Source organism: Phyllostomus hastatus, unplaced genomic scaffold, assembly GCF_019186645.2.
Source record: "Phyllostomus hastatus isolate PE091 unplaced genomic scaffold, TTU_PhHast_1.1 phas_contig_41, whole genome shotgun sequence".
NCBI classification, from domain to species: domain Eukaryota; kingdom Metazoa; phylum Chordata; class Mammalia; order Chiroptera; family Phyllostomidae; genus Phyllostomus; species Phyllostomus hastatus.
This window is the reverse complement of record NW_025333876.1, coordinates 2,064,314-2,128,199: the sequence shown is the minus strand read 5'-3', so window position 1 is coordinate 2,128,199 and position 63,886 is coordinate 2,064,314. Positions and strand designations below refer to the sequence as shown.

The 63,886-nt window shown below is 45.1% G+C and overlaps 3 protein-coding genes and 1 long non-coding RNA gene across 10 annotated transcripts; 2 read left to right on the top strand and 2 right to left on the bottom strand.

The window, feature by feature from the left end:
* Positions 1-14,849: 14,849 nt before the first annotated feature.
* LOC123822768 lies at positions 14,850-17,153 on the bottom strand. The gene is made up of 4 exons (XR_006786416.1): positions 16,934-17,153; positions 15,552-15,663; positions 15,267-15,455; positions 14,850-15,101 (listed from the first exon to the last, which is right to left on the bottom strand). It is a non-coding gene; the product is annotated as an uncharacterized LOC123822768 (long non-coding RNA).
* Positions 17,154-21,569: 4,416 nt separating this feature from the next.
* MTIF3 (mitochondrial translational initiation factor 3) lies at positions 21,570-37,165 on the top strand. 7 transcript variants are annotated; one of them, XM_045844808.1, is made up of 7 exons: positions 21,572-21,776; positions 24,923-25,095; positions 26,023-26,098; positions 32,050-32,269; positions 33,014-33,477; positions 35,863-36,020; positions 36,903-37,165. In XM_045844808.1, exons 4-7 carry the CDS (start codon positions 32,178-32,180, stop codon positions 37,116-37,118), a joined length of 930 nt encoding a protein of 309 aa, XP_045700764.1. In that variant the 5' UTR covers positions 21,572-21,776; positions 24,923-25,095; positions 26,023-26,098; positions 32,050-32,177; the 3' UTR covers positions 37,119-37,165. The 7 variants fall into 7 exon arrangements, with proteins under 7 accessions (XP_045700768.1, XP_045700764.1, XP_045700765.1 ...); XM_045844809.1 differs by having other exon boundaries at positions 21,572-21,810; XM_045844811.1 differs by lacking the exon at positions 24,923-25,095.
* A 230-nt stretch (positions 37,166-37,395) lies between these two features.
* GTF3A (general transcription factor IIIA) lies at positions 37,396-52,495 on the bottom strand. The gene is made up of 10 exons (XM_045844768.1): positions 52,473-52,495; positions 51,842-52,181; positions 49,655-49,755; positions 45,396-45,492; positions 44,935-45,023; positions 43,841-43,914; positions 40,065-40,145; positions 39,244-39,473; positions 38,010-38,069; positions 37,396-37,771 (listed from the first exon to the last, which is right to left on the bottom strand). Exons 1-10 carry the CDS (start codon positions 52,493-52,495, stop codon positions 37,607-37,609), a joined length of 1,260 nt encoding a protein of 419 aa, XP_045700724.1. The 3' UTR covers positions 37,396-37,606.
* On the top strand, positions 52,280-59,946 carry LOC123822739. The gene is made up of 5 exons (XM_045844847.1): positions 52,280-52,552; positions 52,951-53,329; positions 56,432-56,494; positions 59,182-59,376; positions 59,889-59,946. The coding sequence occupies exons 1-4, from the start codon at positions 52,494-52,496 to the stop codon at positions 59,353-59,355; spliced, it is 675 nt and encodes a 224-aa protein (XP_045700803.1). The 5' UTR covers positions 52,280-52,493; the 3' UTR covers positions 59,356-59,376; positions 59,889-59,946.
* Positions 59,947-63,886: the final 3,940 nt, after the last annotated feature.

Here is a 63,886-nt window from a genome sequence, read left to right as displayed (position 1 = left end):
CAGAAAAGACTTTGCAACTAAATGTCTTCCCAAAAGACAGTCTCATGAGCACAGAGACTGGTTTTGGGACTATTGTGTGAATTAACATGTGTGCTCTTCTGTTTTCATAGGACGTATGTCTATGACTTCATTACCTGAGTGACTGGTTGCTCAGGTAATGGGCCTCACTTAAGGAGCCCATTCTTCATCATCGCCCCCTGAAACTCAATGGTTTGGCTGAACTGAGTGGTTGGGTTGGTAAGCAGTTTGGATGATCTGTGGGCTTCACTTTAAAACTGATTTTCCCTTTTCTGTCTTGATGGCTTGGACAGGAAGGGTTCAGATATCTGAAAGGAGGGAAATCCTAATATATTACCCTCAGCTCGAGTGAAGTATAATGGGCCACAAGAGTTTTGGATAGGTGTAGCATGCCTTGTACACCTTCCTCTAGATAAGTCATTCTTTACTTAAGTTCCTGCCTTTGTCATTTAGTGGTTATGATTTAATTGGACCTTCCGACTCTTTCCAAATCTGTCATCTCCAGAATATAACCAGGATGCCAATGATCCAGTAATGCCAGTAATGCTTTGGACACCAAGCCTGAGACTTTCTGGTGACAGCCAACTAACCAGGATTCTGTAAGGTCTTTCCCCTTACAGGAAGGACTCCTCCGTGCTGCACCGCCCCCCCCCCTTCAGGGCACCCCTGACCCATCCCATGGGTAGGTAAAACAACGTACATTTCCAGCTGGAAGCAGCTACAAGAAGATAAGACTTTTGCCCATTGTCCTTTAAAAGAATTTAAAGTGGGTGTATATCTGAAATGAAATTATTACAGGGTGCAGCCAAAAGAGGGGAACCCAAATGGGCATTTAAAATGGGGTCCAGAACTCAAGGTGTCCAGGAGTTTTAAGATGTCTTCACCCCTTCCCCCGCAGGTGTGAGTTAAGGGAGGGACACACAGAGCAAGAACATGCAGGGCTGTTTTGTACAGCAACAGCTTTACAGCTAATCCATGGCATAGTCATTTGACATACCTATAGCCTTCGGCTGGTCACTTAGATATGCTAAATAGCTGTGGCCATGCTCTGGGCCAGGGAGATAAAGAAAGACTTCCCCTGCCCAAAATGTAACTGGGAGGCAGGCCCCCCCCCACCCCGAGTTACGGCACCTGTGTGGGAGCTCAGAGAAGATTGGCTCCATAACATGGGGCCACACCTGCCCAGACCTATGATGGCAGCTGGACAGGAGTGGGTACCGGCCCACCCAGGATCTGTGGGCTGTCAATGAAGCAGCCGTCACCCTCCACCTGGTCGTCCCGAACCCATACACCCTCCTAAGCCAGCTTCCCCCAACAGCAACATGGTTTACCTGCCTTGATCTGAAGGATGCCTTCTCCTGCATTCCTGTGGCACCTGCCAGCCAACCCATTTTTGCCTTTGAATGGAAAGACCCACACACAGCGGTCAAGACTCAGTTGACCTGGACTAAAGTGCCCCAGGGGTTTAAGAACTCCCCAACCTTATTTGGGGAAGCCCTAGCAGGAGACCTGAAGCCCCTCGCTAAGGGGGGGCCGGACCTGACGATTCTGCAGTACATGGATGACCTCCTCCTGGCGGCCCATCCCAGGAACGGTGCTGGGAGGGAACACACATGCTGCTAAAGCGCCTGACTGAATTAAGGAAAGAACACCAGGAGCACATCCTGAACACACTCCTACTTCACGTTGAGTTCCAGAGGGCACGTGCTGTGTATCTGAAGTGCCCCCACAGCCGTCTGCGCAGTCCTCTGTCATGGCCCTTCATGGTGCTCCATCGGGTTCACCTGCCTCAGCAGCCTACGAGCTCCCTCGGGGTTCTGGTGCATCACCCAGCGCAGCGCTCAGCAACTAGGCTTGTGGGAAGTACTCACGGTATGATCAGGGGCACGGATGGAAAATGGAACCTTAGCTAAATTCTACCAGGAAACTGGACTGCCCTGGACAGACTTGCTGCCACTAGCATTGCCTAGGTTGCAGGAGTCACCCCTTGGATCCACTACAGCCGGGCCAAAACAGCAGCAGATCCGGAGGACCCAAGGACTAGGCCTGCACCTAGAATACCCACCCTGAGGCACCAGAGGACACCAGCCAGTAAAGAAGACACCAAGGAATGGACCATTGTTCTGCAGAGTACCTGACTTTGATTGGCACCTTCGAAGGAGCATTGGGAATTGGACTAGTGACTGTAACCCCTGCAGAATGGAATCCCACAAAGCGAATCACCCTAGGAATAGTTTATCCCTGTTTGGTCTCTGAATTTGGGTTTATTGTATGCTTCGCTTAACAAATGCAGCCCCTGTCTCAGCCCCAGCCAGCAAATGTAATACCCCCAGGCGTAGGATTATGCTCTGTGGTAGAGTGATCTCTTACTATCTCCCAGGGTCAGCTTTCAGCTCCTCCACTGACATGCCATCGGGTTTCGTTCAGTCACAGCAATCCCTCTGCACTTGGGGAGGGAAGGTATACCGGACTGGAGTGATATCCAGGACCATAGGATACCAGACCCAGAGGTGTCAGGCATATGGGACCCTGCATCCTCCGGACCTTGGTCCAACTCCTGGAGGCCACGGTGACTCGTAGGGCAGCCACCAAAGTGCTAGCCCTCCAGCGGTACCAACACCAGTATCAGCAGTTGTAACCCTCCCCAGCACCTCAGCCTTATAGCCAGGTATACAGTGATGCTAAAGGGGTAAAAACACCTTATAGCATCAAAGGGGAGAATGTAACGGGCAACCGCTGTGTTGAACCCCTGTGCTTTGTTCCTTTGTTTCCCATATAAGGTAGCTAGACCTAACTTCCACATTTAGCTTCTGTAACCTTGCTTCGCCACGTAGGTAGGAAGCCCGGGACTATTTAAACCCCAGGAGTTCAGAGTTTGGGGCTCAGAATTTGGGCTTTCTCCTCTGAGCCCGTGCGCGTGATAAAGAATCGTGCTCTGCCATCTCTCCCACGTGTGAGTTCTTTTCTGCAACACTAGGAATACAGAGTGTACAAAACCCCAGGCATGGAGCTTAGTGGCGGAAGCAGGTCTCACACACAGAACCAGATACATAGTGAAAGATGTGAGCTGTGCCAGGAAGAAAGAGGAGGGAGCCCCGAGAGAAGCTGACCTGCCCTCCTCATGTGGGAGGGACCCTGGAGGCGGTGCCACGGAAACAGAGACCGTGGGTGAACCTCAAGGACATTACGTTACACAAAACAAGCCAGACACAAAAAGACAAATACTGGCCGACCCCGTACATGAGGAGCCCAGCGCAGCAGGCTCACAGAGACGGGAAGCAGGAAGGTGGCTGCCGGGGGCTGGGTGGGAGGGAGTGGGGAGTTGCCACGCAATGAAGACAGAGTCTCTGCTGGAGAAGGTGCACAGGTTCCGTGGGTGGAGGGTGGTGATGGTCCCACAGTGGCGTGAATGTACTTAATGCCCCTGAACTACTGGACACTTAAAGCAGTTACGATGATGAATTGTAGGTTATGTATGTTTTACACACACATGCACACACATTCTGGCTGCCAGGTGGGGAACAGACTAGAAGGAGGGCAGACAGGGAGCAGCAGGTCCAGATGCAATGCTTTGCCGTCATGCAGGTGAGAGATGCCACTTTATTAGTCCCACTCAATGGAAATAGCTCCACTTAAAACGACCAGGGGAGTGTGCTCCGTGTGCCAGGACATCTGACTGGGGCGGTCAGTCCCGAGGAGGGCTGCGGGGAGCTCCTGCGCCAGCCACCGCGGGGCTGCCCGTGCTGCAATGAAGCCCGTGGACAAGTGGGATTCGAGCCCTCAGCCACTCAGCAGCTGGCTGTCTCCACGTCAGATAGGCTGGATCTGGGCCTGCCCATGTCCATCACCACAGACCCTTGAGGACGGAAGCTAAACACTGTGGCTGCCATCTCCCTGCATCTCCTGGGGCAAGCCCTTTCTACAGTGTTTGGCTTTGGTTGTTTAAACACAGAAGTGACTACATCGTGCCAGTTGTGTGCAGGCCCCCACACACGGCGGGCAGGTGGGAGATTTGGCTCCCCATGCGTCCCCAGGCCTTCCTGGGTCCGGTTCCAGGAGGACGACACCTCCCTCCCCGGGGAAATCTGGCCTTTCCCTCCCCTGCTCCTTGCCTCACCAGCCCAGGTGTGTGGGGTCCGGGTAGCTGTGCTCTTCCTAGACATCTTCACTGGCAGTGAGGCAGTTACAGAATTAGGAGTAAATACACTCATAAGGCTTGCTTTCCTACAAGCAGAATGTTCCGACTTATGAACAGGCCTCTAGACCTCGGCCGGCCCTCTTAGCCCTGCACCCCACTCCTTCACACGGAACCATTGGCTCCCTGTTTCCGGGATGGATGAAACCACAGGAAAGCACAGGCATCAGGAGCCTGCCTGTGCCCGCCTTCCCGTTCCAGAAGCCAGAGCTCGTGTATCAGTGCCAAGGCTGCGACAAACGCAGGCTTGACCACCAGATATGGAAGCAGAGGGAGCAGTCAGAGCCAGTTCTCCGGGCCCCCAGGGGACAACGACTCATTTTGCTGAGAGGAGAGGCGTGTCTGAGGGCTTCAGCTTCTCGCCACCTGGTTCTGTGACCATGGGCAGGTCAAGTCGCCATCGGGGCTTCAGTTTCTTCATCTGCAGACAAATCTAGGGGGTCGTAGAGTGCCCCCAAATCCAGGGCTCATGCACTACCCACCCCAAGTCAGCTGGTTGTCCACGGACCCCGGCATTGGAAAACCTGTGAGAGAAACATTTCACCCAGCTGTAACATCCCATGTCTATCTCCAAAACAACTTCACTTCTGACTCGCACTGGGTGGATTCCTGCCTCCACATTGACACTGACTCTGCCAGAAAGGCCACGCAGGGCAGCGGGAAAGAGCTGGCACAGGAGTCGGACCGAGGGGGCTTCAATTTCTGAGCCTATGGTTTGCAGCCTTGTGACGTCAGGCTCTCTAAGCCCCACTCTCTCATCTGGGAAATGGAGACACGGAACACCTTTCGGGTGACGGTAAGGAGAAACGACATGGCACATACCTCACGCAGGGCCAGGCACACGCACCTGTGGCACTCGTGGCACGTGGTTAACCTCAGCCTCTTGAGTCAGACAGAGTGGGGTTTGAATCCACTTCCACCACTTGTAGCTGTGAGCTCACTGGCAAGGACTACGTAAGACTTATTATTATTAGCAATTATTAGGGGAAGGACTTCAGCTGTGTGTACAGGTTAAGAGGGGCTTCTTGTTTTCAAGTGGGTTTTGAGGACAGTAATGATAAACCACGATGCTCAACAGAGCTCTGAGTTGCAAAAATGGGGCACAGGAACCTTGATCTAAAGGAGCAGGGGCTCCACCTGCAGCAACTGGACACAGGAGAGCCTTCCTCAGATACCATCCCAAGCTCCTTTCACCCGACAACCTCAGTGTCTTCCTTACTGACAAGGCTGCTTCTTGTGCCCAGAAAGCCAGTCTCCAGGGCAAGCCTCAGAGCGGCCCCTTCGGGGGTATATTGTCCCTAGTGAACACGGTGGTGGGCAAATCTGGGGCCTCCTGCACCCAGCGTGGCCGCCCACGGAGGCCAAGCCTGCTCCAGGGACACGGGCTGGCTGATGCCGTCTGGTCTCTGGGCGCAGCTGGGACAGGTGGGGTGAGACCATGGAGCCTGCTGCTGCGGCCCCGCTCCCCAGGCTGAGCAGCTGAGTTGCAGGAGAGGGGTCCAGTTGTGTCATTTCAAAGAGCAGATTGATAGTCCCAAGTATTGGTGTACCGTAATTGAGTAAACCTGTGGTGAATTTTCGCTCCCTTATAGGATTTGTAAGTTTTAACAAAAATAATGCTACAATGAACAATGTTCAGGCTTACAGTTTTTTTGCTTGCTGAATAACTTTTTCAGATAATACTAAAGGAGTAGGATTTCTGTTTCAAAGGACATACATAGCTTTCTAGATTTTGCTAAGTGTTACCTTTATACTTTCTAAAAGAGTCATATTTCCTTAATATTAGTATAATGGATTATGTTTCGGTTATCTTACTATATAACACACCACTCCATAAGTTAGTGGCTTAAAAGGGCCGGCATTTCATTACCCCTCGTGGTTCTGAGGGTCGAACGGCCGAGCTGGACAGCTGGCAGCTCTGAGGTTGGTCTCACTCAGGGTCTGCCGTTCAGCCCCAGTCATGTCCTCAGAATTTGGTATTAAATCTACAGGTTCTGGTAAATTAACTGCTGAACTAGGCACGAGGGAGAAGGCAAAGAATTCAAAAGCTTGAGAAGAAAAGATTGCTTTTAAGATCAGATATTTCAGTCTACAGCTTCTCCCTCCCCCTGCCCACCCCAGTTCCTGGGAAGGATGAAGCCGAAAGCATCACAGGGCAAAGTCAGAATAGGGATCCAAAACCCAGGCGAGGGGTGGGTTTCAGGAGCACGAAAGTCTTTTTGTTTTCTTTTTTCCCACATTTTTTATTGTTGTTCAGCACGGTTGTCTCCGTCCCTGCCCCCCGACTTCCTACCCTTGATCCTACCCCCTTTGGTCTTGTCCATGTGTCCTTTATCCATGTTCCCGAAAACCCTTCTCCTTTTCTCACCATTATCTCCCACCTCCCCTCTGGTTACTGTCGGTTTGTTCTTAAAGTCTTCCTTTAATTATTCCAAGAACCTTGTTTCAGCTAGAAATGAAGAGGGTTCCAGCTTCCCCTGAAGCAGTGGAAATAGAATGCTTATGTGAATTTCTGAATTCCTTCTGTCCCCACATCTGGGCATACCATTAATAATTACTACTTTCTTTTTTAAGCACCACTTCTGCAAAGCAGGAGTGTCACCAATATAGGAGGCAGCCCTGAAACAGAGACCATGATGTATAAATAGCCCCTCTGAAAGCCCAACAAAGGGTAGGCTGTACCCTCCTCACAGGCATTGGTATTTCAAATAGGCTTCAGCGCCTCTGGAAGCAAAGTTCTATCTTATCACCACCCCCACCCCACCCTGCTTCCTCCACATTCCACCCGTCTCTTCACCAGCTCCCTCCCACTTCCCACCTCTAAACAAAAGAACAGCAGGAAAAGCTCAAATATACTTTCATAAGGTCTACAGCAGCAGCAGGGCTCTTGGCTGAGAATTCTGGAAGGAATGTGGGGCTTAGCAGAGGGCTGTGGCATCAGCCCTATGGTTAGGAAGTCAGCAGTGGCTTAAGATGGCAACTGTAAGAGTTCCAAATGATCTACCAGTCAAAAACCCATCTCCTCCCCGTGGAGCGGACCGGCCACATGGACCAGAAATTCTCCTGCGGGGGGTGGGGGGGGTGGTGACAGAGGAGAAGAAGGCAGAGACAGGTCACAGGTGAGAAGGCAGCATTGAGACAGGGAGAGGATGGAGAGTCCTTGTAGTGAGTGAGATGAGACCAGGGGTGGCAAGGTGACAGTGACCATGGGCAGGGACCATCGGATGTGAAGGCACCAACCCTCCTGGCCAGCGGAAGGCTTTCTCGTTGGGCAGACCCAACATTAACGGTTCATTTGCAGTGGTTTCCACACCGCCAGTGTATGGGAACCCTGAACCTGCCGATCCTACAGCACTTTGAGTAATGTTAGCCTAAAACGATAATGGCAATAATATTGTCGTGTCTAATTTTTGTCAACTTAACCACTTGAACAGTATGTGTCCAGATCCCTTTGCTAAAGCTCTGCCCCAGCACTACAGGTGCCCAGGCTGCCCGTGCCACCTCTGGCTCTGCTCTGGGCTTGGGCAGCAGCCTCTTCGCCATCTGTGTCTGTGCTCAGGGGCTCGTGCTCTGTGGTGATGTCCGTCCATAAAGACAGGGTGGTGGGACCTCATCGCCAGGGTTGTCGTGAGGACCGAGTCCAGCCACCAAGTGAAGAACTTGGAGCTGGACTTTAATCAAAGGCAGCTAATAGGTGTCCTTGCTCCCTGGAGCAGAGAGCTCAGCTGCTCCTTCAGCCACAGCCCCATAACCTGGATGTAAGTCAGAATCAACTTATGGATCCTTTCCAAGCCCTCTCTTGAAATAGGGCTTCTGGATCAAGGCCATTCAAATTATTAAGCCATAATATTGCTCAGAAGTAAGTATTTTGAGGGGACCAGGGGCCAGGAGATTAATAACATCTCACATTTGTATATTACTTTGGGGTTTCCAAATTATTTAGTGTGTTTTATTTCATCCTTACAATTCTGTGATGCTATTACTCCACTTCACAAATGAAGAGGCCAGGGTCCAGAGAATCAAAATTAATTTCTCAAGGAACAGGAGGTACAATGTGGAGTCAGTTAATCCGGGTCCTCTGACCCTCACTGTGGAGCTTGGTCCCCCACACTTCACACGAGGAATTCTGAGAATTAAATAAACACTGATATAAATATTCCTTCATAGGACGTTACATTCAGTATCACCTTCTTAGCAGTGTTTTTGAGAGGTGGAGAAAATTCTGGGATAATAATTCACTTTCAGTAAGACCTAAGTATATATTCCATGTGAGAATAATAAGAAATCACTATCATTATTACCACATAAATAACAGACCACAGTATTATTTGAACAATCATCCATCAACGGCAGGTAAGAGCATGAACTCTGGAGACAGACCTAGGTCCTCATCCCAGCTCCGCCAACTCTCAGCTTATAATCTTCAACAGCTAACTTAACCACTCCTGCCTCCATCTCAGGGTTTTTATGAGAACCGAGTCAATATATGTGAAGTGCTTGGAAGAGTGCTTTGCACACACAGTAAGCTGCGTACATGTGTCTGTGTATGTTATATCACCACTAATGTACATACGAGGTCTGTCTGGGAAAAGTCCAACCATTGTTAACATAACAAGAACAGTTTTCGGACCTCAGTGTAACCTAGCAGCCAAGGAGAGTGGACTGGAATGCGCATGTGTGAACTGCAATGACTTCACTGTACTAGTCAGTGGGGGCGGGGGACACCACTGAGTGAGCGTGTGTACTGTGTGGCCACTGCATTCAAAGTGACTGAGCATCCCCTGGCTGGTGTGGCTCATTGGATTAAGCACTGGCCTGTGAACTGAGAGGTCGCTGGTTCAATTCCCAGTCAGAGCACATGCTTTGGTTTTGGGCCTGGTCCCTGGCTGGAGGCCTGTAAGAGGCAACCAACTGATGTTTCTCTCTCATATCGATGCTTTCCTCCCTCTCCCTTCCTTCCCCTCTCTCTGAAAATGAATAAAATTGAAAAAAAAAATGAGCAAGTCAAGCAAGCAATCTCCATCAAATTTTGCATTAAGCTTGAACATTCCTCTGCAGAAACTATTCAGAGGATTCAGAAGGACACAGCTATGGGCAACTGGTTGGCAGCTTCACCACAACAACATCCCCACTCATGCACCAAGTCTCGTGCAGAGATTTTTTTGGCAAAACATCAAATCACCTAAGTGACTCAGCTCCCTTACAGCCCAGATTTAGAGACCTGTGATTTCTGGCTTTTCCCAAAACTAAAATCAGCTTTGAAAGGGAAGAGATTTCAGACCACCAATGAGATTCAGGAAAATATGACAGGGCAGATGACGGTGACTGGGAGAACTGTGTGAGGTCCCAAAGTGCCTACTTTGAAGGGGACTGAGGCGTCATTGTCCTGTGTACAATGTTTCTTGTATCCTTCCTGTATCTTCTTCGATAAATGTCTCTATTTTTCACACAGTACATGGCTGGGTACTTTCTGCACAGGCCTTGTACACGTGTTATAGTGTTATTACTAATGTGTGTATATGTATGGTATATATGTTATATCATGATCACCTGTGTGAGCTCTGGAGCCTTCCAGCTGGGGCCAGGCGGGAGCTGTAGGAGGCCTGAACTCAGACCCGGACTCCTGTATGTGGAGAATGTTTTCTGACCCACAATCCTCTTTCTCAAAAACAAGATAGAATCCCTCCATCGGAGAGACCAGAGAGGAGGTATCTGTGAAAATGAAGCTCAACAATGAATTCACACAGCGTGTCGGTCACAGTCCTCGTCTCGGAGGCAGAAGAAGCCCAAAGGCCTGTGGCGGAAGCAGCTCTGGGGCTGCCAGAAGGGGAGCCAGGCTGGGAAGTGACAGGCAGTGCTTGCTGCCTGAGCACCAGGATTTGCTGCCGCCTGTGCCCTCCTGATATGTATGCATGGCTGGGTCATCCGGGTTTGTGGCTACAGTATCATTTCTAAGAAGGTGCTGAAGCTAAAAACTAGACCGCAGGCAAATGCAGCACAGTGCCCAGTGCTGCCACCAGCCACACCCCTCTGGCCCAAGTCAGGTGCAGCGCCAACTCGGGGTTGTTCTTTGGCACGTTGCTTTCCAGGGTTACGTGACTCCTGTGTGCTCACTTTGTCCGGGGCCCTTGTCTAACTGTTGGTGCTTGGCTCACAAACCCCTTCTGCTGTCAGTGCCTCTCCTGTGCAGGTCTGTCGCTCCCAATGGTTGAGGGTGCTGTCCCTTAGGAAGCTCATGGGTCATTTGTCATGGAGTTAGGGACAAAATTCACCAGAACTCCTCGAAAGCCTGACTCCTGTTCAGCAAAGCATTTTCAGGGCATGTAAGGATGATTCAGGAGTAGCATTACCCTGTCAACCCTTAAACCAGGGAGATGAGATTTTCTTCACGAAAGAGTCTAACAATGACAGAGTCGATGTTCTCATGTAATCTGCAGTGGTCATGTCCTGATCCAGCCCCCCCCAGAGCACGTGATGCAAAAGCACTTTGGAGGTGAAGGATCATCTCTGGCACATCCTCCTCTCGTGAAAATATTTTAGACGTTTGAAAAAAAGAAGAAATATAAAATCTTATGGAACAATAAACTTCACTGTTTATACATGTGAATTTATAAAAGAAATTCAATTTATGCACAGGCTGAATTTATAAAACATCTGAAACTGACTTATATACAACCTAATGCAATACTTAGCTGTTTTAATTTTCATTTTATACAATATTCTATCAGTTGTAACCAAAATGGTACCTTAAAATTATGACAACTTTAAAACATAAACTCCATGACAATTCAACTATATTTTTAAATTGCCAAGGCAAAGGTGTAGGATCTGAGCGCTCAGAGTCCCACAGGACACCGACTCCCTGAGGAAACATATTCTGATCTAACCCCGCACAAACTGAAATAAGTATAAACTGCTTTTTTGCATAATAAAATTTTAGCAAAATAAAAACATTATTCATATTTAACATCCTAATGACCATATTACAGGTCATTGAGATAAAATAGATGCAATACTAAGAATAGAAATTTAGCCCTGGCTGGTGTGGTTCAGTGGATTGAGTGCTGGCCTGCAAACCAAAAGGTTGATGGTTCAATTCCCGGTCAGGGCACGTACCTGGGCTGTGGGCCAGGCTCCCAGCTGGGGGTGTGTGAGAGACAACCTATTGATGGTTTTTTGCATATTGATATTTCTCTCTTTCTTTCTCCCTCCCTTCCCCTCTCTCTAAAAAATACATACAATCTGGCCCTGGCTGGCATAGCTCAGTGGATTGAGCGTGGGCTGTGAACCAAAGTGTCGCAGGTTCGATTCCCAGTCAGGCACATGCCTGGGTTGCAGGCCACGGCCCCCAGCAACCACACATTGATTGATGTTTCTCTCTCTCTTTCTCCCTCCCTTCCCATGCTAAAAACAAATAATAATAAAAATTTTTTTTAAATACATACAATCTTTAACAAAAAGAATAGAAATTTGGTAAAATTATAATCTTATTCATATAATAAGATTTTCCCACAAATGTTTTAATTACTTTATTAACATCATGTTTCCTTTGATTTTTAAATAGCCTATTAATATATAATATCAATACATACTATAAAATTTATATACCATAAAAACTTATTTTAAGTCTAGAATTCAACATTTTATAAATTTATGGAGTTGTGCAACCATCACTACAATCTAATTTTAGGACACTTTCGTCACCCTAAAAACACTCTTCTATTTACAGTCGTTCCCCATTCCCACTCTCTGCTCTAGGCAACCACGAATCTACTGTTTGTCTCTCCGCATTCACCACAGTGAATGCTCCTCTGTGATGGGCTTCTGTCACTGACCACATTTCTGGGGGTGCCCACACATCAGTGCTTCCTTCTGCTCCGCGGCCAGATGGCGTCCTGCTGCACAGGCACGCCCATTATGTTCCTCCGGGCATCGGTGGATGGACATTTGGCCCCCTCTCCTTTTTGGCTAATGTAAATAATGCTGCTATGAACATTCATGTACAAGTTTTGGTGTGTACACGCATTTTCATGTGTCCTGGCTAGATACCTAAGAGTGAGATTTCTGGGGTATATGGTAAGTCTATGAACATTTAAAGAAACTGCCAAACTTTTTTTCAAAATAATTGAACCATTTTAAATCCCATCAGCAATTTAGAAGGCTATCAATTTCTACACATCCTTGCCAACACTTGGTATTGTCTTTCTTGTTGATTCTAGCCATCCCAGCGAGTCTGAATTGGAATCTTACTGTGATTTTGATTTGTATTTCTCCTACAATTTTAAAATCTTTAAATCAATCCATCATTCAAAACTTTTTATTAATCCTTTTATGGTCACCACACTTCTATTTTAAATTCAACTACTCAGTTTCCTTAAAAAGGTAGTAACTAAACAATGTATACATATCCATAGGCTACTTGTAAACAAATGATTCATTCCATCAAAGAAGCCTAGGAAAATTAAGCAATGCTATAACAGGCTAAAGGTATTAAGAAAAATGAATTAAAGTAACAGAAAATAAGGAAGATTCCTTTTATAACCCAGTTTTAAATCACATTACAAGTAAGAAAATAAAAAGTTACAGAAAGTGATTAGTTTAAAATCAGGGAAACTTCAGCCAACCCGATCTGACTGACTGTTGCTCCTACAAGGCTTGCCTGTGTCCTTTCCGTGGTGACACACACTGTCACGGTCACGTCTGCTGTTGATAACTTGAAGAGCTAACATTTTTGGAGCACTTCCGTGCACCACGAACTGAGTGTGTTTGTACGTCTCTGTGTATTTTTTAAATGCTAACAGGATCACGTGGAATAAGTTTTTATTACCCCTGAGTAACAGGTGATGAAACAGGTTTACAGAGAGCACCTTCACCAAAGACACGCGGCGGCCAAACCAGCTGCCCTGCCGCTGGCTCCGGGTCTGCACGCCCATGGTGAGCCTCGCCGGGCAGCGGCGGTCAGCCACGTGGCTCTCCAGACCTCTCCCCAGAGGCAGAGCTCTCCCTTGTCCTGTTTTCCCTCTCCAGCTTTGTTACAGTAACAGTAGAAATGCGTTTCTGCGTTTTGTCCTTTCATCTACGCTGTTGCCTTTGCCTGACGAAGTTCACTAGTGAGCCCTCTGGCCACACTCGCGATGGCCTGGCATAACCCGATCTTGAGTGAAGTGCAGCCCCTGTCATGCGAGCTGTCACTCAGCAGCTTGGTCCCCATCCAAGAAAGCAAGTGAGCTAGAGGCCAATTATATAAAGAATAACTTCAAATCCCTTCCAATTCATAATAAATAAAATTAAATAAGCACAATCAGTGGCAACTTTTATGACTAAATTATTAATATAAAAACCTACCCACACTAGTGCATCACGTGATGGTTGAGTGTGAAGGAGGACACTATTAGTTGCCAACAGCTACCAATTATAGTCTATAAATAACGCGTCATGGCAGAAGGCACACATGGTTTCCCTCCACTAGCCCACGTCACTCTGTTACTTGCTCTCATAGTACTAATTTAAAGTTGCAGCTATAATCACACAGAGATCTGTTTTACATTTTACGATGTCTGGGTTTTTTGGTTTTTTTTTCACAATGAGTATTAAAACCAAAACATTTGACCAAGTCAGTCACAAAAATCAATCAATCATGTACAAAAAATTAAAGAAGTGTTTGGACTGGGTTTTCTACTGTGCTGTGTGAACTTTCTGTCGTAGAGGCAGAGAGGTCATCCAGTGATACACGTGTCGTCACTTACTAGTCCCTCTGACGACGTGGTGCAGGTTAGCTGAGTGCAGGCTGCAGGTGGAGATCCCGTGCATAGCAATCGATACGAGGAAACCCAAAGAGCTTGTCATGGCTGCTTTATGAGACACAGACTCTCTTTAATTTCTCATAAATCACTCAGACTTTCTGTACTTTTGATTCAGTAATTGTAAATTACTATAGTAGTAAACATGCTACTTAGCATAGAAAATTGTTTCAACAAAAGATGCCGACCTGGAGACTTAGAAAGATTTCTCCTAAAACTGTAACAAAATATCTAGTGGGCTCCAACTAAGTACTCTCAGCCCTGAGTCATAAAAGTAAAGGAAAGCCTCGACAAGACACAAAGTCCTGCACCCAAGTACACACACTTAATTCAAAGAAAGGCTGCTTTCTCTTGTTTCAGAGACCATTTGCAAAGGCTTAGTTGTGCATTTTACAGCTCACAACTGTTCAGCAAATACTTACTGTAGGTTGGCAAAGCAGGCTGCAGGCAGGCTGCTAGAGGCCACACACAAGACACAATACCAGGAAAAGCGCAAAACCAGGAAAGGCGCAATGCAGTGTGCCTTTAAGGAGCTGACAGTGCAGAGGGCAGGACATGCCAAATATTCAAGTAACTTGATTAGGAGATGGGAAAAAAAAAGAAATGACACAGAACAAGTATATGTAAAATGACAGGGGTCCAAGGACGAGAAAAACTCATCAGTCGGGCTAAGGGGAGGCTTCATGAAGAGGTGGTACTTGAGCTAGAGCTTGAAAGATGGCTCTGGATTCCACACAGCATGTGGGGCACGAATATGCACTGAGGTTAGGAATCAGCAGGTAGTCATCTGTCTGCTCAGGAGCAGTGGGCAAAAAGAGGGTTAAAGCTCTGAAGACGTGTGGTTGCAATGAACACTAAGTTATCATAAGAAAATCTACCCAAGCAGTACCTCAAGACAGGAAATGAAGACCAGAGGACCCACGGGAACTGGAATAGAAAGTTAGATATGAAGGCTCCTACCCTCTCATTTCTCACGGGGCCTCATGGTCTCTTGTCTTTCTGCGTGGTGCTTTCTGCACATCTGTTTCATTCCCCCTGCAGACCGATGCATCTCCGTGGTGTGAACTCCAGGATGCCTGTGGCACTGCCTACATTGCGAAATAAACAACTTTATAAGACTTTTCAGTTCAAGCACTTTGTTGGTTAGGAGCAGGTCCAGCTGAAAATAAAAGCTTGTTTTTCTCTCACAATCAAGAACTGCGGGCATGGTGGGTGGTGGTGTGAGGACCCACACTCCGGCCTCATTTCCCTACCGAGCATGGTTTCCACTCCATTTTCTTCTCATGCTCCAGGGCGCCATCCAAACTCCAGCTGCCACATCCACCTTTCAGTCAGCAGAGTGGAAGAAGGGGAGGAGAGCAATTCTCCTTCTGAGGGAACTTTCTGGAAGTGCACATATCTGCTCATTTAGGGTGACTGTAAATGCCATCTGAACTGGAACCCTTGTGAGAATGAAAGAGAATGCTATTAATAATTATACCAGAATAACAGGTATAAACTAAAATTCCCCCATAACCTACTTGGAATAATTCACTTACGTGTATAAACATGTATTTCATTGGCCAGAACTTGGTCATGTGGCCACACTTATCTGTTAGGGAGACTGCACATGCTGTCTTTATTCTGGGAAGCTATGTGCTCAGCTAAAACCTGGCAAAGAGAAGTGTGCATGTCCAATTAGTATCTCTGCCACAAGTACCCTTGGATACCCAGCAAAGCTCCCATCTCAAGTTTGCAAGTTGTTACATCCTGCAGGCTGGCTTCCTGTTGGTGAGGCCCCCACCCTGGCCAGCCAACTGTGAACAGGAAGATGGCGCAGGGGCAGGACCTTGGGATTGCAGGGCTCCCCTTCGAGGGCCCAGGAACAGGGGCACAGCCTGAGAAAGGGGCCAGGGTGGTACAGGCAAAGTGACTGACTTGTCAAATACAATAGGCTACTGAGAGCTGCAGAGGGGCATACACACTGCAGTGGAAAATTACAAGCAATGCAGGCGGCAGGCCGTGGAAATCGCCAGTTTTTTAGCAAGGAAATGGTGTGAAGGGCGGTCCTCTAGTTAAATAAGGTTATCCTGGCTGTGCGTGTGGGCTGATTTGGAGTAAGGTGAGGTGAAAAGCTAAGAGCCCCCTTCAACCTCTACATCAGGCCAGGTGACACTGAATTTGACGTTGAGTAGAACTTGAAAAGTGGGGGAGTACTCTTAAAGCTGGGTGGGCAATTATAGCAACAAGAACGGGTGGCTGACAGTATAATGGCAAGAGAGGACTAAGAAAATCTGTAAAAAGTAGAATTACAAATTCAAAATCCTTGACAGTTTGGGCCATGTAGCAGAGTTTAGTCCTTCAAGAGAAAACATGGGGTGACACCAGCGTTAAAGCACAAAACACATACACAGAAGTCCGGGGCCATCTCGTTTGCTTACACAGAAATGCAACAAGCATTGAAATGCAACACTGGGTTCTGCCCAGCATCATGCTCTGAATGTAAAGAAACCCAAGTGTGGAAACTTAAGAAGAGGGTTCTTTGGCAATTTTGAATAATGAATGGGAAAATTACACCACAATGTTTGAAAGTGAACTACACAAAGAAGCTTCCAGAAGTTAGAGCCCCTGCATGGGGATTTTTTCAGCATCCTTCGCACATTATTTTTGACTTAGCCAAGCATGGAGTCTATTTTAAAGCTCCCAATTTGAAAATCATGGAAGCTTTATAAAGTCCTCCACCTGCACATCTTTTTAAGAACATGATTCTTTATTCTCTGAAGGATATAAAAACTTTGTGAAGCTGTCACTATCAATAGGGTAAAAAAAATAATGGTTCACAAAGAAGAAACAAATTGCATCTTCGAAGAAGTTTGTCGAAGCGCTTGTTAAAAGCTATAACCTCTGATGTTAACTAAAGTTAACCCATTCTGACCCTCACCGTGGCCTTTCACCTCTTCTTTCTTCTGCTTCCTGTGGCTGCTGGAGGCAGCCGGCTCAGGCCTTGGAAAAGCCTTCTCTGTTGCACACAAAGGCCCAGCCTTCCTGCTACCCCGTCAGCAGGCCTGGAATCGACCGTGGGGTCAGCACCTGTGCAGAGGAGCAGGTGACAGTGGCCCGCCGGCCTCCTTCCAGAGCAAGTTGTGAGTGTCTACCCTTCAACCACCAGGCTGCCATGTCAGGCATTCAAGCTACTGAAGTTCAGGTTCTCTTTGTGAATGCAGACTTTAAACAAATTAATCCATTGCTGTTCAACTGACTGTAAAATTAGTAGATTTACTGTTGCAAAAAAAAAAAAGAAGAAGAAAGAAGAAAAACTAAGAGCTTTCACTTCCACTTTGGTAAGGTCACAGATGCGTCCTAGGCTGCCAACAAAACAGCCTTTAAAATCTTTGTAGCAACTTCAGGGGAGGGTGGGGGAGGCAGTCAACGAGGACTGAAAAGTACAGTGGAAAGTCTTCCCCATACGGTGAGCATGAAAAACTCCACATTTGAGGACCCTTTCCAAATGGAACAATTTACCTAGAATTCCATTTCTCTTGAAGGCGGAAAAAACTGAAAGTACAAATTTGTTTGATGACTAACATTATATTTGCCTTCCATAAATATCCTTGGGGCTAAAATGTCTCATGGTGATGTTTAAAACCTTCCTGGGTTTTATTTAAAGTAGAAAATGCTGATTAATAATTTGGTTCTGTTTTACTTTGCTTTACACAGTAGTAAACATTGTACATTTTGTATGTTTCCTGCACTAGCTCTTTGTATTTCCAAATGATGTTCCATGATGGCGAAGAAAATTATTTTCATTAAGTATTTCAAAATGACCAAAATTATCTGAATCCCCCTGAAACTCCATACCTTTAAAATGAAAACACACAGCTTTGTTGTTTTTCCAAAGGAGACTTTGGAAACTATTTTCTGTTTCATTTAGTTGCACGAGAATTTTCACAGAAGATAAGTGGGCCTTCCATATATAAACTCTCTTTTATTTAGCAGGCAGGAGAGCTTTTCAATAAATTCCTTAGAATATGTCATTCATTTTAGACAAATTTATTTTGCTCACTCACATCTACCATCATGTTCTGACTAATCAGTGCCATCAGTTTGTTACAAGAGAAATGATTAATCAGGAGTCTAATGTCATGGGAAATCTTACACATAAAAAAAGGTATTCTGAATCTAAAACTAATTCCAGAGTACATGAAGGGTTTTAACACAGATGTAGTCACCACACGTTCTCCAGCTCTTCTGGGGACGCGGCATCAGTAGCCACAGGCGAATCTGAGGCACTTAAAGGAAAAGATCCCCTAAGTCCCTATAAACATTGAATGAGCTGCTGATGCAAGTTAAATCACCTTGCCTGGAGTTTCTTCTTCTTTCTTCTATCTTCTTTCTTCTTCCTTCTTCCCCTTCCCCTCCTTCTCCTCCTCCTTCTTCTTCATTGTAGAAATGTTTACATGTTTGCAATGGATTAAGCATACTTCTGCCTGAGGACAAATGGTAGAGATCTGGTAAGAAGCTTCCCACTTTCAGATATGAGGACAGACACCTGGTATTAGGCTGAGGGTATCTTCAGGATGTTTTGATGAGTTATCCTGCTTCCCTTGCTTTCTGTGTCCCTTTGACACACTTGTAAACATATACTCAGGGGAGCATGGATCAGTCAGTTATTAGACTGGCACTTAGGTGAGGAGAAAGTTGCTGCCACTTAAGACAACTGCCCTTGGCTAGGTTTAGTTGGCACTGCAGATGAGGAAACAAGTCCAGCCTTAAAAAGCTCTGTGAGAGCAAAAACCAAGTGGAGGCGTCCTCGTCAAGTCCACTCTGTGTCCTCATCAACTCCCAAGCCTGGCACTTTAGGCACTGAGTATTTTTGAAATAGTGAAGTGGTAAACCCACGAACAACTCATGGTTGTGATCCAAAGTCCAAGGTTAATGCAGGGTCTGTCAGAAGTAATGCCTGCTTGAGTGTGGTTGGTAGGGTAATAATATGAGTGTAATAATGTAGAGTTTTAATTTGAACATTTCACCTAAAATGCCATATGGTATGGTTGAGTGTGATATTGTTATGTTAGAGATTTAGATGCTTAAGATTTTGTAATAAAAGACTTTATAATAAAAAAGGAGCATTATTTGTGCTGGACCCTGTATTTGCATGTTGGCCATTTCCAAGTTAAACAAGAGAATTAGAGATTCATTTTATTCTACCAAAACTATTCCTTAATACCAAGAGAGAAGTTCATTTCGTGGCAATACAGCAACAGAGTGACTAGCACATACCTTGAGAAATGGTAGGTGCTCAACAATGGAAGTGGCCACACTTTCAGTACTTACCTGTGTGCGTACAAGGCTCTATTCTGAGTGCTTTACTTCTAGCAAGTCATTTCATCCTCAGGACAACCTTGTCACCCCACTGCACAGAGGAGAGAACTGAAGCATAAAGAAGTCATTTGCACGAGGTCACACTACTAATGGCAGATCAAGAATAAAAACCCCAAGCAGCTTGGCATCAGAGTTGGTGCTCCTAATGCTGAACGTTCCTCATGCTGATGAGGGAAGCAGTGGGGCTGGAAGTCTGTGAGGATGGTAAGTGAAATGTATAAAATTGACTGAAGGGTTTAATGCCCAAACTAGGAATGTGAAATTTGATAGGATTATTATTCGAATAAACCCACACGGAGGAATCACTGGTACCTGAGCCACCTACCAGCACCCCATTTGTGGCCCCTCTTTGAAGGCGTATGTGTCCAGAGTGGAGTCAGATGTCTCAAAAAGAAGGTGAGCAGAAAAGGGTGGGCGTCACAGACTTGTCTTCAGATAGAAAAGCTGTTGTTTTTTTTTAATCTCTTGAACTCTGCTTTGACTTATAACTGAAATAAGACCTAGCAGCTTTGTAGAGTCACTGAGAGCCTTACTTTGAAGTCCCTTGAACAAAGATAATAAAGCAGACAGCTGGCTCTTCTGGGACCCCTTCCTGTGTGTATGGCCTCTACATGCTAAGGTGAACTTCTGGGTTTGGAGAAGTAGTATTACTATGTCACAAATCCTCTGTAAACTGTCTGATTTCATATATGCACACAAGGGGACTCTCAGAAGTGTACAGAACTTTCCCGGTTGTTATTGTTCCTATGCGTAAAAGTTATTAAAATACCAGGCTGTCTCCCTGTTGCCACAATAACTGCAACAATTACTTGAAGAAGTTAATCTTACACTAGTCAATACCCTGTGTTTATTTTGAAACTAAAGAGATGTGGCAAAGTGTGTGTAGGTTCAAATGTTCAGCATATTCTTAAACAGACGTGAATGAATTATAATTAGTTTATAGGACTCCCCTCCTCCATTAGATTGTAAGCTCTGATCAGGGCAGTTTTGCTAAAATGAGGAACTGAAGTCTATTGTGTGTGAGATCTAATCACCACTAAACAAACTTCTACCTCTGCATTAGGGAATGCTTTTGATTGAATAAAATGAATCTCTAATTCTTCCTGTTTAATTTGGAAATGGCCAACATGCAAATATTAACCTTGGACTTTGGGTCACAGACACATGAGTTGTTCGTGGGTTTATCACTTCCCTATTTCAAAAATACTCAGTGCCTAATGTGCCAGACTTGGGAGTTGATGAGGACACAGAGTGGACTTGACGAGGACGCCTCCACTTGGTTTTTGCTCTCACAGAGCTTTTTAAGGCGGAACTAGTTTTCTCATCTGTAATAAAAGAAGTAACACCTGACTCAAGAAGTTATTTAATGCGACTAAATAAAGCAATGTGTTCTGCTGGACTACAAGTATGTAGTAAATGTAACTTCCTCTTATAGGATAAATTAGAGTATTATCTAATTAGGTGGCTTCAAGTTACGACTGTACACTCTCACTCTGCCATGGAGGAAATTCCTATTGAAGAGGTGAGAGGGGCAGGGGTTGACCCCAATAGTCCAACAGAAAGCCCAGCAATCATCAACCTCGGAGACCGGGAAAGGGCCCCCCAAAACAGGCAGGTGAGAAACCAAAGCACTGGGTTGCATCCGAAGTTGAGAACTACTGAGTTTTCCCCCTCGTACAATGGCTGGCTTGTCGGAAGCTCTCCCAATTACACTATGGAGAGCTCAGTCCGGGCTGCATCTCTGTCCTGTCTCCAGTGACCCCACTCTCGGATGCAGCTGGCCCGCTGCGCGTTACTGCGAACCAAGGGAAACCTTTCACCTCTCGAGTTTATTTGCTCGCCTGAAAAACGGCGACAATGCTCCCTGAGTCGAAATAATTAGACGTTTATTAAATATTGTTATTAAATACAAAATAACGTTTGTGAAAGTTCTCTATAAAGCCTTAGTGGGAGTGTAGCCACGGCGAGTTTGGCGTCAGTGTAATATAACTACAGAAGGAAAGCTCTGATTGCCACTTAAACTCCTTAAACTCAGCATACGAGTCTTCATCCAGCCTCTGGAGACACAAGAGACAGATGATCGACCAGCAAGCTGCCAGCGGAAACCTCGCCCTCAGAATTATTTTTGTCGGAGGGATTTATTAGGGGAGCCAGAGAAACGCTCCTCCCCAGGTCACTTTCCTTTAAAAGACCCGGGCCGAGGCCCCGCCCACTACGGGAAGTGAAGGGGTCTGCAGAAGAGCCTGTCTACTGCTCCTTCTGCAAGACCTTCGCGAGCCCCGGTGCGGGAACCCCAAAGACGCAGGGTGCCGAGCGACCGAGGTGAAGGGCTGCGGGAGGAAGTGGTCTTAGGGACATGCCTGCAGAGAAGGCGTCATTGTGCTCCAACGTGTCCCTGGAAGGTCAGTGCCACCTATGCTGCTGTGATAAACGCAGGTAGGCCTTGGGGGCTCTGCCGCGGGGTCGGGGAGCGGGTCAAGCTGTAAAGCCGCCTTCCGGCCCAAGCTGCCCCCCAGCTGTGCCGTGGTCGCAACACCTGGGCCCATCGTCGGTCTTACAGCCCCTTGAACTTCAAACCCGGCCATTGAAGAGCACGTACGGGCGCTCTCCGTGCGTCCTTACGCCCCTTTTCGGGGTTGGCTTAGACGTCTCGGACGCACGTGATCGGATCTGTTCCCGAGGTAGCAGTAGCAGCCTTTGGATACCTGGGCTCTGCGCCTGGGCGGGAAGGGCTGAGCAAGCCAGAGCTATCGAAGAGGTTGTCGTGGGGAGGTTTGTCGAGTGATTTTGGGATTTCTTCCCCCCCCCGCCCCGCCCCTTTTATCATTTTCTTGGCCCTATGGCATTAATACTCCTGAGAGAAGTAAATAAGTTTTTTTTTTTAAAGTCACAGTTCCAAGTGTATCTTGGGAAAGGTCTCAGTCCAAGAAAATAGAAGTCAAGGAACATGAACTGCTGTTTATAGTGCCAGGCACAAGACAGTGAAGGATAAATCAGATTCTCCCCCTGCTCCTTAGATCTTTACGCCGAATGAAGGAACCAGTAATAAGATAATCACAAAATTATCATTGTGATACTGTATGGGAAAGATAAACTATACTTTGGAAGTGTTTAATTTTAGGCATTAATGTTAAGCTCAACGAGTAAATGAGGGGAGGCGGGGTGAGTAGGGAGAGATCAGGGTAAGTCTGGGAGGCAATCAGAAGAATGCCCTGAGAAAGGTGGCATTAGGCAATGATGCGGTGTTTCCTAAACCAAGGGAAAGAACATTTAAATAACCTGAAAAGCCAGTGTGGTTTAGACAAAAAGGAAATTTGATAGGGAATGAGGCTGGGAAGGTGGGAAGGGCCTTTTGGCATCCAGAGGGGCAGTTTTAAGGTGGGAAGGGCCCTGGGTGTGGTGACTGCAATGCAAAAGGGAGCTCTGATTGCAGAGTTCAAGTGTGAAGTAAGAGCCTAGTTAGGAGACTGGTGGGAATCCAAACCAGAAATCAACAATATCTTAAACTGAGGTGGTAACAGTGGACTTGGAGAGCAATGGATGGGTTTGAGTAGTATTAGGAAGTAAAACTGATGAAACTTGGTGTTGGGTTAGCCATGAAGGTGATGGGGAACAGAAGTGGGTGGACTAGGTCGCTGGTCGCTGGTTCTGGAAGATGAAATGACCATTTAGAAGATCTATGTATGAGAGTAATATAACCTGTAACATGGAATCTTTAGTTCTGGAATTAAAAGCTTTTTAGAAAAGATTTCTATGGCAGTTATTAGAATATTTCAATAAAATAACTAAAAATAAAAATTTTATAGCTAAAAAGTTAAGAAATTGTCCAAAGATTCATGTTGGCCTTTTCCAGTGTTGTAAATCAGTGTTTGAGCTCTTAAACAGCCAGCCTTGGTGTAGAGCATGCTTTGTGCTTCTTATGAAGGAGCAAAACCCGAGCTGAGGGACAGTGACGTGGAGTCTGGTGACCACGTTGCAGTCCTCTGGGATGGAGGTGGCACAACCCAGGCTGGAATGGGGCAGATGGGACAGTTCACAGCTATGCAGGGAGGAACAGAGACTGTGAAACTCCTTTGGAAGGTGTAAGATAATTTTAGTGTCATAGGAATTGGTAAAGTTAATGTCATAAACACTTAAGCCACTGGGATCTAATGTCACTTTGAGTCAGCCAGCTTCCCTGGGAAGAAGAGATGCCAATATGAGCTTGTGAATATCAGCTGTATCCTAAAGAAAACCAGTGAGTGAACAAACAATAGAAATGAAGTTATTTTCAGTCCGCAGTCTACATAGTTTCAAAATGCATTTAAGAGATTTAATTTCTTGTAGGACAGGACTCCCCACCCATTCCTCGTGATTATATCTACTAAGCCACAGTATTTAAATTGCATTTTAGGAAGTTTCCTTAAAAATACATTTCAGTACCTCCCAAAAAGGTACTGGAAAAGGTGATATAAAATAATGGATCACAAAGAGTGCCTGCAAAGAAAAGAGGGAATGCAGAATAATGTATCATAAGGGGAATACAGCTGTCCTTTGGAGCAGTTATCATTTTGTCTTTTTTTTTTTTTGGTGGGGGGTGTGGTACAAGAATGTTTAGCAGCTTTATTTATTATAGGCAAAAACTGAGAATAGCCTAAGTGTTCATCATCTGGAAATGGGATTTAAAACTGGTATTTGTGTACTGAGATACTTCTCAGAAATAAAAAGGAACAAACTAATGAATGATACATGCAGCAATGTGGATGAATCTTAGAAACATGCTGAGATGCTTTCAACAAAGAGTATGTGCTGTTTGATTCCATTTACACGAAATCTTAGAACAAACCTTGATGGAAAAAAAATAGGAGTCATAGCCTCTGGACAGGGATGGAGATTGACTTGGAAGAAGCATGAAGAAAATTTCTAGTGATGGTAATGGTCTATATGTCAATAGAAGTTTTGGTTCCAAAAGTGTTTGTACTTGTCAAAACTAATAATCAAACGACGGCTTAAGATTTCTACATTTCATTGTATGTAAATTTTGCCTCAAAAGAAAACAAAAAGAATCATAAACAAATGCAGAACTGTAGTTAATGATGTGCATGCTGAAGTATTTGAGGATGAATGTACCAATGTCTGCAGCTGCCTTTGAAATGTATTGGATAAAATGGGTGAAAGAGTAGTAAGTAGATGGATACATACAGCAAGGAAAACAACATGTATTACAGAGTCTAGGTGAATGGGTACTGATGCGCTCACTGTACAGTCTTTTCAACTTTTCTGTATGTTTAAACATTTTCACAATGAAAGTTGGGGAAGATAAGCCTCCAAAGAATATTACTCATTTTAGACAACTGAAAACTAACTTGAAAATACAAAGAACACAGCCCTAACCTTACCTGAAATACATAGCCTATGGAAGTAGCCACATATTTATTTCATTAAAAAATTTCCCACTCCATGGTTTAATATTGAAATCATTTCACTTTCTTATGGAGTATGTGGATCACTCATTAAAATTACTCTGTGTTGTGTTCATTTTGAATAATCCAATTGATCTGTTTTCTAGCCTTGTTCTAGGAGAGTTAGTGATGATGCCAAAGAGGTCCAGGAGGAGGGGTGAGGACTGAAAGGAGCAGAAGTGGCTGAGAGGAAGTACAGCACCCAGGAGCAATGTATTTGGGGATGTCGGTCAGCTTATCCTGTGATGACTGGAGGAGTTTATCAGTGATCCAATCTCAAGTAAATAAAGAATAGAAAAGAATTCTGTGTTTCTTTCTAAATATGGAGGTGGCTACTGAATTTAAAACTACCAACAGAGCCCTGGTTCCTGTGGTCCAGTTGGTTGGAGTATTGTCCCGTGGGCCAAAAGATTGCAGGTTCAATTCCTGATTTCTGGCTGGGGCATGTGCCGAGGTTGCGGTTGGGTTGGCGTGCATGTGAGAGGCAACTGATTGATGTTTCTCTCTCACATCCTTGTTTCCCTCTCTCTCTCCATCCTTCCCCTCTCTCTAAAACTGATAAGCATGTTCTGCAGTGAGGATTTAAAAGAAAACCAACTACCAACAGATGTAAAATTACTGTATCTTGCAGTGTATAATGCATGCCCACGTTTTTTTGTGCACGTTTTACACGAGATTATGTATTCATTGTACCCATGTATAATGCACGTCCTTATTTTCCCCTCAAAAATTTGGGCAAAGAAGTGCATATTACATACAGCAAAGTATGGTATGTGGCACAGAGTGAGTGTGATTTTGGTAAAGTCTGAATAATCATAAAATCACAGATGTGGTATAATTATGCATTTTAAGTAACTGACTTTAAGGTAGTTTCCCTTTAAAATATTTCTGGATGTCTCAGAAAGGATAGTTCTGGGAGTAAGAGTCACTAAATTCACCCATATTATCATCAGAACATGAGCCTTTTCATTTTGATTTAGACGACAGGTTCCTTCACCCTCTTATTTATTGGTCAGAGGTGTCAAGGGCATTTCACTAGAGAACATAGCTTTCTTTCTATTTCTCATCAACTTTGAAAGGTTAAGGATAATCCTGGACATTCTAGCTCAAACTGCTTGAACTCACTTTATAGTATTTATTATTCATTTTCTTATGTCATCTTTTTCTTAATACCGACCTGAGGATTTTTTTTTTTTTTTTTTTTTAGAGAGAGAGGAAAGGAGAGAGACATTGACTTGAGAGAAACGTTGATCAGCTGCCTCTCGATCAAACCAGCAACCGAGGTATGTGTTCTGACCAGGAACTGGTCAGAATGGGTTTGACCAGTTCCTTTTGGAACTGGGTTTGCCCATAGCCTTTCGGTGTATGGGATAACAATCCAACCAACTGAGCCATCCAGCCAGGACCTTAAATCATCTTTTTTAGGGAGGGGCCCTAATCAAGTGGTTCTTAACAGTAGAGGAGAGAGGAAACATCTTGTTTTGAAAAAGCATCCCCAGATGATGCTGGTAGGCATGCAGTTTCTACTGTAAAATAGACATACTAACTTTTACCTGTTGGCACAACTAGTAAATTTTTAAAAAATATATTTTATTGATTATGTTATTATAGTTGTCTCATTTTCCTCCTTTCATTTCCCTCCGCTCTGCACCTCTCCTCCCACCCATATTCCTCCCCCTTAGTTATATCCAGGGGTCGTACACATAAGTTCTTTGGTTTCTACATTTCCTACACAATTCTTAACCTCCCCCTGTCTATTTTGTACCAACCATTTATGCTTCTTATTCCCTGTACCTTTACCTCTTCTTCCTCCTCCACCTCCCCGCTGATAACCCTCCATGTGATCTCCATTTCTGTGATTCTGTTCCTGTTGTAGTTGTTTGCTTAGTTCTTGTTTTTGTTTTTTTAAGGCTCAGTTGTTGATAGTTGTGAGTTTGTTATAATTTAATTGTTCATATTTTTTATTGTTTTTTCTTAGATAAGTCCCTTTAACATTTCATGTAATAACAGCTTGGTGATGATGAACTCCTTTAACTTGACCTTGTCTGGGAAGTACTTTGCCTGCCCTTCCATTCTAAATGATGGCTTTGCTGGATAGAGTAATCTTGGATGTAGGCCCTTGCCTTTCATGACTTTGAATACTTCTTTCCAGTACCTTCTAGCCTGAGAAGTTTCTTTCGAGAAATCAGCTGACAGTCTTATGGGCATTCCTTTTTAGTTAACTGTCTCCTTTCCTCTGGTTGCTTTTAAGATTCTCTCCTTATCTTTAATTTTGGGTAATGTAATTATGATGTGCCTTGGTGTTGTTCCTCCTTGGGTCCAATTTCTTTGGGGCTCTCTCGGCCTAGACTTCCTGGAAGTCTATTTCCTTCACCAGATTGGGGAAGTTCTTCATTATTTTTCGAAATAAGTTTTCAATTTCTTGCTCTTCCTCCTCTCCTTCTGGCACCACTATGATTTGAATGTTGGAACATTTAAAGTTGTCCCGGAGGTTCCTAAGCCTCTCATTTTTTTGAATTCTTATTTCTTCATTTTGTTCTCATTGAATGTTTCTTTCTTCCTTCTTCTCCAAACCATTGATTTGAGTCCCGGTTTGCTTCCTGTCACTGTAGGTTGCCTGTTCATTTTCCTTTATTTCACTTTGCATAGCCTTCATTTCTTCCTTTATTTAGCAACCATACTCAACCATTTCTGTGAGCATCCTGATTACCAGTGTTTTGAACTCTGCATCTGATATGTTGGCTATGTCTTCATCACTTAGTTGTATTTTTTCTGGAGCTTTGATTTTTTTTTATTTGGGCCATTTTTTTTGTCTCTGCATGCCTATGGTACGGGGCGGAGCCTTAGGGAGGGGTGGGTTGCTCCCCATCAGGGTGGGGCAACCCACTTCACTTTGTTGTGATATTGTATGTGGGGGAGGGGTCTGAGAGGGAACAATGACAGTTGCTTGGCCCTCTGCTGGCTTTCAGTCACTTCCCCCACTATCCACAATCAAATTTGGCCCTTCTGGTTCTGATTCCCAGGTGGCGGAGGGTGTGTAGTATATATTCTAGGACCCTGTGGGTCTCTCCAACGAACTCTCCTTTGAGGCTGGGAGTTTCACCTGCTGCCTCAACCCCCACAGGTGTTTTCAGTCAGAGGTTTCGAGGTTTTATTTCCCCACGCTGGAACCCTGGGTTGCTCAATCTGTCTCACTCCCCAGTTGTTCCCCCAATTTATCCACACACAAATGTGGGACCGCCTGCCCTGCCAGCTGCTACCTTGCCGTGAGTCCTCTCCTCCCTGGCTGCCCGTCTCCACCTCTCCTACTGGTCTGGATGAATGTTTCTTCAACTCCTTGGTTGTCGGACTTCCATACATTCGATTTTCTGGTAGTCCAGATTGTTTTTTGTTTTTGAATTTGTTGTTGTCCTTTTGGTGTGTGAGAAGCACACTGTATCTGCCTATGCCTCCATCTTGGCTGGAAGTCCACAACCAATAAATGTTTTCCTCCCTGTAGGCTATTGATTTTTTTTTAACTTTTTATTTATGAAAAACATACAGAAAAGTTGAAAGACTAACTAAACACCATATACCCATAGTCTAGGTTCAGCAAATGTTGCCCTAATTGCTGTATTTTCTGCCAAACCATTTCAGGCTCAGTGGCTAATGTCATGAGACCCTCCTCCCTACATACTCCAGTATTCATTTCCTAATAATGCCATTTTCACACCTGAGAATTAACAATACTTTCTGGAGAATATCTAATCCATCCTGAATCTAGGCCACATTCAGATTTTCCCTTTATCCCAAAATGTCTTTTTAGGTGCTTTTTTCAAACACATTGCATTCAACAATATGTCTCCTTAGTCTTTTTATTTAAGCATAGACTTCCACCGCAGACCTTTCCTTTCCCAGTGACACTGACTTTTGAAGACACCAGACCAGGCAGGGCTTCTTCCCAGGAGGTGCCTGTAGGAGCTGAGTGCCACCGGGAGACAGGTGCTAGGATACGGGTTGTCCCGCCGTCGGGATGCCGAGTCTCTCCTTTGTTTTGGGTAACAGCAGGGTGTATTCTTCCTGTTTTAACGTGGAAGTCATCCTTGGTCACCCCTTGGCACCACGTGAACGCCTTGTTTCCTCAACAGCTTTTTACTTGTTGATTTTCGTGTCCATCCTTGCCTAAATCAGTGATTTGATTGGTGGTGACAAAATGGTGATTTTTAAATTACTTTTACTTTTCTTCTCCATGTATTAGCTGGCATTCTGCTCTGAAGAAGAGCTTTTCTTTATCAATTGGGGATGATTCTAATTCTTCCTTAAATGGTAGGATACATGTTTAGTTCTTTACCAATTTTCAAAGTAAGGAGTAAGGGTAATAATCAGTCATGGCAAATGATCTTTCTTTTAATAGATTTTTGCATATTTAATGTGTTGGAATGAATTTTAGTCATTCATGCTTAAATTATACACATGTGGCAGTGGTAGGCTCTTCTTGTTACCAAACTGTAAATGAGATGTACACAAGCAAGAGTGTAATACTGTCAGGGACATGGGAAAACCGGGTCTTGGGTGATATAAAGGGATTATTATTAGTTGGGAAGATATATTGTGGTTATTGAAAAGATAAAAAAGGCCTTACCTCTTACAGATGACAAGCTGAGGTATTTATTGATGAGACTTACTTTGAAGTAGTTCCTGGATGGGGAGGGCAGGGGTTGGTGAGGGTGAAGGTGAAACAAACGTGGCCGCCTGCTGGGAAGTCAGCTGAGTGACGGGTGCTTAGGGCACATTGCAGTGTTCTTTTCATATATGTGTGGAATTTTTCCTGATTCAAACTTTTGTAATTATCTGAATTTCTGTGGATATTTGCAATTCAAATTTAGTAACACGTTCTTTCTTAACTGTGTTTATAATTTTATCTATTAAAAGCTTATTTTGAAGAACTGTGTATGTCTTCAAATTTGCTGATCTAAAGCCACAATTTAGCTAATATTGAAGTTTAATTGCTGTATAAATCAAGAAAACTTAAAGTTTTTTAAAATTTGAATAATGGTAAAGAACTTTAAAAAATAGTTATAGTATTTTTCTACAGTCTTCTTGAAAAGTGTTTTTAAAGTTTAAAATATTTTATGTCATTTTTCTGAAATAGTCTTTATAAAGAAATATAACTTATTTACTAGGATAAAAATATTTCCTCCTTATTAAAAACTTTGAGAAATAATTAGGAAGAATAATTAGGGGAAAATCAATATGTTTTCAACCTCAAATATCCAGGGTTTCAATAAATTTTATTCTTTTCCTATGCCTAGTTTATTTCCTTAGTTCTTAAAAATATTATGTTTTAAAATAATATTTTCTATTTTAATGTGGCGATGATTCATTACACAGGGCACAGGAGCTTCCAGCTGTAACTCTGAAATTTGGGACTTGAGGCTGCTGCCACTTTTCTGATATTAGATGGAAAAGTATCTTCTCTGGTCTCTTCAGACTACTTTTCGGTTTGGGACCTTCCTCCACCAACAAAATATGTAACTGCTTTTTACTGAACATTAAGTATCTCAGCTATTTCAAATCCAGCTTGCTCCCAGCTTAGAGCCCTTACAACATCTACAATGAATCCCCGGCCCACGTTAAGGGCTATAAACTAATTCATCTCATTCTCTGTAGATGAGGGGTGTCAAACTCATTTTCACCAGGGCCACATCATCCTTGCAGTTACCCTCAAAGGGCTGAAATAATTTTAGGACTGTGTAAGTGTAACTACTCCTTAACAGTTAAGGAGATGAAATTACATTCAGCCCTTTGAAGGCCACCACGAGGCTGATGTGGCCCCCAGTGAAAATGAGTTTGAGGCCCCTGCTGTAGATAAAGAAACACCCAGCCACAGATGTCACTGATGTCAGTGGGCATTTGAAGCATCAGCTAGAAACATGAGGGTGTGACTGACCAGCGTTTATGTGGATTGGTGGGGAGTGACACATCTAAAGACCTCGAAGTTAAGTGCCAGCAGAAACCCCTGGGGTCTAGGCTGTACCCCAAGGCTCGCGCATTCATTCAGTATGTGCCACTGAGCCAGACTCTGGCTCTAGTGTTAGGACCACCGCCGTGAAGAGAATGGACAAAGTACGTTTTCTCATGAAGCTTACACTCCAGTGAGGAAAGATTACATGTGAATATATGTCAGGCAGTGAATTTTTTTAAAAGGCTAGGTAATGTGTTTGAATGGAGTGTGCCATTTTATAGAGTGGCCAGTCATGGCCTCATCAGGTGGTGACATTTGAGCAGAGACTTGAAGTAAATGAAGCACGCAGCTGTCTGAAGGAGGGGAACGCCTGAGTGCGAGGACCCAGAGAGGGGGCAGGGCCAGTGTTTGCAAGAAACCCCAAGGCTGGATGGAACAGAGTGAGCTGGAGGAAGCGCGGTCAGCGCTGTGGCTGAGGATGTACGTGGGGGCTGGGTCTTGGAGGACCCCGTAGGCCTCCATGCTTGGCTCTCATCCTGAGATGGGAGCAACTGGAGAGTTGTGAGCAGAGAGGCATATTGTTTGACTTACACGTTTTACAGGGGTCACCCTGTGTGCCCTATGGGTGATAAATTATTGGGGCACAAAGGCAGATAACAGTCCAGTCAGGAGGCAGTCACTATAGTCCAGGTGGAGGATGAAGGTGGCTTTTAGGGGTGGTTTGATAGCAACAGAGGTGAGAAGTGTTTGGACCCTGGATGTGTTTTACCTGTTGAACAACAGGAATTGCTAGTGAGTTGCTGAGCGAAGAAGAAAAGTCAAGAATAACTTGGCCGTTTTGACCTGAGCGACAGGAGGTGTTGTCGTTTTACGAGACCAGGAAAACAGAAGAGCAAGTGTAAGGTAGAAGTGGAGAATTCCGTCTTGGTCATGTTCACTTAGGGCCACTAGTAGATACCTAAGTGGAGGTGTTGGGGAGGGGCTAGTGAAGGAGGGAAGTGAGAATATGCACATTCCGTGCACTTTCTATTCAGTTTGCTGAGCCTTTTTTCTCATATCACTTGTCAACCACGGGTACAAGGGGTAGTGGTGGGTAAGATCAGTGGGGTGACTGGTGGGATCAAATCTAGGGACCAGAGGAAATTTCCAGTCTTTACAGCCTAGGTGAGTCTCATGCAGGTGGCCCCAGGACCATTCTCTGGAAGCACTATGTAAGGCACCTCATCCTTTCCTCTTTCATCTTTGACAAGGCACGCCTCTCTGAGTTCTTGGTTCTCTGGTGTTTCTCAGCAAACCTTAGAGGAGGAGACGAATGGGCCTTCTCATCCCTCCTGCAGCCTGCACTTCTAAGCTTCATCTAACACGTGAATGGATGGACAGAGACCTTATTATGGTAGAGGAGCAACTTAAAAATCAAAATGCCACTAAGCGCATCACGTAGAACCATGAAACCACTATCACAAGTACCTGATGCTTGGTTAACATTTGGTAGTAATGCCTTACTTACCTGGTGAGTGATCTTTACAGTTAATGAAGTCAGCACTTTGGCTAACGTCAGGGTATTTCCTTTCTGATAGTCTCAACTAGTTCCTCTAGTGGGTCAGCTTTCCCTGTGGAGAGGCCGCCTTCCCAGAATAGCGCTCTTGTACTTTCTATACTATCAGGTATATTGACAAATTGCTTATGTCTTAAAAGCATATGAATTGGCGTTTGTGAATCACTGAGTATGTTCTATACTGCATCCTCCTTCAGGGGTGTCCAGCCCTTTGGCGTCTGTGCACCACACATTAAATACATTATGACACGTAATCACAAAAAGGTCTCATAATGTTTTAAGTAAATTTACAATTTAGTGTTGAGCCACATTCACAGCCGTCCTGGGCTGCATGTAGCCTATGGGCTGCAGGTTGGACGCCCTTGTAAAATCCTTGAGATGATCTTTGCTTTTGAAGTTGGCACTGTAGGTTCTGTGGGAAATAGAATCATATTTGGTGAAGAAAAAAATGGGAGACAAAAGCACTGTGTAAAAGCACATGTTTTATTCTAACAATACTGGGGACAGCACCACCAAGAGTGAGTGTGCCTGTGGCCACCTGATGGTCCATGTTGTTGGTGCAAATTTCCTGTGCACAGATCAGTAACATTCACAGATGACGTTGTTCCCACGGCCTCACACACGCCCTTTTTGTACCACAGTATGAAACCACAAGAACAAATGATTTACTTGTAATCAACTTGTCTTCCTGCTTTTTAGGATGGCTGCTGTTTTTCTGAAGAAGTTACCATTACGAACCATGACAACTGGAAACAGTTGCCTTAGAAGATGTTTGGGGAAGTACACCGTGCAGACGATGGCACCAGCTCAGTTGGCCCGTACTGCCTCTGCCCCAAGACTGGCCTATCTAATTCATGCAAAAGCTTTTAGTACAATTGAAGACACCCAGGCTGAAAGAAAAAAGAAAGAAAAGAATGAAATTGATTTTAGTAACGTTGGAAGAAAAATCAGTGAGCGAATTATTCATTTATTTGATGAGCAGGGCAATGATTTGGGAAACTTGCACCGAGCAGAAGTGATTCGGCTCATGGACGAGCGTGACCTGAGACTCGTGAAAAGGAAGCCCAGCGCCGAGCCCCCTGAGTACCAGCTCATGACAGGCCCGCAGATTCACGAGGAGCGGCTGAGACAGAGAGAGAGGGAGAAGGCGAGACCTAAAACTGGTGGGTAGTTTGCTGTTTGCCCCTTGAATTCTGTATGGCTACAAACCAGCAGTTTCAAGTCAGCATTTGCTGCGGTGCCTCTGACAATGGGGAGGTGCAAAACTGGAAAACTCAGTTTCATCACTGTTTCCAGTGCTTTTCATCCCTCACTTAATTTCTGTTGCTTGTTTTCTTTCTTTTGCATCCTGTGTTGTCATCTCCTCCTTTAAACGTACGTAAAATGAGGAAAAACAAGGTGACCACCACCAGAATGATAGGTACTCTTTCCCCTTTGCCCTTGGCTTTGTTGCCTAACGCTCGGGTCGGTAGCCTAATGATGAGTGCAGTGAAATGGGACTCCAAAGGGGTGGAGTCAAGGACTCAAGTTCCCATTGCTGTCCTGAGTCCCTCATTTACCCTCCTTAAAAAGGAAACAAACAGCCTCTCATCTCAAAGTGGAGGTGTTTGGTTAATTCCATGGAAACACCTTTTAAACTCTGAAGTGATTCATCTGCCATGCCTAAGTATTTTGTTACAATACTGGCAGTAACACTCCTTTACATATTTTGCCAATCACCAGACAAGGAATTTGTCATCAAAACCTTATAAAAGCTATTAATGGGATCTGAGGTGAAGATGCTGGTTTTTCATGATTTTTAGTTTGTACTCATCATAATTAAATATTGCTCAATGGTGAAAGCACTGGGGTGGGGAGCAGAAGACAGCCCAGAGCTGCCACAGCAAGGCGGTGCGCCTTGAGAAAATCACACTGTCCAACGGTGGCTTGGTCTGTAACACCACACCGAACCACCAGAATGTTGACTGGGAAACAGAAATGTCTAAGAAGAGGCCAGCTAGGGGGGTAAGGACATCAAACTGCGTCACTGAAAAAAAGAGCTGACTTGGGAAGACACTTTGCCAAGTTCAGAGACTGTCAGAGGCATCACTTTGTCCTGACGGGAAACTAGGACCATCTGGCTGAAGCTTTAAGGAAGCAAGTAGGTGTTAATAAAAGCATTCCTTTTTAGTAAAATTACTCTTATTTTGGAAATTAGATGCAGAAAAATATAATAAACTCTTACCATCCAAAATGAACAAGCATTAACATTGTTGTACTTTAGATTTCTTAAATGAAACATGACAGAAAGTTAAGGTCCCCTGTGCTCCCTTCTCCCCTTCCGCACTCCTCCCTCAGAGGCCCCTGCTCACTCTCGGACTCAGGGTGTGGGTCCAGTCCATGTTGCTAAACTCCAGTTAGGACAGATATAGTCATCGACAGTATACAGAACAGTAATGCTTACTTAGAATTATAAATGGCTCACTGTTGTTTTCAAGGTGTTTATATAATGGCTATAGCCAATTATAATTACTAATGACATTCCATCATGAGCACATACTGTAGCTTTGTCGGCTCATTTCCCTGGCCGTTGGACCCGTTTCCAGTCTTCATTATTATGAAGAAGGAGCACACGCTCGGCCGTGTCTCCTGGTGCACGCGCCAGACGCCTGCAGGGCATACCGTTCGCGGTGTGAGCGGCTCTCCCCGCCCTTGCCCACACTTGGTGCCGTCAGACTCTCCTCTCTGTCATGCTCACGGCCAAGAGACCACAGTACGGTTTGTGTCTCCTTTCAGCCTGAGTCTCCTCGTCTGCCAACTGCTTGTTCCTATTCCTCTTTTCTTACTTTGATGGTTTATTTTTGTTCTGATTTATACGGCTCTCTGTTCTGTGTGAAGAGAAAAACCTTCTAGTTAAATTTCTCTTTTGTTTTTCCCCTTGTTTTGAGGTCATAAACATATCCTTTCTTTTCTTCCATTTCTATTCAAGTTGTATTTTTCACATTTAGGTAGTCCATCAAGGGAGATGGTTGTTTGGGTCAAAATCTAACTATCGCCCCGTATGAAAACTCATTTGTCCCAGTGCCTTTAGTGAGCAGTTTGTTCCTTCCCTGTAAAATAACCGGCTAACAGTCGGGAGTTCCAGAGTCGAGGGAAAGAACGCAGGACGCAGCCTGGGAGACCCCACTGTGGCCAGGAGGGCATCACAAAAGAGTAAGATGAGAAAAGCACTTCCCAGACGATCCACCTCAGAAAGAAAAACAAGGATAATTAAGTTTATCATAAAGCCAAACTTGTTCCTTTTGAAGGACCATTCTTTTGTTTTTTAACCAAATGATGGTAACAATAACTGGAGGCATTTCGTATTTAAACACCCTTTCTTGACAGGCCAAAAAAAATGGTACCTTTGTGTCTGTCACCCATTTGTAAGTGTTTCCTAGACTGTGAAACGAGTCAAGTGAGAGGACCACCGGGCCCCAGGGCAGCCTGAGGCGTTCTTTGTGCTGAGGGTTGGTCTCACCGACAGGGCAGTAAACAGTCCAGCACCAAGTCTCACTGTTTCAAACTAGGACCGACTCTGACAAAGGAACTAACGTTTTCTTCAAATATTGGACAACACGATTTGAACACAAAGAGTAAACAGATTCAGCAATGGATTGAGAAAAAATACAAAGTTCAAGTTACTGTGAAGAAAGCCAAGAATACAGAGGAACCAGAAAATAAAACAGTAAGTGAAAACAGGAGCAACTGTGTTTTTTGGTCTCTCATCTAGAAGTACAATTGTAGAAAATCTGGAAAACGTAAAGGCAAAGAAAAGTGACAGTAATTCTATCAATATTAGTGATGATAGCTTTCTAGTTTGTTTTTCAATGTGCAAACATACTTTTATATTTACTTTTTCCATTGTAGCACACATTTTTTGCCATGTGAAAACATTCTACTTCATAATTTAAAGGCTATATACTATATTTTATGAACTAGAATATCTAACATTTAAATAGGAAAACTAGAAACTTTATAGATTTCATTTTTTAACGTTTTTTTTCTTTATAAATCCTAGTAAGAAGCATCACTGTCTTCAAGAAAGTGTGTATCAGTTTACAATCCCAGGATAAGTGTGCTGAATACCTGTTTCTCTCTTGAGAGTTAGATAACTTAACTGAAAGGCAGCATCAGCCCAGTGGTGAGGTCAAGCCTAGTTCTGAGTTAGAATCACTTAAGCCTAGGCTCCCATCTGCTGACCCGGAATCTCTAGAACCAGATGTAGTCTTCTAACAGCCCAAGTGACTGCAAGTAAGTTCATACTCTGCCAATACCCACACCCACTGCTTTATACTTGTTCTTGTAAGAAGTTAGCCTCAGTGCAGTGACAGAGTAGGGATTTAAAACCATCAAGCCTTTAGTGCCTTCGTTTAGTTACATGAAGTTTGAGTAACTTCCTGGTCGCTGTACAGGTTTCAGTCAGCTTAACTGGGCAGTAGCATTTGATTTAGCTAATCACGTAAACAGCAATTCAAGAATGCTTGGGTTTATGGGTATTAGAGGATTAACACCAGAAATAATCAAAATACTGGTTTTAAATTAACCTTTAGCTGTTTTCCCTTCTTAGGAGGAGATATTTAATCGAATCCTCCAGACTATGCCTGGAATAGCTACCTTCTCCTCCAGGCCACAACCCATTAAAGGAGGAAAAGCTGTAATGTGTGTTCTTCGTCATTTGAGCAAAAAAGAAGAGACTGCATATAGAGAGACTCAGCAGACCCAGGAAGGAGAGCCTTTGAGCAAAAGAAATGGAAACACAGAATCAGATGTTCTGCATCAGTGATTAAAGAAAAATGTGCTTTTGAGAGAAAATACAGTCATACCACAGTACTCATTGGCTTTGGAACTTGTCAAACTCTATGCTTGTCATATTTGGGTGAGAAGAAAACGTTTCAGCCCCTGGTGCTTGCTGGGACTTGTCACACTGGCTAGAACCTATGTAAGTCACAATGTCACCCTGCAAGAGAAAATGCTTCATCACTCCCCGCTTGCTTGGTACTCGTCGGTTTCAGCACGCATAACGAGTTCTGGAACGAATTAATGAGGAGTAACCAAGGTCACACTGTGTAGGCATACCTTGTTTTATTGTACTTTACTGTTTTACAGGTGTTCCCTTTTTTACAAGTTGAAGGCAAGACCCTTCACCAGCAAAAACATTTCAACTCACTTTTTCCCACTATGTGCTCTGCTGCGGTGGTTTGGAGGCCACCTGCACTGTCTCTGAGACCTGCCTGTAAGTGAGCTGGCCGGTCTGTGGAAACCACTGGGTGTTCAGCTGAGGGTGAGCACTGCGACCGTCGAGAGCACCTTGTCTTCAGCGCGGCTCAGCAGCTGTCTAGGCTGAGGCGAAGATAGGCTGTGTTCCCTTTTCCCTTTAGGAGGGATGTAGCCACTGAGACGGGAAGCCAAACTCCGTTTTTCACGAGTTTGTTTTACCTTTGGAAATAAGGAAAACAGAATTCAGGATCAAAATTACCTGAACTTATTTTACAATTGTCGTACACCCTGATAGGCACACAACACCCCTTACAAGAAAGTGAAACCTATCCAGGTGCTCTCAGTAGCACTGCAAACTCACACAGTAATAAGTAGTCGAAACTATTCTAAGTAGATTGCATCTGGCTTCAGTCTGCAATTTATGTTTTAAAAACGGCTCGCCTAAATCTCAACTTACTTTGAGCTTCATTTTCCTCTTGTCAGGGTCATGAACAACAGCATGCCTAGTGAGACTTTGCTGAAATGAAAGAAAAAATAAAGTTGTTTTTAAAACACTGCCATTTGGTGTCTATTAATATGAAAAGTCCATGCCTTACTCAAATAAACAGCCTTCTTTCGGTTATGTTCTGTTGAGAGGTGTGACCTATGCGAAGATTCCCACAGAGGATTCTTCCCAAACCCTGGACTGAAGTCACTGCCTCTTCCAGTGACCCAGGTTAGGCATTTATCCAGTCTGGGCTGGTCCCCTGTGGCTTGTTAGTTCTTTCATAAGTAAAAGGTTGGGAAAACTAGTTCTGAATAAATCATTCCAAGCTGAAGGGGAGGTTCTTTTAACCAAAGCTATGTGATCAGCATCCCCAAACCAGTGGAATATCTGACCAAAGTATTGCTGTCCTTGCTGAGAATGCTGACCCCCAGCAGCTCCCAGCTGTTTTCTAATGGTTTGGACATATGCTGAGCCTCATTTCTCTCTCCAGTCTTCATTATAATTCATGGTTTAAGTGCTTTTAAGAGTACCAACCATGGGAGAGTTTCCCAAACTGCACAGCCCCTTCCAACTTGTATCATGTTCCTAACCATTTGAATCACAAATGATTGTACGAAAATACAATGAACCACAAATGAAATACATTTCATTCAAATACAGACTAGATGGACCCCCAAAGTCCTGCAGGCCCTTGTGTCCTTGTTGCCCACTTCCCTTCTCAATCCCTACATGACTGTGGCCGAAAAGGATGGCTCCTGGATGACAGCAGCCTGAAAGGACACCCAAAATATTGGCATACTCTTGAATAAGCATTTGGTTCCATATGCTACTGGTTCTCAAATACAGCCCATGTGAGAATCACCTGGACGGTTTCTTAAACACGTTACTGCGCCACCAAACCCCAGAGTTTCTGGTTCAGCAGTCCTAGAGTAGGGCATGTGGCTGTGCATTCCTAGCAAGTTTCCAGGTGATGCTGGAGCTCCTCAGCCAGGGCTGCACTCAGAACCACATGGCACACGCAGATCTGGCTGTGTGGCAGACTTCCGTTCAGAACCGCTCCAGCTGAAGCAAGAGTGGAAGATCTTAGGGCCCTGCTCACCCAGGCTGCCGGCCCTGGACACACCATCCTGGAACCCAGGGCTCCGTGGAACCCAGCTGGAAATGACACACCAACAGTACTGCCCCGGGGAGGGTGAGCACTTACTTTCATCGCAAACGTTTTGCCACAGCCAGCATGTTCACACACAAACGGACGCCTTTCCTCGTGAAAAGAGAGAATGTGGCTCTGCAGGTTGAACACAGTTGTGTAGGTTCTACCACAGCCTTCCCTGGGACATCGACACACACTCCTTTCTTCGGTATGTGTTTTCATATGTTGCTTCAGATAATCTTTGCGTTTAAAAGTTTTCTGGCATACTTCACACACCACTTCCTCTGATAAAATACACAAAAAAAGTGTACCCAATTTCCCCAAGTATTGCCAAATAGAAAACATTAAATACTGTATTCAGTATGTAAGTAACATATTCAATACATAAAACCTTGTGATCGTACATAAATTAGAAATTTCAGAGGAAAATAACTCATTTTTATTGCTTGAACATTTGTCTCAATTCTCCCAAGTGCTTCTATTACAGCGAGTCACCCTTGCCAAGGAGCAGGGGTGCTCAGCATGGCGGCTGTGGGAACAGGGAGGAAACTAAATAGGCCAGTTTCCCTCCTTGTATCCCGGCACACAGGGCACTCTTCCCCAAAATGCCCCACAGAGTCCCAGTGTCCCCCCAGATTCTGTACTTGCCAGAGCCTTTAAAAAGGCTGAATATACAAAATGGCTCAAAGAGACCTGGCATAGCTCTTCCCAAACCTGGGACCATAGGTATCTCTTCTCTTTTGTCAAACAGCTGAAGTACCCAGCACCTCACAAAATACCTATTATTTTAAGGACATAATTAATATTTCTTTAAAAGCACTGCAATAGTTCTACAGGGGCAAATGGTTATGCTGAGCTATTTGTGTCTGCCTTACCTTTATGGGTGGTTCTCACATGTTTCAGAAGCTCTGTCCATGTTTTTGCCACAAAGCAGCATCCTTTTTGACATTTATAACCTATTTAAAAAACAAAGGTGTGTTGTCGTTTGTGAATCTTCAGTGTAAACACCAATCACAATTAGAAAGGAAATTTACATGCCCGTGTACTTTTTCTCCTACCCCCCAAGAGTACTCTGCTGCCAGTCTCCAGAGGTGACAGTAAAACCAAACAGCTGCATATCAAGGTGCCTCAGGTAGGACTTGACTTCAGCAGACTTCACAAGAGGCTTCCTTTTGCTTTCTGCTGTTCTCGGTAAGCTGACTACACGGCACGTGGACATCCAGCTGCTTTAATCCCCCCACCCCCTGCTTTATGCTTGCCCCTTTTTCCTCTGCAAAAAAGTTTAGGCTTCTGGCCAAGATGGAGGCATAGGTGGACACACCGTACCTCCACGCACAACCAAGATAGGGACAACAACAATTAGAAACAGAATAACATCCAGAAATGACAGAAAACTGATCTGACTGGAAGTCGGACAACCAAGAAGTTGAATTAGACCCATGCATCCAGACGGGTAGGAGGAGCAGAGACAAGCAGCCAGGCGCGGAGAGCAGAGAACAGTGGGACCGGTGTGTGAGTCCGGGGGCAAGTAAGGTGTCCGGGGTGCGCAGGACCGCAGCAGGTGGACCCTGAGTGTGCAGGTGGCAGCTGGCAGACCCTGGCCCAGGGCTGGCAACCAGCAACCGGCAACCAGCAGACCCAATGAGGCAGCAATAGTAAAGCGAGGCAGGCGCGCAACCCAGGATCACAGCGCTGGAAAATAGAGCCTCGGGACACTGACTGAGGACATCTGTGGGAATTGAGGCACACAGAGAGACACCCATCCTCACGGGGGAGGTCCTTGGAGGGTCCCATGGTGTGCAAAAGCCCACCCACACGGGAATTGGCACCAGAGGGGCCCAGTTTACTTGGGGGAAGCAGCAGAGAGGACTCAGGTCCCACGGAGAACAGAGCAACCGCCATTGTTCCCTCTAGACCCAGCCCCTACATACAATGTCACAACACAGCAACTGGCGTGCCCTGCCCTGGTGAACACCTAAGGCTCCACCCCTTACTATAACAGGTGCGACCAGACCAAAAAAAAAAAAAAAGATGGCTCAAACAGAAGAACAAATCAAAGCCCCAGAACTCATCCTTTTGTGCGACCAAGAGATAGCTAACCTATCAGATACACAGTTCAAAACATTGGTGATCAGGATGCTCACAGAATTGGTTGATTTTGGTCACAAATTAGATGAACTTATGCAGGCTACAATTAAAAAAATGAAGAAAAATGCACAGGAAACCAATAGTGATGGGAAGGAAACTGGTACTCAAAACAATAGAGTGGACCAGAAGGAAGAAAGAAATAACCAAACAGGAAAGAATGGAGAAATAAGAATTCAAAAAAACTAGAAGCTTAGGAACCTCCAGGACATTTTTAAACATTCTAACATCCAAATTATAGGGGTACCAGAAGGAGAAGAGGAAGAGTCAGAAATTGAAAACTTACTTGAACAAATAATAATGGAGAACTTCCCCAATCTGGCAAAAGAAATAGACTTCCAGGAAGTCTAGGCCCAGAGAGCCCCAAAGAAGTTGGACCCAAGGGGGAACACACCAAGGCACATCATAATTACATTAGCCAAGGTAAAAATGAAGGAGAGAATCCTAGAAGCAGCAAGAGATAAGGGGACAGTAACCTACAAAGGAGTTCCCATCAGACTGTCAGCTGATTTCTCAAAAGAGACCTTACAGGCAAGAAGGGGCTGGAAAGAAGTATTCCAAATCATGAAAGGCAGGGACCTACATCCAAGATGGCTCTATCCAGCAAAGCTTTCATTTAGAATGGAAGGGCAGATAGAGGGCTTCTCAGATAAGGTCAAGTTAAAGGAGTTCATCATCACCAAGCCCTTATTTTATGAAATGTTAAAGGGATTTATTTAAGAAAAGAAGATAAAAAAACCATGTATAGTAAAATGACAGCAAACTCACAATTATTAACAATCACACCTAAAACAAAACCAAAAGAAACTAAGCAAACAACTAGAACAGGAACAGAACCACAGAAATGGAGGTCACATGGAGGGTTAGCAACAGGGAAATGGGAGGGGGAGAGGGAGGGAAAAGGTACAGAGAATAAGTAGCATAGATGGTAGGTAGAAAATAGACAGGGGGAGGGCAAGAACAGTATGGGAAATGTAGAAGCTAAAGAACTTATATGTATGACCCATGGACATGAACTGAAGGGGGGGAATGTGGGTGGGAGAGGGTGTGCAGGGTAGAGGGGAGTGAAGGGGGGAAATGGAACAACTGCAACAGCATAATCAATAAAATATATTTTAAAAAAGCAAAAAAAAAGTTTAGTCCTTTGTCTTTAGCAAACCATCAACACTAGAGCTTAGCAGGTATGTGTCCACCCGCTGGCTTCCTCCAGCCTTACCATCTTGTAAGTTTTATATGACAAAAAAGAAGCAGGGTACAGCTGAGAAAGAAAAAATAAACTAGAATAATCCAGAGAAAAACAAAATGAACGAAAATTATTATTGCATAAAGCATTAGAATTGGATTATTATGTCAATGTAACAGCCAGCCTGAGTTTCACCCAACAAAATACCAGATAGAAACAAAAGAAAGGCTGCCTGTCATTCTTAGCTACTAGTCTCTTCTAAAAAAAAAACAAAAAAACAAAAAAAAATACCCTATAAATTCTAGGGCTTGGGAAATTAGGATATAGTTATCAAAAATCCTATATGGAAACACAGAAGAGTCAAGTAGTTAGTTTAGTTGAGTCTTTTTGAAAAAAGTTAATGTGACTGCTCCCAAAACTCCAAACTACTCTATTAACTAAGCCCTTGAGACGCCCCCAGGAGAGGAGCGGCACATGGAGTAAGTGCAAGAGGCTGAAAACTATTGGGCTGGCCAACAACTTCATTTGCTTTTTTTTCCCGTAAAATAAAAAACACATTTTTCATTTTTACCAATAACTTTCTTGATTTGGATAGTTGAGTATGTCATCTACTTCCTGCTATTGGCTTCTAGAGGGTAGAGGCCGGGGTGCTGCTAAACATCTCCCAATGCAGAAGACAGCCCCACAGTGAAGAATTATATGGCCAAAAGGTCAACAGTACCAAGAAACTTTGCAAACCACTTTTGACATGTTCAATCAGTCACAGCACCTTCTCCATATACTGCACACACCTTTTTTTTTTGAGTTTTTGAGTTATCACCTTTCTTGAATTAACAAAGCATAATATGCCAACAATGTTGCATATTTTCTTTCATCTTCAATATTAAAAGGGCTACAAAAAAATTCACCAATTTTGGTAATTGTTTTTAAATGCAAGCTGGTATGACAGCTGTCACAATACGATCTAACCAAATTGTTTTAAATGAAGTTAAAGATAAGTAAGCACTACCAGAGCCACTGTACAGACAAAACTGAATGGATTTTCTGGCCTGCCCAATGCCGTGAAGAAGCAACGGAAGCACACAGCACGGCCAGGCTCTGGCGTTGAACACAGGGCCAGCGGGTGGGAGAACAGACGGAACACACAGACAGCACCTCTTTGGTCAGGGGTATAGAACCTGAACAAGCAGAGTGGTGCCCCCACCTCGTTCTCAGTTCTCAGTATGACCACAGAAGAGTAGAAAGCACCGAGTTTTCAAAGACTTAGAAACATACACCCTGGGGCTGGTGTGTTAGTCGGAGTGAGCACTGCCAAGTACGTACCCTCATGGACCTTCCCATGTCGTTTCAGCCTGCTGGGTGAAGCAAAGTGTTTTCCACAGCCTTCGTGGGTGCACCTGGGTCAACAGGACACGAAGTGTCAGCCAGGCCGCTTTCACAGAGAACTCCACTTAGAGTAAAGCATACTTTGTCCTATTCTCCTACCAGTCTCCCCTGCCCACAACTAAACCAGTCATGTAAAAATGATTTAAAAGTTAGACCATATCCTAGATAAAATTCAAGTTACCTGACCAAACTGGGGGAAAACAAACTGAAGAAAACAGTCACATGACTTTTTTTTTTTTTTTTGCTTATGGGATCAAATTAAACACTGTTATTATTCTTCTGAAAATATACTGTTTTCATGGCTACAAGAAAGATGGTTATGGTCAACACCTAAACCATTCCCAATCATTTGTGTCTAGTTTTTCTAATGATGCCACCCCAGGGTGGTGTGACAAGAAAACACAGCAGCAGCTTCCCCAGCCTCCTACGAGCAACAGGATGCGCAGACTGCTTCCGCGTCAATGCCACCGGCGGCGCGAGAACAGGCAGACCTGCAGGCAACGGCAGGCACTGTCCTGGCAGCAGCTCCCAGGCAGAGGGCATCGCTGTGTGAGTGGGAGGAAGGTGCCCAGAACCCATGCTCTTCAGGAGTGGCCATCTGAGCAGGCGGTCAGGAGCCCTCGATGCCCTCTGCCTAACACCTCCTGTCCCTCCTTCCTGCTCCTCACAGAACCCTCTCTAATGCAGGCCTGCCCACACTGCTGTTGTTTTACAGGACAAGAATAATTAGTGTCTTCCTGATGACATGTCATGTAATTCAACAGGCTATACGAATAGTTAAGTCATTTGTCAGTCCCCCCTTAAAGCTTAACTACAATTGTACTAATCTCACAAATTATTCTGAAGCATATCAGAGAAACAAAAGCAAAACTGAACTTCTGGAATAGGCCTATTATAAATGGGCACACACTATACACGTTAACAGAAAAATGTTGATTAATAAACTGTTTCAAAACATTTGTACCCAATTGCATTTCAGTCTATTCCCCCCTGAAATTCGCCATGTTGCTCTGCACCCCCCGAGTACCTACTTAAACAGCGGTTCATCAGTATGCTGGCACTGATGGATTTTCAGCTGCTGATGTTTCTTAAAAGTCTTCGTACAGCCTTCAAAGGTGCACTGTTCAGTGAAGGTTTGTTAGTCATGAGAAAAATCAAAGGCCAGTTCATAACGATCCCCTCAAGCTAAAAATATCGTGGAGATTACAGACTTGCTACTTTCACCCATTTAGTTACTGTAAAATTCTTTGTTGAGAAACTTTAAAGAGAAACATTTTTGAAAGAGCAAAATGTTTCATTTGTGGTAATCTACCAATAATATACTTTAGTTGGCACAATAATATTTGCTTTCAAAATAAAACAATTATTATGATAGTGTCAGGCTGAATTCAGATATCTGACACACAAAATTTGGATATTGAAAATTTTAGAAACAGACAATACACATAAAAATATTCAGGGAATTTAAGCATAGGAAATCATTCCCACTTACTACATATTGTTTTTGCTGATTTTCATGTTTGCGTTCAAAATGTTTCTTCAAGTTTGATTTTGTGTTGAATTTCTGGTCACAGCCATGCGCTGTACAACTGTAGAAATCATAAACCCAAATATTAACAAACCAAGGGAAGAAAAATTTTAAGACTTTATAAAAGCTAATTATTCCAAAGTATAGTATAAAATAGTCTTTAACAAATTCCAAAGTGTAAGCTACACCAAGCAGGCCTCTCTGCTTTGACGCGATTAGCATGTAACAAGATGCAATTCATGTGAGGCTTCTGCAACCAACCACACGGCATCCGGTATCCTTTGCACACCAGGTGGAGGGGAGGTGAAAAACACTAGCTCCAAAACCACAGACCCTGTTTAGGCTTAAGTCCATATTTAAGTTAAAATGTTCTCAGTTTAGAATCTGATAACTATAGTTTTGCTTGGAATGTCACTATAAACTGCCTTTCCAAAAAAAACTTCAAAAAAAAACCCAAACTGGTTTTACAGGACCATAAACCATTCTGCTGTTTGGCGTATCATCAAACCGGTCAAGTTTTCTTAACAAGCATTTCTATATCTGGGCCTTGAATTACCTAAATTCTTCAGGAAACTGTGTTTTGAACATATGTGCTCTTTCTGTGGTGAGTTTTTATCAGCTTGATGGATGAGGCAGGACTTCCTTTGTAAGCCCTCATCTTAGACACCATTCCCTGGTAAACATGGAGTGACAGTCCCAGAAGGTACTGTGCTGTCCGCAGGGCCAGGCAGAGGGAGGCTGAGACTAACTGCACACTGATGGTGGGAGCTATGCCCAGAAGCCCACTGAAAACACACAGGAGGGGCATGCTGGGGGGCACTGTCTCTAGACACTCTGGAGAGCAGAAATCTCTAGAAGTTCCAAAAGGTTCTTTGAAAAATTTTTTAATATATATTTATTGATTCCAGAGAGAGAGAGAGATAGAGAGATAGAGAGAGACAGAGGAAGGAAGAGACAGGAACATCAATGTGAGAGAACTATCGATCAGCTGCCTCCCACACGCACTCCAATTGGGGATTAAACCTGCAACCTAAGATTGTACCCTGACTGGGAATCAAACTGGCGACCTTCTGGTCTTCAGGACTATGCTCCAAACAACTGAGCCACACTGGCCAGACCAACAGGTGTTCTTGACCTCAGGAACAGAATGCTGAGTTTCAGCTGGGTACACAGCCAACATAAAGAGCTTTTTCCATCTCCCTTGCAATTACAAACACAAATGGTGAAGTTCTTGTCCACACCGCTTACATCCCACAAAGTATCTGAAAAGGGGGCACTCCTCTTTTGCACTTTCTTCCATCCTGGTGGCTGCCACGCTTATGTGACAGCTTAGAGTTCCAACAGGCATGCTGGACCATGACGTTAAAGCCCCAGGGTAAGGATGGCAAAGATAAGCTGAAAGGAGCCCAGATCCTGATTATGGAAGGGCCCTTGATTGTCTGCTCCTGCATTTCAGTTATGAGAGAGAAAGCCACTACCTCTATAGAACTGGGTTTTCTGTTCCTCTTGACTCTAATCCAGACACAAGCATCTAACCTGACACAGGTGTGGGGCAGGACAAAGCCAACAAAAGTCCTGACAGGAGCCAAATAGCAGGCACAGGGGCCCTGAAGACCCTGGCAGACTTAGCAGGGGTGAGCAGGGAGAGACTGCCGGTCAGTTAAGCATAACTGGACCACAATTTCACGTCTGAAATTCAAGCAAATGCGTCAAGATAAACAAACAAATGAAAGGCCGAATCTCAAGGGTCATTTATATGACATACTAAGAACCTGGACCTCATTATGTTAAGGATGCTTAAAAACCACTGCACCGTTTTAAGTGGGAAACCAACCTGGAGAATAATGTGGGAGAGGGCCAGTGCGGAGACACAGAAAACAGCCATTCCAGTGAGGAGTAGGGCCTGAACTAAGACAGTAGCAGCTGGAGCAGGAGAGACAGACCTAAGGGGCCAAGAACAGGACTTAATGACCTGTGTGCTGGGGAGGAAAGTAGACCGAGGCGTCCAGGGGAGTTGTGGGTCACCAGATAAACAGTGATGCCGCCTGACAGAAACAAGTGGGCAGAGGCCAAAGAAAAAGCCAAGCTCAGACTGGACGTCAGCAAACTTAAGAAGCCACAGAGATAGCTGGGTAATGCTGGCCAGCCAGCAGCTGGCTATGGGGATCTGGAGCTAAAGAGAGAGGGGTCTGGGCTAGAGACAGACCTGGAAGACATCACCTTGTTCCAGTGGAAATGAACTCTCCTCACGCATCCTGTGTATCTGTACCCAGATCCATTTTTTCTGTTGTCATTTTTAAATAGTGTACCATAACTTAGTTCAGAAACCAAAAAGCATAAAAAAGGAATCCAATGCATAATGTTTCCTTCCACCCCTGCCCCTACCTGTGCTCACACCAGGGCTCCCACCACTCCAAAGACAGGTGATGAAGTTTTTAGTTTTATGTCACTTCTAGGGCTTCTTCTATATACACAAGCAAATAAAAATATATGTTCTCCATCTGTACCCCCTCCCATTATATACACAAAAACTAGCCCTTTATATATATATATACTTTTGAACATTGGTTTTTTTACTTAGTGTGCCTTGGAGATTTTCTTCATTTCACAGAGATCAAATGCATTCACTTTTAAGGCTGTATAGTATTCCACCATGATGACACAGTCTAACCCGCCTGATGGGCACGTGGGTTGATTCCTTTTGGTATAGGAACAAGTGTAACACAATCCTTTTGGTATAGGAACAAGTGTATATGTAGAATCAATTCCCCAAAGTGAAACTTCTAGGTCAAAGAATATATTCCAGCCCCATTTTCCAGACTACCTTGGTTATACTTTGCTGGTGTAGCTGAACTATATTTTGAAATGAATTAAGCTTCACTTAGGGTCATGGATGTTGAAGACACACTGTGTACTTGAATGGGGAGTGAAACCAACATCCACCATCCTCAGTACTTTGCCCCTTTCCCTCTGGCTGGCACACTGGTCAGGGGAGATGACACAGCCTGCCACAGGGAACAGAACCATGAAGACTGTCCTGTGTCAACAGCTCACCTTCTTCAGACTGTGGGAGCCTTAGGGAAACAGGGGACACTTCATTCACATTTATCAGCTTAAAACTAACAGAAATCAACTCAGGCCACTAAAAACCTACTACTTTTCACGGAACTGTCTCATAGACAAACTTATGGTCTTAAATCCTAACATCCGCAAAACCTGCCATACAGCTATTTCCTAATACAATCTCCTGCACAAAGTTCTGGACATCTACTAGATTTATTTACTTTTTCCCCCCAAGGAAAACTTAATGTTTTCCTGGAACATTCTGTTTAGTGGTTCTAAACCACTAAACATTTAGTGATGCCTGACCATCAGCATCAACATCTCCCAGGAATTGCTAGAAATGCAAATGCTCAGGCCCCGCTGCTCTGAGAGTGGGGTCCAGCCAGCTGTATAACAAGTCTCCAGGTGATTCTGATGCATCCTCAATCTGGGGTCCACTGTGTTTTAAAGTAGTGGATTTAAAAGAAAAGCTGTATCTCCACCATTTCAGATAAATAAACAATAACTCCGAGAAGAATACTAAAATTGGGATGGCAGAGGTACAGGGGCTTAATCCAAAGAAATACAAGATAAACTGTTAAAAGTTCAACTTCTGCCCTGGCCAGTATGGCTCAGTTGGTTGGAGTGCCGTCCTGTACACCAAAAGATCATGGGTTTGATTCCTAGTCAGGGCACATACCCAGGTTTTGGGTTCGATCCCAGGTCAGGGTCCCTAGGAGAAGGCATCCACCAATCATTATTTCTATCTCTCTACCTTCCTTTCTCTCTAAAAGCAATGAAAAAATGTCCTAAGGTGAGGATTAAAAAAATCACACACACACAAAACTCGACTTTCTCTCTGCTTTTATCTCTTATCCCAGCAGCTTATCAGTTCAGAAAGACCCTGACGATGGGGAGCCAAGAACCTGACAAAGAATCATTTTCACCTGGTCTAAACTGTGTTTGTCTCAAGGCTGATTTCCCACTTAGTGTATAGTTCAAAAGGAGACGAAGAGATGAAAATGCAAAAGAACTTCAGAGTAACTTATTCCTCAAGTGTTAGGAGATGCAAATGAAGCTTCATATTCTCTTGGTCTTGAGGTAATAATCAGTCAGTTTTCTTACCAGGTCAGTGTGCCACACAACCGGTTCAGAGGCCTAATCCCAGTTCTCTAACTTACACAAAGGGCTTTTCTCCAGTGTGAAGCAGGGCATGTCGGCTCAGGTGGTAGTCTCTGACAAAGGCTTTGCCACACCCTTCGTGGTCACAAACGAACGGTCTCTAGCAGGAAGGAAAGAAAAAAAACATGTCACTTCTGCCCACATTAGTAACTCTGATATTATTTAAAGGCCTCAAATGTCCAGTAGGCAAGGCCATGGGCTCTGTCTCCAGAGATGGTTTCCACTAAGAGTTGAGCACCCGCTACACCAAGGCCAGACAAGGCTGTCCTGCATGAAGTTATGCATCGGTGCCACAACTTCTCAACAAAGTCACTGCAGCAGACTTTGCTCAATGAATAGCATATGCAATAAGTGGGCAGCCTTCACAGTTGGTTAACCTGCTCCTAACCTGACACCTGGCTTCAGGTACAAGCCCCGTCTTAAACATTACTTGCCTATTCACATGGCCTATAAGTACAGATCTCTACCACAGCATGTGTGTATCCATCCAAACCCTAGAGAAGAAGAATGTGCAGGTTCAGCCGCATCCTGAACAAGCTAAGTGTCTGTGCTGAGAGAATGGCTGGCACAGCTACAAGAAAACGTGTCACACCTGAAAAAGTTCATAGGTGCCAGGGCAAAGCAAAGCTCACAGCCCTAACCACAACCACCCCTAGGGACCTAGTGGTTGAGAGGAGGGGACTCAATCCTGAGCCAAAAAGGAAAAGCCAAAACACATCCTCCAAGTAACCAGTTTTGTGTATTTAATATGAAAAATGAACCATGATAATCCAGGAGGGAGATAACAAGCCTCAAATGACAGTACTGGTAGCCAAGCATATGGAGAGGAAGACAGATGAGCTGTATTACTAGGGGCAGATCCACAGACTTTGCACAGCTCCCACCGTGGAGTAGGCTCAATCAACATTTGTCAAATTAATGTGAGATTTGGGACAACAAAGGTGCCTTCATGTTTTCTAGCCCACATGAAGGAAGCTGGTAGCACTATATGCATGTCTAAAATTAAAGGTAAGCACTAATTTGGACATACTGGTTACAGAGCTCAGAATTTGGGGGCTAGGGGGTAAAAGGAAAGACAGGAGGCGAAAGGTTATGGATGTTATGAGTGAACCCAGTTACCAGGTAGGCTTGCCAAAAGAACTGGGAAAAAGTAGAGGGCAGAAGATAATAAATTAGTGAAATTGGCCAATGAGGAAGAGAAAAAGAGCTGGAAAAGATTCTGAAAAGGAAATGGTCAGCCTTTAAATGCTGGAGAGGGAAAGGAGAATGGGTGTCATTAAGGCCACATGGAGGAGTGACCTCGAGTTACGTAGGTGTTAGTGGCAAAGGCACCAACTGCGGGTCTCTAACTTAAATTACGGGTCTTTCACTAAGGCAATGTGAAGCCAGTCTCCTCCCAAAAGTAGGAAATTGGGCAGATTCTTTGGCTTCCATGAGCCTCCCTTCCCTCAACTGTCTTCTCTCAAAGGAAAACCCACACTCCAAACCCTTTTGTGTCCTGGCCTACAAATGATCCCACTAGACCTGCTTCTCAGAGGTTCTCTCATATGGGTCCCATCCACTAACACTGGCTTGCCCCACCCACCCCACCCCCAAAGGCCCACTGGCTCTCTCTTGTGCAAAGAGAGAGCCTTGGCAACAGAGGACTTGGCAACAGAGGCCTTGCCTGTTTTGCTCACTGCTCTCTCCACGGCAGGAATGATACTGAGTTTTGAAAGAATGAATGCATGCTGCTTGCAAAACCTCCAGTACCGTAAGTCATTCTACACACAAGTTCTGGGAGAGAGGTGCTTTACGCAGGTGTCTGCTCGAGTGGGGACTTGAAATTGTGCACCTATTTACAGATTACCTGGAGGTAGTGATTGGCCAAGACTCAAGATGAAAGAAAGGGAAAGGCCGCTCAGTAAACCCTGAACCCGTGGACAAGGATACCTCGGTCCTAGAACTTCTCGTCTACCCCTCAGCAACTTTCCTAACCTAAGGCATGGTTCACTAATCATGGCTGGTTCACTAGAGTGGTCCACGGTACCAAAGGTGAACGTGTTTTGCAAAGCCAGGCATGCAACCCTGCACACCCACGCGCTGTTCCCAGAACTCCCGGGCGGAGCACACAGGCAGCTCAACCACCACTAGACCCAGGGCCCAGTCGCCAGGGCCTTCCGTGGCCATGCCTTCAGGCTCTTTACCTCCCCCGTGTGCTTGCACAGGTGAGCATCTAACTTCCAGGCCTTGTTGTAATTGGCGCTGCAGTTCGGGAAGGAGCAGATGAACCTCCTAGGATGCACCGGGAGCAGCGGGGCGGGGCTCCTGCCTGCTCTCACGAACGCGTCGAAAATGGTCAGGGACGACACCGCCTCGGCGACCGAGCCCGGCGGCTCCAGGGCGGCCGGGGCCAGGCGCCAGGCCACGTGCCGAGCCGCGTACAAGGAACTACAGTCCTCCGCTCCGAATAGACCCAACACCCAACTCGGCGCACTTCCGGGATTGCGGCCTTTCCCCGACCCCCAAGGGGCGGAACTTGTGCGCCTGCGCGCGTACAGCAGGCCACGCCCCTTCAGCGCGGCGTTCGTGCGTGCTCTTAGGCCCTGAGACTAAGACCGCCCCCCACCTCCCTTCTTCTTGGGTCTATGTCCTTCCCGCTACGGTTGAGGGGCTTTGGCTACCTCCTCCACAGCAAAAAGAGCCTTGGGCCTCAAACATATCCCGAGACACTGATTAAATGTGACGTTTCCTATCCGTCACCATCCTATTTAAAGTACTAACCTTGCAAAATTTAAGCTATCCTGTTCTTATGACGTTATAGTTTGTCTTCTTTACGGATTCATTTCCTTGCGCGCCATGTGCTTACATCCTCCTCAAGCCCCACCCAGAACAGCGCTTCCTAAACTTAGCTGCAGGTAAGAACCACGTGGAGATCTTTTAAAACTCAAGCTCAGAGCTTACCCTGGACCAATTAAATTACAAATTCTGTGTGTGGGAAACAGAAATCAGTAGTTTGGAAATTCCCTGGGTGACTCCAAGCAGAGAAAAGTTTGGGAACCACTTCCTTAAAGTTTTGCTGCTCAAGTGTGCTCTGTGGACCAGCAGCATCGTTACAAATCCCAACCTCAGACCTACTTAAGTCAAAAAGATCTGCAGGTGATTTGACGGACATGGAAATTTGAAAACACTGTTTAGAGTCTTGGATGAGTGTTGTATGTATCTTTATTTATAAAGCCACATGTTTAAAGGATGTCCTTGGATGAGAATGACATGATGGGTGGTCTGAGTTCTGCCACATTTGTCTGTTTCACAGCCTACATCATTGCAAATCATTAAGCAAGCCTTGTCTGAATATGATGAACGGGTTCCTGCAGAGAACAAGAGCAGTCAGTCCTGACCTGGATCCTTACATCATATCCACTCCTGAGCCTCAGTCTCTTCGTCTTTATTATTTGTTTTTTAACGAGTCCTTGTCATTTGGAACTGTTCTATTTATCCCCTCCTTCTACCTTTCTCTCATTGAATGCCAGTGTCCCTTCACAATCATTGGGGCAGTTGGAAAAGACCCCATACGTAGGCACATTCTTCCCCAGGATGTAGTTCCTGACGCTCCAACCCAGGACCATTGGGAACCCATCTGGGGAAGAAGAAAATCTGGATTCAAGAGAAGAATTGTCCAAGACATACCAGAGGTAATAGGAGCAGAAAATCCAAAGAAAAAGATTCCCCAAAGGAGGATTATCAGTGGTGTCAAATGTTAACAGAATGATCAATGAATAAGAGCACCTTGAAAATGAAAGGATGACTGGGGAGGTGTTTCTCAAAGCTTTTAATTATCGCCAAACAATTAGATGGTGTCTTATATGGTAAGTGATTGGAGCTGGATTTTTTTTTTCAGGAGAACCCAATTTTTATGTTCGTTACAGTTACACAATCTCAGAATTTATCTCTGTTTAAAAGGTCATATATCTCATATATATTATGAGAGATATATTATGATATAATGTCACATATATGTACATATAATATGGACTTGATTCATAGGAAGAATATGATTTTTATAATCAAAAGTGTTATCTCATTGTTATATGTCCATTAATGCCATCTGTGCAGCTATCCATAGGATGACAATATGCAAATATCAGGAAGCTTAGCTAAAATACTCCTTTTTCTTCTTTCTAAATGTAAAGAATATTTTTGTGGGTGTGTGTAGGAACAAAAGAACAATACCATCATTTAAAACTGAAGTTGCCCCACAATACATGTTAATTTTTATAATTAAATGCAGTCAAGAAGCTGATAATAGTCTCTTCCTTATAAGTTAAACACCTGCAAAGATGTTTGAGCTCTTTCTACCCATTTCTCATCCCTTCCTGTCCTCCTTTCCCCTCTCTCCCAGGCTTCAGGCCTGCTTGTCTTCTTCTATAAGACTCAGTTTCTGCCCCTGTGACTGTGGTTTTCTAAGAGTTTTGGCTCAACCCAAGCAGCCTGGATCTTATATAATCTAGCTCCTTAATGCGCCATGGCTAATGACTCCTGAAAAAGTCTTTGGCCCATCTGGGATTCGGGTTCTTCCCCAAGCCCAAACAGCTTCATCCCGGAAGGGACAAGACTGTGCGTCTTGTGGGCTAACCTAGACAGAACTCTGGTGAGCCTGTTCTAGCAAGAAGATTGTGTCTACTTGCCTCAGCTTTGCGCCTGCCCTTTTCCACGTGACTTCTTTCCTTCCATAAAGAAGGCTGGAGATATTTTCTCTCTCCTTGGCTCTCAGCTCAGCTGTGTGACTTACTTTGGCCCTGTAAGTTGGAAGTGACAGCTAGGCCTCCAGAGAACCTGTGTGTTGCTCTCTTGTGCCTCTGCCACTGCCACAAGGAGGACATCTCTGCTTTAGCTTCTCCCCTGAAGAAGACAGACATGAAGAAAAACCAAGTCACCCCAGGAAAGCCCAGCACAGATCGGCCTGCCACCATCTGACATTCAGCCAATCCACACATCCATGACCATAAACAATAGGAAGCCACTGAATTGTGGGATGCTTTGTTATGCAGCAATTATATAGCAATAGCTAATGGATACACTCTCTTCATTGATACTTCTGAATAGGACCTGAATCCTGCCAACAAATATGTGGCTGAGAGGCAGATTCTTCTTTACTGGAGCCTTCAGATCATACCCCAGCCCTTGCTGATTGTCTCCTTCACTGCAGTGTGGGAGAGACTCTCAAGCAGAGAAGCCAGTTGAGCTGTGCCCAGATTCCTGATCCACAGAAATTATGAGATAATAAATGTGTGTTGGTTTAAGCCACCAAGTCTGGTAATTTGGCATACAGTATAACCAATACAAAGAGTGAAAGTCTTTCATCACACAAAGAAATTCCTGACCCCGTGGTCTTGACCTCAGACTAACAAGAGAGCATCTGAACACAAAGAGTTCTGAGAGGAGGGGGACTCTGACTCAGCATCCAGCCATTATATAAGCTTCTTTTAACCAAAAACCAGATTCATAGTGTGACCAGATTGAATGTAGTTACTGTGATAATTGGGCATGATAGCTTGAGTGTGGACTGCCCTGGAAGATCTTCAGTGTGTAGTTCCTTTAATTCCAATTTTACTCTAATCCTCCAAGGCTTACTTCTCCCAGATGTGTCCAGCACAGCCCAGGCGGTCGGCTAAGGCCATCGTCCCTGTGGCTTGGCAGGGAACCAGGACATCGTCTATGAAACACACCTGTAACTTAAAGAAACAGAACCATTTGTTCTTCTTTTGTGGGTGTGCAAGAAAGGCCTTTGGATTGGGTCCCAGTTGCCACTAACTACTTCAGTATGACTTCGGGCAACTCTTCCCAACCATCTTTGCCTCATTTATAAAACAAAGGAGACTCCGGGAGTTGCTGTGGGCATCACGTAAGAACTCAGCTATTAACCTCTTTATGCTTCAGTTTCATCATGGGTCAACTGAGGACAATAGTACCTACCTCACAGGTTGTGAGAATTAAACAAGAAAATATATGCAAAGTACATAGCAAAATGGGTGACTCAGAGGAATGGCTCAGGGGATGTCAGCTCTCGTCACCATGGTTACCATGACCTGTGTAGACCCCTTCACCATCCATGAAGTGCTACACATCTGTACACTGTTACTGACGCTAAGTTCTCAAATGTCGGCTCAAACAGCTCAAACAAAAAGTGGGTGAATGAGCACTGTTACATTGGTCGTGGGCAGCCTGAAGGAGGCTGGAAAGCCACGTTAAGAAAAGTTCCTTCTGCTGAGCCTCAGGATTGAGCAACAGAGATTCCAGCCCTCAGCCACATTCTCAATGAAACCCATGCAGGCATCCTTCATGGAGCCCCCAAGAGCCACTGACTGTCTCACTGCTCAGTCAGGAGAGGTCCCCCACGCTGTCACCTGTATCTCTGTCCTTGCTCCCAGCTGTACTGTTGACAGATTTCTCACCCTCTCAGCATCTGTTCTTTGAATGTCCCCCACGTGGACCTTTGGAACTATCCAGTGGACAGTGCTCAGTCCCACTACCATTTATCTTCTTGGTTTTCCACTCATTGTGCATTTCCAGCCTGGCTGCTCTAATTAGCCCTCCCTTTGCTTAGGTCTGATTATCACATTTTCCTGTGGTTGTAATGGCCTGAGGGTACCACCACAGACCTATGCTTAATCACTCACATCCACTTCAAAGCCATTTTATTCTGAAATAGTGGGATTCCATCTAGTGAGCAAGGCATAATTGCTCTGTGGTTACCCTTGCAGCCAGATGCTGGAATGTACTTTTTCCATCCACAGCCAGCCAAGACTTTTGTGTTTGGTCATTTCCTCTGCCAGCCACCAAAGATGCCCTTGAAAGAGGTAAGCAGGCATCTCCAGGGAGTCCTTGCCGCCTGTATGGGTGGCTTCTTGCTTTACTTTAGGGGTAGAATCCACCTGCCCCTCTTTAGCTCCCCTGCTGCCATCTTTATCCAGTGTGCCAGCATCTCACCTGATCTTCAGGTGCATGCCGCAACTCTCCAAAATCCTTTCCAGGCTCACACTCCAAAATCCTTTCTCCACACTATGGCTGAGGGCTCCTTCCCAAAGGCAGCGATTTCAGGGGTCTCCCATAGCCTTTGGGATAAAACCCCAACTCCTTACAGGTGCCCTTGCAAGACCTCAAAGGAGCCAGCATTACCTCCAGCCTGTCTTCCCACTTCTGAGCCCTCTCACAGCTCACACCTGCCATCTCTAACTCCCCTTTAGACCTCCCACATCCTCTTCACCTGGTTGGTATCACTCTCTCCTCGCACCCTCCTGTTCCTCAGGAGCAGCCAATGTCAACTCATCAGGTGACAGCTTAGGGGTAAATTCCTCCAAGAGCTTGACAGGCACATTCTTACTGGCCAAGTGGCCAGCTGCGTACCCCACAGTACTCTGCATTTCCCTCCTCACAGCACTCCACATGCTTTACCACAGTTGTCTCACCAGTCTTCCCCAGCAGCCCTTTGCACGCTCTGGAGGGTGGGCTTCCCGCCTGCTAGTCACCACTGTAGCCCCAGCACCTAGCACAGAACCTGCCACGCGGCAGGTGCCAATTCGTGTTTCTTGACTGAATCGGTACCTTTTCCAGCATTGCTAATGAAGCAGCAGAATCAATAGTGGACATTTTCACAGCATTTCTCTTGGCAAAACATTTACTGGCCCAGATAACATTTCACAAGAAATACTAATTTTTGGCTTGAACAGAAGACTTAATTACTGCTTTCTGGCATGTCAATGAGTTTTTATAATTTCTTTCATGCTTCACAAGTTTCCTGTATCCTATGAATGGCTTTGAAATACGCCCCCCCCCACACACACACACACACCGCTCTTCTTCTGGATTATTTTAGGTTGATTCTTGGCTAATTTCTATACAAAGTACTTTAAAGGCACCATCTCATTTCATCCTCCCATTAAGTTTATAAGGAAGGCATTATTCTTCCTCCTCACAGGTAAGGAATTTCTGCCCGTGTCCTTGCACAAGACATTCTGCATCCGCTAACAGCTACACACCTGCGCATTGGTCCCTAAGGCTCAAGCCCTCAATGACCCTTCTTGTCCCCACATCTGTGGGTTCTACACAGCCCTACTGAGGAGTCCCTTTACTAGCATGTGGAGGTGTTTATTTACCAACTACATTTTAGAGTGAAACCTGCCTGCTTCTTGAGACTAGAAAGTCACTTGTTCCGCTTATCTCGCAGCACAGAGTGGTAACACGGAAACTTCACATATCCTCTGCAATATCCATTCACCCAAAAATATTTATCAAAGCTTTTTACAAAACAAGGATTCAGGGCGAGAGCCACCCCATAACTAAGATGAGGAGCAGCCGAGACAGGTGGACACAGTGGAGAACAGTGCTGGAGACACAAATTGGGGAGTTTTAAACTATATTTTTGAGACCGTTAGCTCTTTAAAGGCCACCACCCGTATTTCTGCACACTTCTGAGGCCTATGCCAGCCTTCTGGGTGCCAGTGCCAGGACTGTCCCCAGATGCACATCCTGGGGCTGCGGGAAGCCTCCTCCACCTGTGGGTGGGAAGCACCTGACCCTTAGCCCAGGCTGTGCCTCTCCTGCCCTGGCTCGCACCCCCGTCCTCTCCTTCCTCTGGAAGCACTTGATAAGTCCTGCACACAACTCCTTGTCTCACGGTCACTCCCGGGGCACTGGGAGTCACATCACTTTCTAAGGCTTATTGTGAAAAACTACCTGCCTCTGCCCACCCCTGCCCCCATCCCAGGCTCCCTCCAATTTCCTGTTCTCCAGGAGCTACCACTGTATGTTCATCTTTGCTTCCATTTTTCGGTATGTTCCTTTACCTCTCTAAATAGCATAGTGTTGCTTCTGATTTTTCCATTTTAGGCATTTTCGATTGATTTTTCCCTACGGAAGATGAAGATTAAGACACACACACACACACACACACACACACACACACTTCTCATTCCATTCTCCTAAATGTTTATAAAATAACAACACTAGGTTACTCTTATATGGAGCTGACTACACAGCAGGCATTACTGTAAGCATTTCACATGTATTAATTTATTTATTACTCCCCCAAACCCTGGGTTCTCTTATAGCCCAATTTTACAGATAAGGAAATTGAGTCAGAAGGGTAAAGCCTGTGTCCCTGCCCCACAGCTTATAAACATACCGGGAGGGAGGGGAAGGGGGGGCAGGTTTGCCGCCAGCACTCTGGCTTCAGAGTCTACACGCTCAATCGGCTCCTTATCCTGAGGGATTATGCCATAATTTTAGTTAAGTCAGGCTTCCATATTCTTACTAACATGATTATATCAATGCTATTAACTAACGTCTGCTCCATGTGATAAACTGTGATTTCTCTTTCCTTCTTGAAAATCTTTATTTTAGCCATGGGGTTAAAATCCTGAGGGAAAATATTTTAAACTTAGAATTCCATATTCAGCCAAACAATCAATTAAGTAGGAGGATAGACAAAAGATATTTTTAGATGTACAAGTTCCCCGAAACTTTACTTCCCTGTACTCTTTCTCAGGAAGCTACAGATTGCCCCACCAAGACAAAAAGGAGAAAGAAGGAAGAGGTGGGCCTGGGAACAGGGGAGGGTGACGTGACCTTGTGGATGACGAAGAAAGGGATCAGGGACTGGATTCTTATTGACCTTCTAGCTGTGCGGTCGATTCCTCTGCACCTCCGTTCCCTCGCCTGAACAACGAGGGCACAGTAAAAGGTAACACAATGAGTGAATGAGCTGTTCTGTGCAAGGGCTCCCGTCAGTGCTCTTACTGAGTTGGTGACTTGAACACAAGCAGTGACTGCTTCCTTCTGAAACCCTGATAAAATGACAGAAAGGAGGTTTTCCCAAAAAGCATATTATCCCAGAAGGAGAAAAGAGCAGGAGACAACTTGTTCAAACTGTACCCGAACACAAGTTTGGATTTTAGAAAGCAGGAATTTGAATAGCAGCTGATTTAGCAGAGTCAAGTGGAAAGGAGAATTAAGTAAGTCAATATATGGTAAGCAATCAGAACAGTCAAAGGCAGTGAAACTATTCTGTAGGCTTTTAGTCTGGTAGAAAAAATGCTTTGGAGATAATGAGATAAACACATAATTTTCCTAAAAACAGGGATTAACTGCAGCTGGTACTGCCTAGGAATGGTGCGGGAAGAAATGTGAATGTGTCTATCATTCCTAATGGAGGACAAGGTTTTTTCTTTTAACATTTTATTTATTTCTTTTTAGAGAGGGGAAGGAAGAAGGAGAGGAAGAGAAACATCCACGTGTGGTTGCCTCTCATGCATCCCCTGCAGATTGTGGGAACCTGGCCTGCAACCCAGGCATGTGCCCTGACTGGGAATCAAACCGGAGACTCTTTGATTCACAGGCTGGGACTCAACCACTGAGCCACACCAAGTTTTGAATTATACCAGTTTGGGGAGTTGGTAAAGGGGTTACCAATACAAAAAGCCAAAGGGACTAAGTTGTGTATTAAAAACCCAGTGAAGAGTTGCCACTGCTGCACGTGGGGGAGAATTTCAGGCAGGGCAGCACCCTCATTTGGAGACTGACACAGCATGAAACTGACACTGAGTCAGCCCGTGGTTTTCCTCAGTGAATGAAACTGGCTGCTCTCAGCTCTCGGCGGCCCTGGCAGGGGGCAGGCACCAGAGGCTGCAGTCACCTGGCACAGGGGGTGGCTGAAGGCACTGAGGGTTTCAGTCTGCAAGGAAGAGGGCCTCAAGTCCGTGCTACAAACTGACCCCCTCGCCCTTAGCCTCGCCCAGGCTTGTGGTGCTTCACAAACACAAATTTGCCCTGGACCCCACCTTGCTTCCAAGAAGAAACCGTGCAGAGCCATCTTGTGGTGGAAAAAAGATGCACAGGTTTCAGCCTAAAAAACTGGGTGGGCTTTTATATGACGCTACAGGTGCAAACACACCTGCATACTTTGTATCTTGTTCCTCCTGTCCTCCGGCAGAACTTTAAAGTGGCCAGCAAATGTTGACAGCCGTCTCCACTGGTCCCATGAACACATTTACCACAGGTAATTAATTTAACTGCCTGATAAAAACGTAATTGGCGTGTGGTAATGCCAGCCATTGTCTGAGAAGAGTTTGATGGACGGCGACTTATGTTGTCTCCTTAGTTATCTTTATAGGCACATAATCAAATCCAAATTTGATCATTTGTTTGTGATTTGATTAAAGTAAACAGCCAAATTGGGGAATCATGATCCTGAGAGATTTATTATTTGCTTCCATTACATGGTTTGGATTTTTGTACTGTTGGAAAGTGAGTCTGGTCAGAGGGCTCATCACGGCTGCCAGGGCTGTGCAGCCACGCTGTCCGTGAGGCAGGGCCCTCGTCTGTCAGAGATGACACAGGCCTGGAGCATCCCTTTGCATCCTGAAGGACTTGTGCACCTCTCTCTTTGGTCAGTCAGGCAAGCCTTTTCTCACATTGCAAACAGCAGCCACACACTGCTGTCTGTGGGAGCACATTGAGTGCACCCCACCCCCACCTAGGGACACATACGACAGACTTGAGTGGGGATTGCCAAGCACCTGCACCTGAACACCTGGTAGTCGAAGCACTGACATCGACTGCACCTGTAGGACTGTTCTAAGCAGCCTGGACAGTAACAAAGAGCTTCATCAAGTCACCTCCCCTGTGGCTGATGACATTACCTTCAGCCCTCAAGTGAGCAGGTCACCTCCCACTTGAGCTCAGGGGTGCTCTTGTCCTGGGCACCTACTGCAAGAGACTTTTTAGGAAACAAGACGACTGATGAGGGTTTTTCTCACTACCCAGAGAATGGTCAGGAGTCACCAGTACATGTTTCCCTCTGATTTGGGCCACTTCTCAGCCACCTGCCCCAAGCTGGGAGGAAGAGACCTCTGGGCTGTGTTCAGGAAAGTTTAGACTCAAGACCACAGGATAAGAAACACTGAGGAACATCCCTAACCCCCACTGGGGGATAATCTGCTACAAATGGCTTTGGCCATGCCTTTGAAGTCAGCTAAAACAGAATTCAGTTAGATTTTTAAAACAGGTAGTTTTCCCCATGCCCGTATCCTCCACACTCACCCGGCCCCACCCTCCTGCCCCGCTGCTGTCCATGCCAATCTGACCTTTGCCCGGCAGACACAGAGGCGCCTGCCCAACCTCAGCCCTTGGCCCACACGGGCCCAGCGCCTGCTGACTTCCTGCCACAGAGTGCTGGTCTTGCCCATGGTTCAGCTCCTGGCTCTGCCCGTCTTACCCTGTCGCCTCATTGCTCCACATGTGCCACGTAACACCCACGTCTCCCCAGGGAAGTGGTAAGTGCCACAAAGGCAATGGGAAAAAGTGTGAAACAGGATTCATTTGTTTGTTTAACAGCTACGGAGTGCCTGCTCTGGGCCAGTAGCCCTGTTCTCATGGAGCCTCTGTTCCAGTGGAAGCAGGCAGTGAACAAAGAAGCATATCGCATTCTAGGTGTAGCATCTGAAGCACGGGCCAAGGTCATCCAGGACTCTGGGGGCCAGAGATGGTAATACAATCAGAGCCTCCAGTGATGAAAGTCAGTCAGACTCCCTGGCTCCCCAGTTCACTGTGGGCCGAGGCACACTGCTGTGCCTGCATCAGGTGGCACGTCTGCAGACGAGGTTCTGGCTCTGAGAGTCTGTGTGGTTCCCAGCGTCTTAGGTACTCGAGTTTCTAACCCAGCGATTCTCACAAAATATGTAGCACTTGCCCCACTGGGGGATTTGATTAAGAGTGGATCTCGGTCAGGACAAGGCTGTTTCTGGCTGCCTGACAGCACCTTGTAACACCCACCCCACGCAGCGGCACAGAGGCAGGAGGAAGTCAAGGATGTTGTCTGTGCTGCTCATTTCAGATTACCCTCAGCAGACACGGCTCACTCTGTAGAGCAAACAGGATTACCCAGTTACCTTATGGGCGAGAGAGAAGGAACTTTAGCCGTCATTAATGTTTTACTACCTTTCTCAAAACATGTAAACTTTAACCCCAAAATCAACTCTAAACCAAAGCTGAGGAGGTCCGGCTGCTGGGGCAGTTCCGGGTGCCAGTCTGTCACCCGGCCAATGCTGTTTCGATCAGGAGAGACAAATAAACAGAAAGATAAGCTCTTTAAAGTGCACACGAAGCAGACCCAGGACTTCCCGAGCAGAGATAACCAGCCACTGGGCCTCGTTGGGATGATAGAGGGCTGTCCGGCCAAGTCCCCTCCGGCCTGGGACGGAGATGGGCCTCTGTAGAGACCAAGAGCTAGGGAAGCCCTCCCCAGGCCTGGAGAAAGTGCAGCCTCGTGCTAACCGCAGAAACTCTGTGATTGACTTGGCCCGGCACCACTGACTGATTGATCACCTGAAGGATTTGTGCTTCCACAAAGATGCCACCCTGGTTGCCCTAACTACGAGCAAGGACCTTATTTAGCACAGGACTCCAAAGTCTGAGCCAAATTGGGTGCAGAGGGCATTTATGTGTGAAACGTTAGGGATACCACAGAATTCCTGAGAGCCTGTGATGCGTGGGCGTACGTGGATGCGCAGCCCACCTGTGCTGAACAGGTCCTTCCTTCTGTTCTAAAATGACAGGCAGTTCCAGACACTTTCGTTTTTATAGACAACTAATGCCTAATTATTTGTGACCCAAGAACTGAGTCCTTAGGAGTTGGCACGATGTATTATTTATGAGCTAAACTTAGCACAGGGCTAGAATATACTAAGAGTTCCACGTCAGTCCCTGGAGGTCTGACTGCTGAACAGGGTTGGCTTGTGCAGCTCAGGGAGGAACACTCTGTCATCAGTGCTGTCCCGAGTCGGTCATGCTTTTCATAACTGCTGCCTTTCTTGCTTTTAAATTATAACTTACTGTTGGTTTAGCTTTGTTACTGTCCATTTAGTTCGTTGTGGGTCATTGGATCAGCCCAGCACCTGCCTGCACTTCCCCAGTGACTACACGTTCACACAGAAATGCACTGAGGTTCAAAGGTGAACCCATGCCCCTCCTGCTGAATTTAAAACATGCCTAGTTCTGCTGAATGTATTTGAGGAACTCTTCTTCTGCGCCCTATGCAAACTAACTGAGGTAGGTAGGCCCAGAGGTGTGTAGCTTGTCAAAGTGGGCTGCCGTTAGGAAAGGTGTGGAAGCCACTGCCCTGGAAGTCTGGAGTCACACTGCACTGGTGTGAGCAGTGGCGTGTTAGTGCATGTCAGCAACCAGCACCAGGGATA

What these genes read in the sequence shown, in the direction of transcription:
- MTIF3 (XM_045844811.1), top strand. Translation starts at nt 32,178, where the DNA reads ATGCCACTAAGCGCATCACGTAGAACCATGAAACCACTATCACAAGTA. An exon ending in GAAGGCGAGACCTAAAACTG is followed by an intron (nt 33,478 to 35,862) that starts GTGGGTAGTTTG and finishes GTTTCAAACTAG; the next exon opens with GACCGACTCTGACAAAGGAA. An exon ending in AGGAACCAGAAAATAAAACA is followed by an intron (nt 36,021 to 36,902) that starts GTAAGTGAAAAC and finishes TTCCCTTCTTAG; the next exon opens with GAGGAGATATTTAATCGAAT.
- LOC123822739 (XM_045844847.1), top strand. Translation starts at nt 52,494, where the DNA reads ATGTGCTTACATCCTCCTCAAGCCCCACCCAGAACAGCGCTTCCTAAA. An exon ending in CTTCCTAAACTTAGCTGCAG is followed by an intron (nt 52,553 to 52,950) that starts GTAAGAACCACG and finishes TCTGTTTCACAG; the next exon opens with CCTACATCATTGCAAATCAT. An exon ending in CAAAGATGCCCTTGAAAGAG is followed by an intron (nt 56,495 to 59,181) that starts GTAAGCAGGCAT and finishes ACTCTTTCTCAG; the next exon opens with GAAGCTACAGATTGCCCCAC.
- GTF3A (XM_045844768.1), bottom strand. Translation starts at nt 52,495, where the DNA reads ATGGCGCGCAAGGAAATGAATCC. An exon ending in ATCAGCAAAAACAATATGTA is followed by an intron (nt 45,024 to 45,395) that starts GTAAGTGGGAAT and finishes TTCACTGAACAG; the next exon opens with TGCACCTTTGAAGGCTGTAC. An exon ending in TGTGAGAACCACCCATAAAG is followed by an intron (nt 39,474 to 40,064) that starts GTAAGGCAGACA and finishes GTATTTTATCAG; the next exon opens with AGGAAGTGGTGTGTGAAGTA.